This window comes from Euphorbia lathyris, chromosome 5 (genome assembly GCF_963576675.1).
Source record: "Euphorbia lathyris chromosome 5, ddEupLath1.1, whole genome shotgun sequence".
Lineage (NCBI taxonomy): Eukaryota > Viridiplantae > Streptophyta > Magnoliopsida > Malpighiales > Euphorbiaceae > Euphorbia > Euphorbia lathyris.
Genome location: NC_088914.1, coordinates 76,123,615 through 76,195,703, shown reverse-complemented (window position 1 = coordinate 76,195,703; position 72,089 = coordinate 76,123,615). Strand labels below are relative to the sequence as shown.

At 36.1% G+C, this 72,089-nt stretch overlaps 2 protein-coding genes and 2 long non-coding RNA genes across 11 annotated transcripts; 3 read left to right on the top strand and 1 right to left on the bottom strand.

Moving 5' to 3' along the window:
• Positions 1-15,516: 15,516 nt before the first annotated feature.
• Positions 15,517-17,543, top strand: LOC136230883 (caffeoyl-CoA O-methyltransferase-like). The gene is made up of 6 exons (XM_066020079.1): positions 15,517-15,697; positions 15,787-15,897; positions 15,995-16,074; positions 16,212-16,356; positions 16,804-16,935; positions 17,072-17,543. The coding sequence occupies exons 1-6, from the start codon at positions 15,605-15,607 to the stop codon at positions 17,363-17,365; spliced, it is 855 nt and encodes a 284-aa protein (XP_065876151.1). The 5' UTR covers positions 15,517-15,604; the 3' UTR covers positions 17,366-17,543.
• A 7,074-nt stretch (positions 17,544-24,617) lies between these two features.
• LOC136229133 (uncharacterized) lies at positions 24,618-35,849 on the bottom strand. Of its 3 annotated transcripts, XR_010688994.1 has the most exons (8): positions 35,715-35,849; positions 35,280-35,498; positions 34,440-34,670; positions 34,340-34,355; positions 27,533-27,727; positions 26,972-27,185; positions 26,236-26,399; positions 24,618-25,579 (listed from the first exon to the last, which is right to left on the bottom strand). It is a non-coding gene; the product is annotated as an uncharacterized lncRNA (long non-coding RNA). The 3 variants fall into 3 exon arrangements; XR_010688993.1 differs by lacking the exon at positions 34,340-34,355; XR_010688995.1 differs by lacking the exon at positions 34,340-34,355 and having other exon boundaries at positions 24,618-25,423.
• On the top strand, positions 27,725-33,293 carry LOC136229132 (uncharacterized). Of its 6 annotated transcripts, XR_010688992.1 has the most exons (5): positions 27,725-28,556; positions 29,062-29,183; positions 31,590-31,725; positions 31,816-31,864; positions 32,495-33,293. It is a non-coding gene; the product is annotated as an uncharacterized lncRNA (long non-coding RNA). The 6 variants fall into 6 exon arrangements; XR_010688988.1 differs by having other exon boundaries at positions 31,696-31,864; XR_010688990.1 differs by lacking the exon at positions 32,495-33,293 and having other exon boundaries at positions 31,696-31,725; positions 31,816-31,976.
• An 18,120-nt stretch (positions 35,850-53,969) lies between the features above and the next one.
• LOC136229883 (caffeoyl-CoA O-methyltransferase-like) lies at positions 53,970-55,442 on the top strand. The gene is made up of 6 exons (XM_066018755.1): positions 53,970-54,047; positions 54,110-54,193; positions 54,270-54,349; positions 54,437-54,581; positions 54,850-54,981; positions 55,146-55,442. The coding sequence occupies exons 1-6, from the start codon at positions 53,970-53,972 to the stop codon at positions 55,440-55,442; spliced, it is 816 nt and encodes a 271-aa protein (XP_065874827.1).
• Positions 55,443-72,089: the final 16,647 nt, after the last annotated feature.

Here is a 72,089-nt window from a genome sequence, read left to right as displayed (position 1 = left end):
AAAATCTAAAAAAAAATAGATAAGATGACCATAAGGTTAATATTGACAAAAGATAGGGATCTTAAAATGTGTTTTTCAAAATAGAGGGACTAAACAGTGTGTTAGGTAAAAATTAGGGACTAATATATTATTTACCCTTTATTTGAATAAATTATAATTAAAATAGTTTATTTATATTTTATTGATTTTTTTATAAATTGATTATAGTTTTCTCCAAAACTGAGAGGCTTTTGTTTCTATTAGTTGAGCAGTTGAAAAAATAATGATAATAAAATAAATAATCAAAGGGTTGTTGCATTTTAAATAAGGTAGATCATACCAAAAGTTGAAATACAAGTATCATAGTAAGAAATTGTGCCAAGTGTTGGGTCAAATTTTATTTGTTTATTTTTGTTGGAAAGTCAATTTTTGGTTTTCTTTATTCATCAAAGTTTTGGATTATCTCTTCACCAAATTTGGAAGTGGAGCAACAAGGAGATTTTTGGTGATAAAATTGTTTTTATTCCTAACTTAGCCGAGTTCTTCTTGAAAAAACTCTCTATTATTACTGAGAGTTTCAAAGGGGACTCCCTTGCCAGGTCTACCCAAAAAAGAGATGCCCGCCTCCTTGGATGGAGCAGGCCGAGAGATAGGGTGGTGAAGTTGAATACGGATGGCTCATGCCTCAACAATGGGAAGATTGCTGTCGGAGGTGTTCTTAGAGATGCGGGGGGCGCCTGGCTGTCTGGGTTCACCCAGAATCTGGGATTGGGCTCTTCCTTTTCAACGGAGCTTTGCGGTATTCTCTCTGGAATCAAGCTTGCCAAGAGTCTGGGTGTTAAGATGTTATCTGTTGAGTCTGATAACATGGAGGCTATCAAAATGATTTCTGATAATCATGTTATTTGCCTTAATAGCCGCAACCTTATCAAAGCTATCAAAAAGCTTTGCTCTTCCTTTGAGATCATAAAGTTCAGCCACATTTTCAGAGAGCAAAACCGGATTGCAGATCTCTTGGCGGCGGCTGGGCATGAGGGGATGTTAGGCGTTACTACCCTTTCTGATCCTCCTATCTTCCTTTCTTCTCTTCTTTTAGAGGATAGGATTGGGGTTAGCTTTCCTAGGCTGATCCCAGGTTAGGTTTTCTTTGTTTGTTTGTTTTTTCCTTTCCTGTTTCTACAAAAAAAAAAAAAAAAAAAAAAGTTGGAAACTTAACCCCAGGTAATAATATTAGGATAAGCTTAGCTCTACATCTATTGGAGAAGAATAGATTTAGTCCTTACGTATAAATTTTAATTTTTTACGTATAAAATAATATAATTTTATTAATAGAGAATGAGTTTTTTTCTTTTAATAAACGATGTCTAGTTTTAAATCTTATTGGATGATCAAAATACTTGACGTCAGTGGTGGAACCAGAACCCAAACAAAACTGGTGCTTAAATATTTAATAATAAATTTTTTATAACGTTAAAAATATTATATCACGTAAAAGTCAATAATTTTTTTAACACAATAATTTGGGGGCTAATTTTAACCTTGCGGTTGACGGTAAATTTTCAAAGTCCATACCGTTAGGGCTGGGCAAAAAAAATTTAGCCTCCAACGCGTTAAAACTGTAAAAATGTTATCATTTTTTAGAAACTAGCATTGAACTAATAGAAAATTAAACATGTTTACTTTTTTTTAATGGTAAAAACATAATAAAAATGAATATTAAATATGTTTACTTTTTTTTAATGGTAAAGACATATTAAAAATGAATTCAAAAGTGTTAGCAAAATAAAAATAAGTATCTTTAACCATCCCATCTACCTTTAAACATTGAAATAATACTATATAGAGTCAATATAATTCTTTCCAAAATATTATCAGACACCATTACTAAAAAAAAAAATTCTCAATTCTCTAGCGGCCTGTCGGGGCTCGAGCCCACCTCAACCCCCCTGGTTCCGCCCCTGCTTGACGTTAGAGGATGATCAGAACAAAAAATGTCTAATTTCAAATCTTATCAATTTTAAGATTGTATTGTTACGTACGTGGAGATAAATCACTCTTCCAATAATAATATGTTAGATGTGATTAAACCAAAAAACAAAAACGAACACATAAAATATATTAATAATAAAAATTGTAAATTAAATAATAGAGTTAGACAAATCTGATGCTGATTATTAGACAAAAATGAATAAAATTATATAATTAATTTAAATACCAACAAACATCTTCATTCATGAACATTCTTATTCATTCGTGAACAATTATATACATCGTAAACATTTGAGTTCTATTTATATTGTTCTTGTCGCATCTAACGTAATAAACCTAATAATAGTATATAATTCAAAATAAAAATGACACATTTTGCTTCCCTTTCCCTCAGTAACCAATCTTTCAATCAAAAAATTCCAAATAAAAACCAGGTGAGGTGAAGCATAATAAGGTCATCGTAATGATGTCGAAAAAACAAAATTCATAATAATTATTTGAACGTTCAATAAAGTATAAGAAGATATAAAGTAATACAATTATGTTGACATTAATTGTATTGTATACTAGAAAAATCAAAAGCTGATTGGTGAAACTCTAGAAATCTGTAAGAGGACAAGGACTAGGTTGTGATTTTGCATATAAAGTAAAACAATTGAATTATGCTTTTTGAATTTTAATGTTTTTCTCACTCACTGTCCCCTTAATTAAACAAGTCAAAAATTAATAAAATCTACATGCACTCCAGTTTTTAACAATCTCAAAATAATAATAAAAAAAAAAATTAGTTCAAATCCTGTGTACACAAAAGAACTTAAAATGAAATATGGTTCATTTAAAGGCTCTGACTAAACTCGAACCAAACGATCGGATAAATTATAAAACAAAACTATAAAAATGTGTATCACAATTGTATTTCCGATGACGGATCTAAGGAGGTCAAGGAGGTCAAGTGGTTTGAACATTCACTGATCATCTAAAAACTCTATGAAAATGCTTTTTTTTCCGCAAAAACATCTAAGAAATATCAATTGAACTCTTATAAATCGTTAAAGAGTACCCCAAATATACAAATACTGGATCCGTCACTAATTTTATCATCAAATTAAACTATATGTGTCAATTATTGGGTTTATGGTGTATTCGTGTTGTGTCAATTACCGGGTTAGTATCAAATGAGTCAACCATATCTCAACCCAAAAAGATATGTGTCATAATCGTGTCAATATAATCGATTTTGTGTTGTGTCATCGAGTTACCTCTAATTTTACTATGTACTTACATTAATAGTTACATATAGAAATATAGGAAGATTTAGGACCCGTTTGATGGACCAAACACATTTTATCTCATGTTTAGAGTTTTTTTTATTGAAATGGAGAGGGGAAGCGAGCAACCGAGACATCCCAACTATGTTGGCACCCCACGACTACTCAAACCCCGAACTCAAATAAATTAATAAAGAATAAAAAAATTACACAAAATCAAAGCTAAGAGAACCGATACATAGTTCGGTTATTAAGATTATCAGCTACTAAGCTATTACATGATGTCGGGTGAGAGTCCCACCAGGTCTCCGCACTGCTGCCTCACCCGATGTCCGCTATAGCATCCGCCACCATGTTGCCTTCCCGGAAGATGTGAGATATCACAATGCGCATGGAAGCCGAGAGTTCGATATATTTCCGCCACTGTCGATGCTGTTGCCAAGGGATCCGGTCAAGCTTCAATTTAAGAGTTGAAACAATGAATGTGGAGTCGCTCTCGAGCCAGATGGATGTCCAGCCACGAGAATGTGTCGTTTGAACCGCGTGAAGCGCAGCTTCCAGCTCTGCAAGGTGAGCGAACTTGGCAGCCGAAGGGAATGTGAATGCGCCGATAGTGCATCCAAGGGAGTTGCGATAGATTCCTCCACAGCCAGCTGAACCAGCAGCTATAGTGGTGTCTGTGTTCATTTGAATCCATCCCTATGGTGGGGCCTGCCACCGGACCGGAGTGATTTTGGGGGCGCAACGGGTTCTAGGCTGCAGGCGTAGAGTTTCTAGGATGCCCATTTCGATGACTGAGTTCCAAGTGAAGCCTTTACGAAGTAAGTTTGCTCTTCTAATCTGAGTCCAAAGCAGCCGAAGTGACCGATGAATGTGAGGTTGAACCTCCTCGAACAGACAACTGTTCCGAGCACTCCATATCACCTAGAATCCATGTACCAAGGCACTAATCCATAGATTTCTGATCTGCGAGCTAAATCTCTGGCGCATTGCATTTACAAAAAAAATCCATAGAGGGCGGTCTCAAGTCCAGGCGTCTCCCAAATAACAATTCAATGATGTTCCAAATCTGTTTTGCAAAGCAGCATTCGAAAAGAAGATGCTCCAATGTCTCACAGTGGCGGAGACATAGACAGCATCGTGAGACAATTGGGATGCTCCGCTTCCGGAGTAGGTCTTGGGTCGGCAAATACCCGTGTAGGATTCTCCAACACAGAATAGACTTGGATGGCGGGATGTATACCTGCCAAAGATGTTGAAAGGCTTCAGGTCGAGAGGGCTCGCCACTTAGCCATTGGTAGAACAATTGAACTGTGAAAATCCCATTCTCCGCCAGTTTCCATATACAAAGGTCATCCGGATCTCCACTCCGAAGTGTGGAAGAGATATCCTGTATAAGATCAGTTTCAAGCGGAGGTAAGTTTCTCCAATCCAAACCTTGTAGAAAATCATCAACTCGGTCAATCATGTCACGAGTAGGCTCCATATGGGCTTGTATGAACACCGGCGGGTTTATCCACTCAGAGGTCCAGAAGTTGAGACTAGAGCATGCTCCATTGTGCAATAGCAGTGTGCTCGTAGGAGGTGATAAGCCTCTTTAACCGAAATCCAAACTGAAGAGTTGGAGATAAACCTTGGGAGACCTGTTGGGCTCATAAAACGAGACCGGAGTAAACGATGACAGAGTGATGAACCACTGATCAGACCCCAAGCCAGCTTCCCTGTTAAGGCTAGATTAAATTTCCTTAAGTCCTTAATGCCAAGCCCGCCTTCCTTTACCGGTTTAACACACACATGCCAAGGAATAGTAACTATCTTCTTTTCCGAGGTTGAACCACTCCACAAGAAGTTCCGTATGAATCTGTTGATGCGCTTCACAAGGCTAATTGGCCATTTATATATGATGAAAGAGTGGATTAGCGTACCGGTGATGACCGATTTTACCATTGTCAGTCGCCCAGCCATAGAGAGGGATTTGCCTTTCCATTTCGAGAAAGTGTTGCAGGCCTTATCCGCGACGCTGAATAGGTAAGAAGCTTTTGGGGCACCCCGGAAGAGCGGCACACCCAGGTAATTAAAAGGGATGTCGCCATTGCGCATGCTAATGGCCGTGATCAGATTAAACCGACGCCTCGCGGTGATTGATTGACTGAAAGTGATTGCTGACTTCTCCCAGCTGACCATCTATCCCGAAAGTAAACCATACTCAGAGAATGTGGTAGTTAGTAAAGGAGCATTCCGGAGGGTGGCCTTACAAAACAAACGGATGTCGTCTGCATACAGCAAATGCATTGGGAAAACGCAGGCGTTTGTGTAATTCATGGGGGTGAGGTGTCCACGCTCCACTAATGACGAGAGTAGTCTGCTTAAGTAGTCCTCGGCTAACCCAAATAAGATTGGAGAGAGTGGGTCTCCCTGCCTGACACCTCTTGAACAAGGAAAGTAACCATGGGATGCCGATGATAAGATATTCAAGATCCATTCTCTAAATTGTAAAGAGAAACCGAAAGAATTCAGAACCTCAAGCAAGAAATCCCAGCTCAAGGTGTCAAAAGCCTTAGTGATATCCACTTTTATGCTCATGTTGCCCCCAAAACACCTTTTATTTAACATGTTGATGCCTTCAGATGCCACTGCAACACATTGATGGATGCTTCTGCCACGAACGAACCCGAACTGATTCTCTGAGACGATTTTGCTTGAAATCAGTGCCAATCTATCTGCTAAGATCTTTGAGATGATTTTAAAGCTGAAATTGCTCATTACAATCGGTCTGTACTACTCAATTCTTGTTGCCCCTTCCACTTTTGCCAGAAGGACCATTAGGCTGGAATTTATACCTGAGGTGATACAACCATTTTCAAAAAACCAATGCACCATACGACATATGTTAGGGCCTACAATATCCCAAAATTTCTGAAAGAAGATGTCGGTGAAGCCATCGGGTCCAGGTGCACTGCTCGGATCCATACTGAAGACTACCGATTCGATTTCAGCATGATCGGGCAAGCAGAGCAGCGACGCATTATCCTGTTCTGAAACGCAATTGGGGATAATTCCTGAAATCTGTGAAAGATCAGTCCGCACGGGGTCGGGATTGGCAAACAGCGTCGAATAGTAATCCACGATGTGGTCAGAGATGATACTCGGGTCAGTAGATAGAGAACCATTTATTTGGAGAGCTGAAATTCCTTTGGAGGTTTTCTTGCAAGTCGCCACCCTGTGAAAGAACGAACTGTTCTTGTCCCCGGCCTCAAGCCAGCGTACTTGACTCTTTTCTTTTAGATAAATTTCCTACTGTAGCAGACAATCATCGAGCCTAGAGTGAGCCTCTAGCTCCTGTTCATGCAAGTCTTCCGTCAGACCGCCCCCCCAATCTGTGCTTGTATTATTTCCAAATCTGACTTGCATTTTTCTATTCGTTGTCCCAGAAATCTGAAGACTTCTCTATTCCACCGCCTCAAAATGGGACGCAAGCAGCGCAATTTATGGCAGAGTAGTTGCATCGGTGCCAAATTAGGGTGCGGGCTGTCCCAGCAGTCCCGAATCACTTCACCAAGCTGGGGATGGCTAACCCACATAGCCTGGAATCTGAACCTTGGGATTTTCTGACTACCAGTGGTGCATTAGAAGAGGAGTGGGTGATGATCAGAGTGGTGTCGAGCTAATGCGATGCATTTGTAGTCCCAAAATGTCGAGAAGCTTTCAGAAACTAGTGCCCTGTCAAGGCGACTTTCAACCCTAGCTGATCCAGATCTTCCATTACACCATGTAAAGAATGGCCCATTGGTGTCCACATCGATGAGATCCCCATTTTCAATAAAATGCTGAAGCTCGGCAAGGTTTAGAATTAAAAGGCAAAAAATAGTTCCGAAAAATGGAAACAAACGGCCACTTAATAATATTTCTAAATAGTTTATGTCACTTTTGGATTAATATGTTAACGATGATCATCTAAATTATGAACGTTATCTAAAAATATGGAAAGTTTGAGTCGCATAAATGTGTTTATAAGCCGCATATATTTTTATTACCCATATTAATGATGACATGTAAAAATATGAGAAGTTTGAGTCGTGTTTGCAATAATAATTATAATTCTATTGCATTTATTAATTAAGATAACATATAAAAATATTAACAAGTATGCTAATAATTTTAAATATCCATGTCATTTCATGTCATTTTCGAGTTAATAAAATGACTTTAACCTAATCAAAAAAAAAAACCATCTCAATCTTGTTTCAACTAAAAAATTACATATTACCTATTAATTTTAAATATTTGTATCGACTTCATGTTCTATCATCGTGGAGTTCTTATATTAAGCACCGGATCTTCCATGTCACTCGGAGGACCCTCAATTCACATTTGGACACGTGTATTGTGACCCCACGTAATAATTAAAATAGTAGAGCCTCTTATAATATGCGTGGGTCTATGTTACACGTATCAAAATATGTATGGAAAGTCCTCCTTTTGACATGGAGAACCGGGTGCTTCTAATAATTTGCTATCATCGTGTGATTGTGTATATTATTACCATCTCTAGACGGGTGTTTGGTTACTCATTTTGCTCATTCTATTTGCATTTTCACTCTAAAAAGGAGACTTTTAGGTGTTTGATTAGATATCTGTTATTTGCCATTTATAGCCTAAAAGGTAGGTTTTTATAAAAAAAACAGAGAATCTATACTTTTTAGAAAAAAACATTTTTTTTAACAGAAAATAATAAACCATAAACCGTAACAACAAACAGTAAATAGCAGATAGACCAAACGGGTCTAGATGCATATCATCATTTATAATAAAAAAAAATAGATGTCCTCTGCTTTGTCTGGTAGAGTCCTAGTGAACTCACCTGCTTCTGCAGCCTATGTTGACCTGGCACAACAATTTGAAAATGAAGGATTTGAATATTGTTGAAGAAATACTAAATAAATAACAAGAAATCATTATAGAACAGAATTAGTGTTGAATCTTGTTGATTAAACGTACAAGTCTATGTTTTCCTTTTTAGTTGCTGAATTTCTTAAAGTAGAAAACATGCATTATGATGCACATACTTACATCCAAAACGACGACAAAATATGCACATCATATGTAGTTGTAGTTTTTCCATGATGACTTAGAAATGATAAAAAGCACTAATCTTTGTTTAATATTTAACAACTCTCCAACTAGGATATCCAACAACCATTAATTATAAAATTACTTTTATTTAATACATGAATAATTTATTTCTAGAATTTAGGAATCAAATCTAAACCATTAATTTTATAATTATGTGTAGTGTCCTTTCCAGGGATCTATTCATTGCAGTATCCGATGGAGAGTCAGATGAACAAGTCGTCAGATAAACTAATGCAGACGTCTTCCTCAAGAACCCTAGTCAAGATGGAGGCAGGTCTAACATGACGTACAATACCCATCACACGTCGTGTGAGTCAAATGATGAGTGAGGATGTGGGAAGAAAGAACCCACACAGCGTGTCACTGAGGGCACACGACGTATGGGCTAGTGTTGAAATCTCTAGAACTCTAGTGATAATTAACACGACGTGTGGCATTTACTCACACACTATGTGACCTATTGAAGGACGTCATTGAAGATTATCACCAACGATTGGAGGAGGGCTAGAGTTGTTAGCCACATGACATGTGGGATTGCTTCTTCACCAAGGAGACAGATCTTCCAGATTTTTGTTTTGTTCTTATTTATTGTTTTGCCAACTATTATTGTTTTGCCATTTAGGCTTTTTTACCGCTATGTCATTTACCCACCTTACCCCTATTACTACTTTATTATTTGTAACCCTAGTTAGGGTATTAAAGTCTTTTACCTTTAATTTAGGGGAGATATTTAAACCCCAATGTTTGTAAGGATGCTCAACTTTTTATCAATCAATATTAATTTTCTCTTTGAGAGATTGTGTTAGGGTCCATCCCTTCTACAATGGAGATTTTACAATTTCTACGGGTTTAGATCGTGAAATATTGGGATTCACTCATTCTAATTTTAGCTAGTAAAGAACTTCTTTGTTGATTTACGATCAAAATCAACTTGTTCGTCAAAGATTTGTATCATCAACTGGCAGTGGAATCACAGGAGTGTGCGCAAGGCATGAGTCGAAGTAGAAGGAAGATCAAACTGGTCTTGGGTCGATATCGGAATACATGAAGAGACAATCGCGGTACTGAAGTTATCAGCCACAACAGGGGAACAAACTACTGGGAGAACATCTCATCGTGGCAAGAATGAATCTGATGGAGCTGCGGCAGTCGATTTTTGTATACTGATTTGAACTGTCAATACTGGTGGGGTAATAAGAGTCGTGGGCAACAACGAAGGACAAGGATCATGGATACCAGTTTTACATCGATTAAGGACCTCAAACAGAAAATAATGTTCATAAAAAAGAAGAGTAAATTACATCAATGGTACCTGAACTTTATCCTAATTCACACTTTGGTACCTAAATTATATTTTGTCTCAAAAATATACCCGAAGTAAGGATGACTGGACAATTAAGTATATTTTACCGGTTAATGGCCGGTCAATGCGATTTTGACGAGTAAATTTCACTGATGGTACCTGAACTTTACCCGAATTCACATTTTGGTACCTAGATTTCATTTTGTCCAAAAAATACACTTCAAGTAAAGATGACTCAATATTTTAGTATATTTGACCAATCAGTGATTGATCAACCCGAGTTTGACCATTTTAAATTAAAAATTAAGACTAATCATACACTCAATTAACATAAAATTATAATATTGTCATTTAGCTCATAAATGACAATATTATAATTTTATGTTAATTGAGTGTATGGTGAGTCCCAATGTTTAGTTCATGTTACTCGGTTACTAACCGATCAAATGAACTAAACCTTTCAGTCACTTTTACTTTTGTTATGTTTTTAGGATAAAATAAAATCCAGGTACCGAAGTGTGAATTATGGTAAAGTTCGGGTACCATTAATGTAATTAACTCATGAAAACTCGCGTTGACCGGTCATAACCGGTAAAAATATACTAAATTGTCCGGTCATCGTTACTTCAGGTATATTTTTGGGACAAAATGTAATCTAGGTACCAAAGTGTAAACTATGTAAAGTTCAGGTACCATTGGTGTAGTTTACCCTAAAAAAAGAATATGATGTGAGATAAAAAGCTTACCCAAAACAATTTTAAAACAATGATAACCCTTATGAAACCGACTATAATCCAAGAAAATACATTTAGTTGATCGTGGAGCCAATTTGTGGGGACTATAAGGATGCAACCACAGATAACATAAACAACAAAAAAATATGAAGTTTGGTATAATCAGGCATACGACTAAATAAAACATGATACACAATGGAAAATTGAATATTAGCTGTATGCAGACGATCGATCACATAAACTGCAATATCAATACGGAGATGTTTATGTGATCGATCACAATACGGAGATAGTTTACCATTGTCAAACCACTTTTAACAATACGGAGATGTTTACTCTCATCACAACCATTTTGTTCAAGTGTATAAGGGCATGAAGAACGTTGAGAAATCTCATTGTCAAACAAATATTTTTAGTAAGAGAACAACCCACCCCCCCTCCCAATCAGATTGAAAGGTCTTAATAACCCCAAAATATTTTTCCAAAACCTTTCGAAATTTAACAAAGACATCATAAACTTCAGATTTGCGTTTAAGAAAATATATCCATGAATATTTGGTATAATAATCAAAGAAAATCAGATAGTAAAAAATCGGGGAAGAAGGTCATCCGACACTGATCCGTAAAGTAGAGCCAGGATTTGGGAATTATGTGCATCCCTGTCATCTATAACGATACCAATTGAAGGAGAGGAGACACTAATGTGCAAAAATAGACGCCCCCCTTTTAAGACGCTTGTTATTTCACTTTTCTAGAGAAGAAAATTAGTCGAGGTGATTTTAACACAGAAATAGAATGAGATAAATTCACTAACTGAGATTATCCAAACAAGGATCCACTATTGTTTAGGTTAGAAAGAGAGCTCGAGGAGGAAGATTAATTAGATGAGGAAGAAGATTGGGATGCGTTCGTTGATGCCATCTTTGTGTTTAAACCCTAGAAGCTTAGATACCATGAAAGAACTGAGGTAATGAATAAATCCCACTTGATTATTAAAAGACAATTACAATATGTATTTATACACATGCATATATGGCAAGCCATCTAACCTTAGTGTACAAGTCGGCAATCATATGAAATAGAGAATACTGATATTACTAGGAGTCTATTTACTAATATCCAAAGCTATCTTTATCACCTCTAATATAAAAAAAAAAGTTTCAACTACCATTGTGTCGCAACAACCTACTATCTTCTCACCATTTGACCCTCCGCTTGAACTACCAGATAGCGGTGGTTCTTAATAAACTCCGACAAGGGGTTCTATTCGCCCTTCTTAAGAACCGTAATGGAGAATGATTGAGCATCTAATCTTGATTAACCTTAAAGGTGAAGGTTGGCCACGGTGAATCTCATTGAACATGATATACTGAAACTTGATATAACTATTTTTTTCTCAGCTTATGAGTGAACTATATGAACTATGTAAAAAGACCCTTATTATTAGGCTCTTAGGTCAAAACACGAGTTATATTGCTTTCAAGAAACATGTTCTAGAATTCTAAAAACTAACAAGTGAGGTTAATATGATGGATTTCATCCGGTGAAGTTTAAGTCATCATCTTTCCCATATAATTCTACTCTAAACAGTATAATAAAAGTGTTTAGTTAGAATTGAGAAACAGTTATTAACAATTATATATATTAATAGAAAAATCAATTAACTTTTATCAATTATAAACAAGAGTAAATAACTAACAATAACATCAAACAATAAATATCAACAGTTCATGAATAATTCAATGCGTAAATATTGAAAAGGTTAAGGGTACATACAATATTTTTCCCCTTAATATCTTGTTGTTTGGAAACTTTGATTTGGATGGATTTTAAATATATTTTTTTCCTAAACGTTTTTGTTTGAATTTAAAGAAAAAGATTAAATAGTTTTCTTTATAAATTAATTGATAAATTGATAAATTATATAGGAATTCAATTGAATTACGTAATTTGATTCTAGTGGTGCCCAAGTAAATATAAAAAGAAGTCATATAAATAAAAAAAGATATGATTGTAGCAATGGGCAAAGTTGGATTATCCACTTAGTCTAAAAGTGGTCAATGGAAATTATATTGTTTTGGTTTTGTTTAGGTAGATTTGACATTTTCATAACAAAACCGTGTTTTCAGAATATTATATTATTTTACATGATATAATATTATATTATATAGGAATTTAGGGAATTATTGGGTTCAATTGTCAATAACTTACGTAGTTGGTAGAATCCATAGAGACCAACTAAATGATATTCTAATTCTTATGTTTTTTCAAGGCCTGTTCAACTTGTTAAAAAAAAAAAAAAATTGATTCGCTCTCTAAACTTTTAAAATATCTAAATAGCTTTTTTAATTTATATAAAATATTTAGTTAGCTTTTTAAATTTATGTAAAATAAAATCATGTGGTTTCACTAATTTTTAAATAAAACTCATGTGGTTTCACTAATTTTCAGATAAAGGACTGTGGTTTACTTTTTGTCAAAACGAGGAGTGAGGTTTTCAAATTTAGTAAAATAATGACTTTTTCGATTGATACTATTAAAATCACCATTGACGACTTCAAAAATGACATATTTTAAAAAATACTAATATTCTAAGCAACTTTAATTCTTCAACTTTTTTATTTCGAGATCATTTAGATTATATTTGGTAAAGAGAGAGAAAGTTAATGTTTAGAGAGAGAAAGTTCCAAAAAAGATGATTTTCTAAAATCGAAAATGTAGTTTCATAGAAAATATGACATTGAACAACTTTAATTCTTGAAAATTTTCATTTTCAGGTCGTTAAAGATAGTTTTAATAGCATTATTAAAAGTGTGAAACCTCAATCCTCATTTTGACAAAAAGTAAATCATAATCCTTTATCTGAAAATTAGTGAAACCACGTGGGTTTTATTTGAACTTTATCCAATAAAATACTCTATTTTTTTCAATGATACCAAACTTACCAATAATAAAAGTAGTTGATAGTAGCTATGCAAATAAAATTGCATCATTTGACTAATGGATAAAATTGGGAATAACTATCAAGTTTATAATCTCGACAAAAAAAAACTACCAACTTCATAATTTGAAAACTATCAAGTTTACCAATAATACTGTTGTTGTTGTCTGGATTTAAAATGTCTAATATTGACATGTTTTAAATTAATCAACAAAGAAAATATAAAAAGAATAAGTTGAAAATATTCTCTGCAATGATGATAAAATGATGCACGTGTGAAGTGTATATGACAACATTTATAACCAGAAAAACAATTTGATAAATTAATTTTCAAATTAACCTAACTGGTTAATGTTAGGGGTAAAATTATTTTTGGCTGCCAATGTTAGTGGTATAATTGTATTATTTTAGACGTTAATAGTAAAATTGCTCATACCTATAAACGTTAGATGTATTTTTGCACATTATCCTATTATAAAATAAAAAATGTGTTACACAAATTAACAAAAAATTCTTTCAAAAAAAATTAATAAAAACAATCTATATAAAAAATAAAAAATAAAAAAATTTATTGAACGCAATAAAATATTGTTCTTCTGGTAATTATGTTGTAGAAATATAAATAATGTTAAAGAAGAAATATATTTTGTGGAAATAAAAAGATAATTTTATCAATAATAAATAACTACAAATGTCTATGAAAAGTTTCAAATATGAGCTTTTCGTGAAAAGCTACAAAACGCCGCAGTTTCTAAAGAAAAATTTAAACACTGTGGTTATATAAACTTCACCAAACGCTATATTTGTTACTGTTTAGAGTGAAACGTTAAACACTCATCCGAAAAGTTGAAATAAACACTCTCTTAATGAGGTTGTCAGGATTTGAATCCTCGGCCGTTTGGTTTAAGAGGTTCTGATATCATATTATAGAACCGATTGAACTAAAAACTCAAGCTAATAATTACTGTTTAATGGTAAATTTTATATTAATCTTTGACAGTTTCCTCTTTTTCTTTCTCTGCACTGCAGCAGGCTGTCGTTGTCTTCCTCGTATCCATCCATTCAATTGTACGATTTGAGCTCCTCAATCGCACGCAATCCTCTCATATCTCCTCTCTCCTTCTATATTTCTTAAGTAATAAGAGATGTTCAATTTCAAATTGAGTAAATACCCAATCTCAAATATTATCTTGTAGTTTATCAAGGGGACAATGAAGTTGTTTTGCCCATATAGGGCAGTCCCCATCCCCATCTTCTACCATAGATTAAAGAGTCAGTATATCCTTTCTGAGCCATGGAAAAACCACCTCAAAATAAAAAATAAAAAAAAAGAAAAAAAAAAAGTGAAATCACATTTTTTTTAGCTTTCAAATCACTAATTTTTTTTGTTTTCTCCATTTAAGCACGCAATTCTTTCCCTTCATTAAACAATACCGAAATGATTTCAAAATTAAAATAATTCTAAAATGAAAGATTATGGCCAAAATTGAAAAATGTTCACAGACTTCTATGTTCAATTTTGCCATTGAAACAATAAGGCCAAATTTGAGGGATTGTGTATATAATTTTTCTTATATTCATTTGATACTCATTTATTTCTTCTTCTTTCTTTCTGGAACTCTTTTACTTTTCCACTACAAAAATAGAATATAAATAGCTTTTAAAAAACAATTTGTTACAGTTATTTTAGAAGGGAAATAATACTAAAATTCAACGGTTATGATGCAATTTTATCCTTATTGACCTTTGATACTAAATAGTATAATTGCAGCCAATTATGAGATTGTTTTGTATCTTAAGCAAGAGTTAGATAATTAATTAAGTTGAAATAATGTCCAACCAAAATCAAATATAAAGTTATATTTTATTCTCAATCTAATATATATAAAAATGCCATGTTTTGCTTGAGTTTTATTTTTGTATGATGACCACATTGACAATGGCACCCACCAGAATTTATGCCCCACCATAATCTTTCTTTTTATTTTTTATTTTTTTGGTAAATCATAGTGGTTGACAGTTCCTATCTTCTAATCTTCCTTTTCTTTCCTTTTTTTCCTTTTTTTAAAAAAAGATTCCCTTAGAAAATTGTAATTACAAAAATTGGATAAATAATTTATACCTGCTCTTCACCAACTACATTGCTTACTCTATAAATTTGAGTAAGAAATCAATCAATCAATGCAATTACAATTACAAGATAACAACATATATACAAAGTAATTAAGTTTGTTAATCAGCATAATTAGAATAATTAATGGCTCCAGGAAAGGTAGCAGAGCAGCAAAATGCCCAAAGCCAGGAAGGTGCAGGCCACACAAATCTTACTCAGAGTTTAGCTATTTACAAGGCAAGAAGAACTAATTAGAAAAAAAGGGTTTGGGGTTAATTAATAATTATTGTGTTAAACTTATTTTATTTATTTTTTAATTGTTGCAGGATATTCTGGAAACAAAAGAGGCTGAACCATCTCAAGAGCAGCAAAATGAAGTTGGTAGACACCCAGAAATTGGACACAAGAGTCTTTTACAGAGCGACGCTCTTTACCAGGTAGATATTGTGCGCTTTAATTTAATATAGCTTACTTACTCCTTCCCTATTTCCGAGATGGATTCAGTAATTTGTATGTCGTTTTTTTTCCATGCAGTACATACTTGAAACCAGTGTATATCCGAGGGAGCCTGAAGCAATGAAGGAGCTCCGGGAATTGACAGAAAATCATCCATGGTATACAGAGGAAACTTTAATTAGGAAAGAATTCACCTAAAAAATGTCTGTCTGATAAGCTTCGAGGCTGAGAAGTCGGATAAACTATATAAGAAAGCAATAAATTATTTTAATTTGAAATGATTAAAAATATGCAGGAACATTATGACAACACCAGCTGATGAAGGGCAATTGATTAGCATGTTGCTTAAGCTCATAAATGCCAAAAACACAATGGAAATAGGAGTATACACAGGCTACTCTCTTCTTTCCACTGCTCTTGCTCTTCCTGATGATGGCAAGGTATTATTTATTTATTTCATGTTTAAAAACTGCTACGTTAACCTTCTCAACTTGTTTATTTGGAATAAATAACCACTCAAATATCATGTGGAAGCACGTGATTGGAACTTTAAAACAGTACAACTAACCTCTACTATCACATGCTACCCCGTCACCCCGTGACATTTGAGAGATTATTTGTTCCAAATACACAAATTGTGAGAGTTAATTATAATGTTTTGAAGTTAAAGGATTAGTTGTAGTTTTTGGATAATCTGGAGTGTTAATACTGCTTAATTTATAAGTTATATAAAAAGGAAAGAATATTTTCACATTTTGATTTGAATACATAATAAGTTTTCAAATTTTATTTAAAGAGTTGTCTACCTAATTGGGGATGTTTTCAAAACAAATATGTATTTTGTTATTAAAGAGTTTATAGTAATAATATAAAGTTGAGTGTTACAGATATTGGCGATGGATATCAATCGTGAGAACTATGAATTGGGTCTACGTATCCTTCAAAAAGCTGGTGTTGCACACAAAATTGACTTCCGAGAAGGCCCTGCCCTCCCTGTTCTTGATCAATTAATTGAGGATGTGAGTATATATTTAATTAATTTAAATTGTACTTAAATGGATTCTATTAATTTAAAAAATAATCGTGTCGTGTTAGTCGAATAATGGTATTATTGTCTAACATTGTAAAAAAAATACAAAAAAAAAAAATTGGCAGGGGAAATACCATGGGACATTTGATTTCATATTTGTGGATGCTGATAAGGACAATTATCTGAACTACCACAAGAGAACTATAGAGCTTGTGAAGATTGGGGGAGTTATTGGGTACGACAACACCTTATGGAATGGGTCTGTGGCAGCAGCAGCTGATGCACCTATGAGGAAGTATGTCAAGTTTTATAGGGATCATGTGTTGGAATTCAACAAGGCAATGGCTGCTGATCCAAGGATTGAGATTTGTCAGTTACCTGTTGGTGATGGAATTACTCTGTGCCGCCGCATCAGCTGATCATTTTTCTAAAATACAACGTCTCTGTCGGCATTGCTGTCTATCTATGGTTTAATTTGTACTTGTGTTGAATTATGTATTATTAAGTAATAAAATGAAATCTATATACTTAAAAGAAAGAAAGGGATATTTTTGTTAAAATTATATAATCTCATAGTGAAACTTTATTTATTCCGTATCCAATTCTCCTTTCTTTTTTTTAATTTCATAACAATCATTCTATTTTATAGGCATAAACCATACACAGTTTCCTGAACTTGTCACTTTTAATCATTTTGTCCCCTGAACTTACGGGACGATCCATTTGCCCATTCAACTATTTAAAAGTGGTATTAACAACCCTCTATTTTCATTATAACGGAAACAATTATGACTTGTTCTCGTTGCAAGCACCAATGTCATAATAAAAATGGTTGTTCACTACTAAAACAAGTTGCAAATGAGGTTTGTATGGACAGTACACAAGTTCTCTTGTAAAAGTTGCATATAGGATTGTGCATTACTAAAACAAGCTGCAAATAAAGTTATATATATGCAGGATCGTTCCAATACTTCCATGAACACTTGTACTAATGTTGGAATTTCGTTTTATTTCCGTTATAATGAAAATATGGGGCTGCTAATACCACTTTTAAATATTTAAGGGGGCAATAAGTTCAAGGAGCAAAATGACCAAAATTGACAAATTCAAGAGGTTGTGTATGATTTAGACCTATTTTATAAAAATAACAATACAACTTGAATTCAAATTAAATCTAATAATCCTAATGAGCGCTAGACTTGTGCATGTACAAGTTTAAACCGGGCCTAACCTTTTTTGCTACAAAAATGTGTAGTTTAGGCTCATTCGAGTTTAATCCATTGTTAGTTTAAACGGGTTTAGAAAAAAATTAGGTTCGGATTTAAAAATTAAATCACAAACTCATTCTAATAAAATCAGATTAGAAGAACAGAGAAAAAAAATAATAATAATTATTGTGTTGTGGTTGGGGCCACTGTCTTGAAAGAAAAATTTCCATACATAGAAATGCAATCATAGCAGTCAGTTGCTTCTCAATCTCAAAGATTAATAACCAGTAGTTTTAGTTACCCACAAAAACAGAGTACAGAAAATGAAATGATAATTTATAGAATGAAAAGAGAATAGTGATTTTTTTTTTTTTTTTTTTTTTGTCTTTGGAAGAGCTACATTGTCTATGTTCATACATTTCAAAGAGACAAAATAGTCGGAAAAAATATCGACTGAAAACTCTAGGACGAGGTTGCTCTCATTAAAACGTTTGAGGCACAACCAAACAATCATTCGCTCTCCTCAAGAATAAAACAACCTAGTCAAACACAATTCGATTGTGATATGCACGATTCAGAATCATTTTGATAACTACACTCAAAGAAAAAAATGCTTGGGATTTTTGAAATTGAAATTTTTTCTAACTGTTTTCTCTGCGGAACTCGGTGTCTTTAAGGAAGAGAAGAACTAAGAGAAATGTGAAGAGAAAATTGATTCGTCGGAGATGTGCATGAGAAAAGTGTGGTTTGTTACGGTTTAGAAGACCAAAGACTGATTAAAAATTGAATGTTATTATATAATTCAAAAATAGATTAAGAAGGAAGTTATTATTTGTTCAACTATAAAACTTATCTTCTGTAATATTAGAACCGTATACCCCGATCTTTGTCGTTTTACTTTTTTTTTTAAGACGCGTGCAATACATTTCCGCATTTAACTTACTTTTTATAACCGAGTGATCAATTGATTACTTTTGTGCAAGTTTAGGGGACTAACTAAATATTTTATGCAAGTTGAGATGACTATCCGGACATTTTAAAGTTCAGGTAGACAATCAAACTTTAATTGGTACTAAAATGATACTATTTGATTACATGTTATAGGTGGTTACTAATTAATCATGGGCAAATGTTACATGTTCCAAAGTTGGAAAGCCCATGGGCTTAGCCCTCTTATTTCCCTCCACAAGGATTTGGATCCCCTCATGTTCACCAAAAACAGGGGGGTTCAGTTTATTTAATGTCAGCCCTTTGATTAAATTGAAGGCTGTGATTTAATTAACTAGTTTTTGAAGATAAAATTAACAAAATAACAGTCGAACAGTTTAAGTTAAAGACAGTTTAAGTTAAAAACAATTATCGCATCCTCCCCATTCATTTCTTTTCCAATTAATTAGTTTAGTTTTCTATTTTAAAACTAAAAAGCCTAAATTATACTTATAGCTATTGAATTATATCTATTCTAATATTAAGACCACTGAATTTACGGTCACTAAATTTTATACATTTTAATAGTAGTAGCCACTCAACACTTCAAAATGATCGTTGACGGTCTTAAAATAAAAAATTCGAAGAGTTTAAAAAAACTCTAATTCTTGAACTTTACATTTTTAATACTAGTGAGCATTTAACTTTAACTAATTCCTTAAAATGACCGTTAACGACCTCAAATTGAAAATATTTAAGAATTAAAGTTGTTCATAACAACATTTACCCTAAAACCAGATTTTTAATTTACAAAATCACATTTTTGGAGTTTTCTCTTTAAAAATTCACTATCTCTCTCCTAACCAAACAACATATAAATGACCTCAAAACGAAAATGTTGTTATGAAAAACTTTAAATTCTTAAATATTTTCATTTTGAGGTCGTTAACAGTCAGTTTGAGGAGTTAGTTAAAGTTGAATGGCCACTGATATAAAAAATGTAAAGGTCAAGAATTAAATTAACTTTTCGAATTTTTTTTATTTTGAGACCGTCAATGGTCATTTTAAAGCATTGAGTGGCTACCAATATTAAAATATATAAATTTTAGTGACTGTATCGTTAAAAATTGAAGTTCAGTAGCCTTAATATAGAAATAAATATAATTCAGTGGCCAATGGCCATGGATATAATTTAGGCTTTTTAGTTTTAAGATAAAAAAACTAAAATAAATAATTAATTTGAAGAGGATGAATGGAAAGGGTGCGGTAATATTTTTAACTTAAATTGTGGACTGTTGTTTTTTAATTTTATCTTCAAAACTTAATTAATTATAGTTAATTAAATCATAACCCTTCAATCTAATCAAAGGGTTGGCATTTAAAAAACAGAATCCCTCCTGTTTTTGGTGAACAGTAGGGAATCCGAATCCCTAAAACAAAGGGCCTGGTTCACTGTTAACAATAGATAGCAGCTGCTGTTAGCAGTTAATAATTAGTTGTTTGTTATTTACAATAGAAATTAAATTCTTGAGTGGTCATACGAATTTCTTTTTTTCTACAAACAGTGGAGCTAGGGGTGGTAATGGGAAGGAGATTATCCGAAAACAGCGGGGATCCGAACCGACGGGATGAGGAAAAACCGTAAAAATTATGGATGGGGACAGGGAAATTTTTTCCCGAAACATAAATGGGGATGGAGATTGCTATATCCGTCCCATGAGGATCACCGCCTGTTACCGTGTAAATTCCCGTGGGGATCGCCGAATAAAATTATTAGTTTTAATTTCTAACCATTATTTTTATATCAATGTATCATATAAATTGGAAACAGGATGACAGAATATGTACAAAGGCATATATATATATATTCCGGGAAAATGTTGAATTTACTTGATCATACATTGGATTCTTCTAATTCAGATTTGTGATTTAAATTCTTCTAACTCAGATTTGTGATTTAAATTCTGCTAGAGGTATTATTAATTTTAATTGGGTTTATTTTATTTTGAGAACTAGCTAATTTCAACGGAATACAATTAGTTTATTTAAGCTAGGTTTATTTTAATTGTCGATTACAAAGAGTATTATTAATTTATTAGGCATGAGGATTCCCCAAAACCGTATGGGGAGGGAATGAGGATGAAAAAATCCTGAATAACTTAATGGAGATTCTCCGAAACTGTCCCGTAAACATTTGGGGACGGAGTGGTAAATGCATAACCATCCCCGCCCCGTACCGTTGCCACCCCTAAGTGGAGCCCCCGAGGTTTGAACCCCGGCTCCGCCACTAAGCGGATCAACACTAAAGTTGGGGCTCTTGGTCATCTCGAGTCAGCCTAAAAATACATTTAGTATAATGAATGAAGTATTTTAGTTGGTGCTTATTAAAATTCTTAATTGAGTTTTCATGTTCAGCCGGCAACTGCTTTTAAAATTTGATCCTACTGTAACTTTATCATGCATCTATCTTGGATAAGTACAATTTAGTAGGGGTGAGCAAAAAGTCCAATAACCGATGCCCAAACTGAAATTCTTGTTTGGTTCGGTTCAGTTGTCAAATTTTCCTTATTCGGTATTCAGTTATCGGTTCGGTTATTCCGGAAAAAATATTGGTTTAACCGAAAACCGAACTAAATATATATTTAAATAAACATAATATAATTTTACTTATTTATTTGTTTTTCATAGTTTAATTTGTACAAGAAATCCTAAAATTTTAGTTTTAAACATTATTGAATTAATTTCTTTCAAAAAAAACATTATTGAATTAATTTGTAATATATGAGGTATTTGGTTAATTGAATTTGAAATTGCAAATTCTAAATTAATGAAGCTCAATTTTCATAATTTATAACATTTTAAATATTTAAATTAAAAATATAAAAATTTCGGTTATTTGGTTGATAACCGAACTGAACCAAAAAATTCGATTCGGTCAACTTTGATTATTTTAGTTATTTGGTACTGTTCGGTTTTTAAAATTATACAAAATTCTGTTCGGCACCCCTACAGTTTAGTAGAACCACGACGGGAAGTTCAGAGATTTTATGGTGTATAAAAATAATAATTATACTTATATTTAAAATATAACTAATTTAATAAATAATCTCTAATAATTAAACAATAAAAACAAATAATTTAAAAACCTCTAAATCAAATAACCCTAATTATATTCTACCAAAAAAAAATAACCCTAATTATACGTATAAAATAAATAAATAAATAAGTAAAGTCTAATAAGAAAAACTTAAGTGCTTTCACTTTTTGTTAAATTGTATCCAAACGAAGATCGAGGTTTTCATTTTTATTAAAAATAAGGATCATTTAGTTTGATACTATATATAAAGATGACTTTTAACGATCTCAAAGTGGATATTTCACAAAATTAAAGTTGTTTAGCACTATGATAAACAGATGAATGGAAGAAGAATCAAATCTATTATTCATGAATTCAAGATGATGATCACAGGGAAGCAATAGAGGCTTATATACAAGTTGCTGCTAACAAACTCTTAACAAATTAAGTTGGATATGACTATTATACCCCTGAACTAATAACTACTTAATACTGAAATACCTATGCTCATTTCAACACCCCCTCCTCAAGTTGATATACTCAGTATTTCAACTTGCAATGCCACTGGTAGCATAGGTGTACAGATGCATTTCATGTAAAGATGAAGTCATTTGAGATCCTGTGAGTGGTTTTGTCAACAAATCAGCCAACTGATGACTTGTACTGACATAAGGAGTGCAAATAAAACCAGTTTCTAGATGATGTCTCACTATGTGGCAATCTATTTCCACATGCTTCATTTGTTCATGGAAAACCGGATTAGCTGCAATATGTATTGCTGCTTGATTGTCACAGAATAGAGGAATTGGCAATTGCGTTTCATACTTGAATTCTGCCAATAAATATGATAACCACTTTATCTCACAAGATGTTGTAGACATTGCTCGATATTCTGCTTCTGCAGAACTTTTGCTGCAAGTCCCTTGCTTTTTAGACTTCCATGACACTAAACAATTTCCAACAAACACACAATAACCAGTCACTGACCTCCGAGTGATTTGGCATCTACCCCAATCGGAATCACAGTAAACCGTCATCTGTGATAAATCCCCTTCTTTTCCATAAAACAAACCTGTGTCTGCTGTCCCCTTGAGGTATTTAACAACATACATTGCTGAATTCATTTGAACAATAGTTGGATTGTTTATGTATTGACTTAATTGTTGTATTGCAAAAGCTATATATGGTCTCATGAATCCCAGATATAATAGTCTACCAACCAACCTTCTATATTTTTCAGGATCCCCATAGGCAGGTGACTCATCTTCAATTCTTACTCGATTCATAAATGGACTTGTAGCAGTGTGAGATTCAGTTAATCATGTATCTGTGATCAAGTCTCGAATGTACTTTGATTGTGATATCAATAACCCTCTGTCTGATCTGGCCAGCTCAATCCCTAGAAAGTATTTAGCTTCTCCCATGTCCTTTATAGTGAAGGACTCATCCAAAGCTTTCTTTGTATCATTTATCAACACCATTGATGTTCCAGTTATTAAAACATCATCCACATAGACAATTAAGGCAAGAAAATTACCATTAATGCACTTAGTAAATAAGCAATAGTCATGTATTGACTTGACAAACCCCAACTGCAGTAGTTTTTCTGTAAATGCCTTATTCCACTGACTGCCTGCTTGTTTTAGCCCATATATGAACTTTTCAAGCTTGCAAACCATGCCTTTACTGTCATAACCTTCAGGTGCCTCCATATATAGCTCTTCCTCTATTGTGGCATGCAAATAAGCATTATTAATGTCTATTTGCTGTATTGGCCAGTTGTTGAAGGTGGCCACAGCAAGAAAAACTCTGACTGTTGAGTGACAGGTGAATAACTGTCATGGTAGTCAATGCCTGACATTTGATTGTACCCTCGAGCAACTAACCTTGCTTTGTACCTAGATACAGTTCCATCAGGTGCATACACTAGTATAGAAATGGTCTTTGGCAACGGTTTATTTTGGCCATTGGCAACGGTTTGTGACCAATGTAAGCGATGCCAATACTTGGCAACGGTTTTCAAAACCATTGCCAAATATATTATCACTTTTGGCAATGGTTTTTTTTATGAAAACCGTTGCTAAAACCACTCCAACTAGCGTGTCTGAAGTGGTTTAGGCGTCGGTTTTTCTTGTAAAACCGATGCCAAAGGTAAACTCTTTGGCAACGGTTTTGTAAATCAATCGTTGCCAAAAACCAATGGCGTGGATTTTTCTTGTAAAACCGATGCCAATGGTAAGCTCTTTGGCAACGATTTTGTACTAACAACCGTTGCCAAAAATCAATGGCATCGGTAAAAACCGATGCAAACTGTAAGATCTTTGGCAACGGTTTACATTCAAAACCGATGCCAATGGCGATACGATTTTTTATTTAATATTAATTTTTTATTAAATTATAATTTGTAATATATATGTATATAGGCAAAATATATATAGAATAGTCAAATGAACCCAAGTGCATTGAAAACTACATGTTTTTTATAAACATAAGAAATTACATTTCACTCACAATCAAGTTTGTCCACAACAAGTACATTTGAACAAAAAGCTTTATACGAGTGTATCAATCTTTCCTTGGATAAGTTGAAATTACTTCACCTCTCACTCACTCACTAGTAATCTGCAGAAGAACATATTCCTCCTTTAAAATGATGGAACATATTCCCGTCTCTCACAATAAACTCTCGTTCATAAACCTTTGTATGGCAATCCTCACACACTCTCAAGTTCTTCATTATTCGAATACTTGAATGAGCTTTTGTCTTCATAATCCCATATGCTATAGCAAGTTTCTCGTTGTGTCTATGCAGGGCATTTTCTTTTTCCTCCTAGTCTATGTCAAATTAATAATGCATCAGCAGTACTTACTGTATATCCTGCCGGTTTTATCTTCCTAAGAATCTCTTCCCACATCCGTTCGATCTTCACAATTTCTAGGTGTGTTTTGTCTCCTATGGTAAAGCTATGAACTTTCCCATCTATCTCAATCAGAGTATATCCAAGATGTTCCTTTACTCCTCTCTGCTTCATCATATGTCTCATGCTCTCGACGTTTTCCCACTTGTTCGTGAGTGCATAAACATTTAAAAGCAGCACGTAGTAGCCACTGTGTTATGGCAGTAGCTCTATTAAAATCTTCCCCACTATTTCTGCTATTTATGCATTTTTTTTATGTTCGACAAGCTCCGAGTAAGGCTCCCCAGATTGGTGCATTAGGCTTCACTCGCATTTCAAGGACAAACTTCTTTGCTTCTGCTAACTTCCCTGCACGGTAAGCAGATCAGCATAGACGACGTAACAATCAGGCCTCACAACACACATCATAGCAGACAGAACAATCTGGCTTCACAGGCTACCATGAAATACTTGATTCTCTTCTATTAGATCTTTCCATCCTAACCTCAACAAAATGCTACAAACCTGTAGAAGATATTAAAGATGAAATACTTCTCATTCGGATAGAATAAAAAACTTATTCAGCAGTCCAACATAGTTACATGCCCATGAATCATGATGATATGTCTAATATATATTCTCACTTAAAAGGTGAGGCTTGTTGCAAATTGAGAGATGGAAAAATGAAATACTAAAGAATAAGAATGACAGGAATGTTCCCTTCAAGCATCAATGCACTCTCAAAACTAATGCCTAACAACTCACAGCAAACCATAGAATGCCACGAATGTTCCCTTCGAGCATCAATAAGGCCATACATAATTGATTGTAACTTGCAGGTGTCAAAATGAAATAGTAAATTCAAATCAGACACCAAGAAATTGACCGAGCATTGCAATCAACACAAGTATGTAAACTAAGATTCATTAAATTCATGGACATGAGTGAACAATGCAAGCAAATTCCCTAAGTTCACATGGCATATCTCGTGAATCCAAGTTACAGATTATTGCTCACAATTAAAACATTTATAAGAATGCCCAGAAATGCATATGCTACTACTGCCCACAATAAATATAACATGAGCAAATACATAGTACTATTTTCCTCCTAAGCTACTTTCTTACCTCAACAGTAAACTGAATTACCAACAAGATACTTTAACTTATATAATTACTCACCTGCATTAACATTAACACAGAGCTTGCTTGGATGATCTGCTGGCTGCTGCTGGTAGCATACCGCTTATCTTCTTCATAATAAGTATTGAAACCTAAGGTCTCATTTATTTCATCAAAGCTAGGCATGCTTCCAGGAGGAGGAATTCGACCTCATTTAGTGAATCCTGCAGGTCAGCAAAAAAGGTAGGATCTTGAATAACAAGATAGATTTTAGTTATTTTTTGGGCCTAATGAATGAACTATCCCCTAATAAAGTGATCCTATAGTACTCAACTACATCAACAACTTAAACTACTCAAGCAAGCAGCTCTCTGAAAGGTCGTCCGTATTTGTAGTCGTAATTAAGCTTGCAGCAAAGCAACCATAATAAGACTATGTTATCATGTCTATACGTAAACAAATGAATTATCATTATTCATATTCCCTTACTGTGTGCATGCAGATTTACACCTTCATGCATCTCTACTAGTTTTTGTAGTATGAGTTCTATTCATAAAGGAAAGTAACTGTCAATTTTTCAAAATGTTTCATTTTTCAGTAGGCTTTGCCAAAGTTAACCAACAAAAGAAAAAAAAAATTAATCTTATTGAATTTCCCAAAAAATATAGTTTCTTCTATCACATATGAAAATATACATGCATAGCTCTTATAGATACCCCAATCAAGGAAAGTGGGTAAGCCACAAGTTCATATCCAATTTCCTCAAGTTCAAAAGGGTAGAGAATTGGTGTTTTACCCCCTCCTTCAAGCATGTTGGCCTGCATTGGATGTATAAGATTCATAAGTAGTATTGATATGACAATGACACCTGCTGGAACTCCTTCCTTTCGCATGCTTTGACGTTTCAAATCAATCTTTCTTTTCTACTTTCTTAGTTTCGTTGAAGTACTAAATTTAGTATTGAACTGTTTTGCCACTATCATACAGTCAAAATCATGGATGAGGCTCCCCTGTGCCAATAGCAAGCAAGTTAGTCTGAGGCTGATGCAGAGCAGATCATCAAGCAAGCTCTGTGTTAATGTTTATTATTAAATTAGCCAAATTGAATCTGAGTCAGTAAAAGGAAAACTTTACTCTATTTTGTGATATTTTAGAATGGTACCCGTCTATATGACCCAGACCAATAAAAAAATAGATATATAATAATAGGCAAAAGACATAAAAATAAAATAAAAGGACAAGGCCCAAAGTGTATATTTGTCATTAATGTACTTAATGCTAGTATTTTATTCCTAACTATTAAGTAAGTTGAATTTAAGCATTTGAGCATGAGCAAATAGATGTATAAAATTGATACCTTTTGGTGATCCAAAGGCAAGTTGAAGCTTGGAGAAGAGGGCAACAAGAGGAGCAGAGCCGGAAAGTGTATGTTCAGTTTTTTCATAGTTGGAACGATCATCGGAGAAACTATCATTCTTATCAGGACCTCCGAGAAGGGCCCCATGTATAACATTAGGATTTGACTCAGGCCGATGATACCATGTCTCAAATCCTTGCACACATTCAATAGGAGAGTGAAGAACAAAGACAGACGCAATTGAAGATCCTTTATGGTGCATATGAACTGGATACACTACAACAAATCATCACTTATGCCATGAATCATGCCATGGGAATTCAAAATTCGTGGCATATTTTCATTTAGCCACGGGAAAAAGAGATTACAGCACAAACTTTAGATTACTTGATATATTTATGTCACGGGTAAATTTTTTTCGTAGCAAAAATACACTTATGCCATGAATTTTGCCACACAATTTTTTTATGTGTGGCTAAATCTAATTATGCCACGAAAAAAGTTGTATACGTGGCATAAAATTATTTATGCCATGAGTAATTTATTTCGTGGCAAGAATATATTAATTATTTTCAATCTATTAATTTTAGGATAATAAATTATTTACTACTAATGTGGTTACCTATTACATCAGTGAGTTTTTATTTTCTAAAAATAATTAAATAGTCCATAAAATACGTTTTCATCAACTATTTAGTATATTAGGTAAACTATAGGACTAAATAATTATTTATCATTAATTTTAAATATATCAATTTCTTATCTAGATAATGTGGCGGGGTAATGTAGGAGGGAGAATAAAATTTCATTTGCAGCCAAATTTCAGAAGCCAGCGACTCCTGGTTTGTTCCTTAACCCTAGTTTATCTCTATACTTGCTATCTCTGAAATTCTTTCTGCGCCAAAAGGCTTCCTTCACTGTCCGGTATCCATCGACTCTAAAAGTCGAATATTAAGGTTCTTTCAGATTGATTCTTACTCTTCGGCAATTTCTGGGCAACAACATCACGTCAACGCCATATACGGTATTATAACTCTCTATTTTCTGTTACTTCTTTTGCCTTTTTGCTTGCTGGGAAATTTAGAACTAATTCGAATTAGTTCGTTCTTAGATCTTTTGAAATAGAAAAGGGAGACATTTAATTATTCAATTTAAGATTAACAGGGAGCTCGATTTTAATTTCATATTGGTTTGCATCTTAGTTCCTATGGTTCTGCATCTTCTTTCCAATGGCTTACATTAGGGATTTGAGTGGATAATGCTTGAATGGAGTTTTAATGCTTCTTTATGGTCATAATATTTAATATGTTCAAACTTCAATTGCAATTAGGATTACTTTCATAAGAGGATTATTTTCAAATGCACATGAATACTGCTCACAGCCTCGGTTTCACAACATTATCCACTCAAAGCATTATCCAGCATTTTATTACTTTCATATTTAATTTCTTAAAACTTTTCATCTGAAATTATATTTATTATCACTACAAAACTGATGCTCACAACCTATTTTACTTCCTTTGTGTCAGCATAGCCAATAGGACTTCACCACAGAAGCAGTGCATCCAAAAGTTTGGCTATTGCTCAAAATCAGCAGCAGTTTATGAACTTGCAACTCTTTCAATCTTTATGCTACTACTTCTCTCATTAGGTAAAAAAGAATGGAGTTATGGCCTATTCTTATACATTTTCTTTATCGTTCTAGCATCCATTTTTCTTTCTCAAAAGGCTTGAATACTTTCATTCTTCACAAGTAAGGAAGGAGATTTTTACAGTTTATATATAGTCAGATTAGACCCATATTACTTTTTGAACTATAAAAGGTTGTAATTTCAGATGCATGTGAAATAGGCTACACATTATTTATCCGGTTTGATAATTGGAGCTAAAGGTCTGGTTAGGCAGACTTGATGTGTGTGATAATAATTGGTGGAGGCTGAGTATGACAAATTGAAAAATTAGGAGCTGAATGCTTGAAAAAAACAGAATGTTGATTTAATTGGACTAGAATTGTCACAACTAGTCGTAATTACTCATAAATTACACGGATTATAACAATAAATTGGATTAACAATTATTTAGCGCATATGGTTATACCTAATAGATCAGTCAGTTAGTCCTTATGCTTTTCTAAATAACTATATGGTCCCTCAGTTTGGTTCCGTTAAGCTATTTTTAGTCATGGCATTAGATTTATTTACGAACAAACTTTTACATGATTGGGTGGAAAATCTAATGTAATGACTGAGCCTTCCACTTATGTTTTTGAATGACTTTGTTGGTTTATTTAAGTTCTCGTGCAATGAAATGGTTCATTTGGTTCATAGTTTTTCTCTTGATAGAGGGAATAACTCTCAAATGTGAGGATAGAAGTGATCTATGTTCCTATTATTTGGTGTAAAATAGAGATGTAGCTTTTGAGTTTGCATGATATGTTGGAAAGCTATTTGCAATCGTGAGTTCATATAGGTTGTCTTCCATGCTCAATACATTCTCTCATTTCGCTAGCTTATTTTTCTCTTTTTTTATTTGTTTGGATGGCCCCAATGAGTTGAAAGTTGCTCTGTAATTTGGTCAAAATCTGGTATTCTAACTGAATGTGATATAAGTATGTGTGATGAATCATTTGGACATGGAACTTTTAACCAATTAGCAGTTAGTGTAAGGCCCTGATGTTCGCTGTTTTCATATGGTTCACTCCCTCATTTATGATCTTACACATCTGATCTTTTATTTTTAAATATTGAGGTTCCAATTTTATTTTGTTTAAACTTTTAATCAGTTAGAAAATTTAAATGCCTCTCTCATAAATCATAAAAAGAAAATAAGAAAAGCAGAAAAAGTCTTATGCAAAGATTGTGTGATTCAACAACTTATGGAAGTTGACATCTCACTTCAAAACAAAAGGCATCAATCTCGCAATTCTATATTGTAAATTTATTTGGGATGAAAATGAAAGCACTCAAAAGTTAGAACTATTATTTGAAAGCACTTGAAAATAAGAAGTAATATTTGAAAGCACTCAAAAGTCACAGATAATTATTTTATTATAATATTTGAACAAATTTTAAATGTAGTTATAACTCCACTATGAGTCTCTAATGATTTTAATGTGATATATCATATTCAAATTTTGACGTGAGACTTATTAAGTTGATTCTTTTAACCATTCCAATCAATATTTAGACATTGAAATTGCATTTGGAATAAAAAATATTGACTTGAAATTAAAAAATCCATATGGCATCTCAAGTGTATATAGGAAGAAATGGCAGCTCTTGATTAGTTTCAGAGTTACTGTAATCATAATTAATTATATGCTATTGAAGTTTTGGTGAGAATTTCGTAGAGGAAGGGCCAAAAATGGGGATCTATTGGATCTTATTATTGAGGTCAGGCCCTGAGAGTCTACACATGTAAGAAGAAGAAAGTTTTACAGAGGCAATGTGAATTCATCATCAGTCAGTTAAGGATAGGGTAAGTAGGAGAGAAGAGTTAGTTATAAACTACTAGTGAATTGGCAGGGGTAACCATCTTTTTCTATTAGAGTAATGTTTGGAAAGGGAAGAAGGTAGGCTGATTTTGTTATGTATTTTCTTCTTTGCAGAATTGTTCTGGTTTGAGCAGAGAGGGGAGAGAGAGTTCTTCCTGGGAGGGTAGTTTGTCCTTGTTCCTTTCATTTCCAAATTCGGATGAATTCAATAACAACTCCTATATTCATATCATCTTGTTTGTTTGTTGTTTGGGTTGAAAAGATCATCTTGTTTGTTTCTATTAGAATTCAACGACAATTTAAAAAATTTAAAGATTTACTGGTTTGAATATTAGTCTTCTTGTGTGCACAAAACTTCATTAAGCAAGGATTCTAACAATAAACTATAAAAAAGTACAAAGTCATGGTCTTGAAAACCGAAGACATTTTAGTAATTTAATAATTAAGGCAAGTTGGTATAGGTTGTCATTTTTGCTCAATTTGAATAATAAAAAATTGGGATAGAGCAAAGAATTACTCTGTTATGTTAAGTGTTTGATACTTTGATTTTTTTTTTTTTGCTAGCTTTGATACAAGTTGATTCACAAAGCATTTTCAAGTAAAGCTTTCAAGGTTGGATCAAGAGGTTGCTAAAGTTATTGATTATTGTTCATTTTTTTTTTTATATTAGGTAGGCAGTGCTTCTCTTGGCAGAAAAGTGGTATGCAATAGCTTGCCTCGTAACACATTTGTCAATGAAATTTAAGTTCAATTTTGATATACTAAAAATGAACTTTTTTACTCTTAATAGATGATTGTTTGGGAATTGTAGAAATCAACATGGAGCTGATGGATCAGGGGTACATTGTAACTTTGAAAAATTGATTATATTCAACTCCACGATTTTTCCATTGTTATTCGTATGCACTATACCATCCGAGAATAAATAAATCTTTGTGTTGGATACCTTTATTTTAGACTTCGGGTTTTCTTGATATTGTTTTTAGGGAAAAGTACAAAAATAAACCTTGTGGTTACACCGGTTTTCGATAGCACCCTTATAGTTTAAAAGTTTACAAAATGGTACCTTGAGGTTCATTCCGTTAGCAAACACATACCAAATTGACTAACGGTGTTAAAAGTCAAAGGAAAAGAATTAATTTGGTCATTATATTTATTTATTTTATAAATTAAACCCCCTTATTATATAATTATTATAGATAATTTTCAAAATAAAAAATAAATATCACTTATACCATCTTCCTCTCTTTAATTTTTAATTTTTTTTCTTCTTTACCTTTCATCTCTCTCTCATCTTTCATCTCTCTCTCATCTTTGTTAATATTTATCCTTTTATTTTTTATTTCTCTTCCCTCTCATCCATTCTCTCTCATCTTTGTTAATATTTCTCCCTCTAGAATCAATGGAAATCAATTCAATATAAAAATGAGAAATCAATCATTTTTCTCTTTAATCCTTGGCATTCTTAGGATCTTATGTTGGAATTGTGAAGTGGGGTTGTTTGTCGGCAACGGAACCATCACCAAATAGAAAATAGTCAGTTCGTGGTATCCCTGTTTCAATCAGAAGTTTTATGGAATGATTGTTCAATTGCAATCAGAACCTTCCCAGTAGAAGTATAGACGTGCTGGAATTTTTGGAAAAAAGGTCGACCTTATAGATCACTATGAGAAGAAGTTAGAAGATATATAGCAAAATGTGAGATTGGAGCAATCTGGTGTATCGTTGGTGGAAGAAACTCGAGCTAGTCTGGCCCAAGAATGGAAACAATAACAGATGAGACGTCACCCGAAACTGAATCAGTGGTGGCCTCTTGTATCTCTTCGTCCTTGAACCGAAAGAGGAAAAACCTATCTGTAATAGCCGTGAAATAATCATAAGGTTTTGAGATGAAACCAGGATAAAGAAAGATAATAGAGGAGAAAATAGAAAAGAAAGAGAGAAGATGGAATAAGGTTGCAGCCATGGAAGCTTGGAGTTCGATCTTGAAAAAAGAGATGGAGAGAAGAGTCTATAAGAAGAAGATGGAGGCTCTTGTCTGCACATTTAAATGGATTCATGGGATTTTAGAATGCTATTTCGTACTCCTCATTGATGGGCCAGCCTAGGTGAGTATCCTAAGCCTTTCTTTTATTCATTTTTGCACCTATGTATATATATTGTTAATTCATAATTAGTTTAACGAGAAATTTTACACTATAGAGACGAGTTCATGTAATAAATTTCTTTGGTTCACAATATGGAACATCCTTTTCGGGATTGTGTTTTCCGGATCAGTGTTGTATCAGATTAATTGATTTTAGAGAGAGAAACATTAACAAAGTTGAAAAGAGAAAAGAGAGAAAGAAGAAAAAAAAAAAATTAAAGAGAGATGATGAAGATGGTGTAAGTGATATTTATTTTTTATTTTGAGGTTTGTTTGTAATAATTAGATAATAAGGGGGTTTAATTTATAAAATAAATAAATAAATATAAGGACCAAATTAATTCTTTTCTCTTTGACTTTTAACACTGTTAGTCAATTTGGTATGTATTTGCTAACGGAATAAACCTCAAGGTACCATTTTGTAAACTTTTAAACCACAAGGGTGCGATCGAAAACCGGTGTAACCACAAGATTTATTTTTATACTTTTCCCTTTTTTCTACTTCAGAGAATTTTTTTTTATGTTGCTAGAAGTTCTTTTTGTTGAATGATGGAATGATTTGATATTCATTTAATAATTATTTATTTTTCATTAAGAATGATTAAGATTTGGACTTTGTTTATTTTCTATTGTTTCATTTGATTTTAGTGTTGCTCCTTTCAATCCATGATAATAATAATAATAATAACAGAAATTACCAAAATTTGATTAAGTTTGCCACGATTATGCTTGTGGCTAAGTAAGTTTGTAGGAATGAGTGTTTTATTTTTGTCACGGTTATCCTTGTGGCTAAGTAAGATTTCTAGTAAGTTGTGTCCTATATTCGCCACGATAATTCTCGTGGCTAAGTAGAATTGATTGCCACAGGTTGTTATATTTTGCCACAAGTTTTTTACTTTTGCCACGATTTTATTCGTGGCAAATATATACGATTAGCCATGGATTTTCACGTGGCATAAAAACCAATTTATGCCACTACCACTATTTTTCCGTGGCAACTACTTAGTCACGTTCACTTGTGCCTACCTTGAATTTTCGTGGCTAAATAGCATAGCCACGAAAATATTACACTTAGGCCACGATTTTAACCGTGGTACAAGTGATGATTTGTTGTAGTGATACTTTTCTCCATATCCAACCAAGTAGCTCATAGAGTTTGGGTTTTTACCAAGTATGTAATCATCCTGTCACATTAATTAATTAATTTCTAATATGATCAAAATAATCAACCATAAATTGCCAAACACTTATATGCTAAGTCTGTGTACCTGAGATTGTGCGAAACTAAGAAGCTCCTGGGGTAAGACTTGGCCTTAATGATCAATATACAAATTGCTTGATATTTGATGAACAATAATGATACATACTAGTTGATTTGTGTTTGAATTGACTCAATTGGTAGCTGTATGTGTCAATTTGGTTGATAATCATCAACTTTTTGCATCCTCACCATATGTTTGATAAAAATCCCCAATGAGGAAATTTTTTGTTCCTAGTTCCTACGATCAATAGATATTCAATATGAATCTGACTTTTAAAAAAATTCTCATTCTCATTCTCAAAAGAAATTCTCAGAGCTAGTTCTTTCTCTTTCCCAGCTCGTGCCAGCTCTTCATCATATGCTGCAATATGTATAAGGTGCTATCAAGTTGCAATGCTTGCCACTATGACCATTTGTTTCTTTCATATGTATACGTTTCTAACTAGCTATACTAATAAGCATGTGTATAACAAAGATTTAAGGAAAATTCTATTAACTTCTCCACATGTAGTTCTAAACATAAACTGCCCAAAGACTGACTAGTTTTGAGTAGTTTCTGTCCTCTCCATCATCCATATTATGAAAGTTAAGTAGAAACGGTAACCAAAAATAACACAAATATATCTACTCTGATAGTTGACCAGCAATAGGTAAAAAAATACTAGACGTGCCCCCAAAACCTGAATACAATTATTTTCACAAATGAAGTTTTAAATGCTCAACCCTAGACGTACCAAGAAAATGAGTACTGATTGCTCAATAGCCAAATGTGCCTCACAGGCTTATTTCCAATATACAATTTAAAAGAATTAGATATTACCTTTCTACTAAGGAGAATAGAACATACCACTGTACAGTAGGGACTCATTGGCGAGAGCTTTACTGGATCATCTAAAGCCATATCTACATTTTCGCAAGCAACCAAAACAAGGATATGGCGGTACTTATGAAGTAGCTTGATGAATTTCCACAGCTCAGATATCTTTAAAAAAATAGCTTATTCGAGCCATTGGTCAATAACTAATATCATCGAGACTGAAGGATCTCCGACCGTCGAGATTCTACACTGCAGATAGTCAATTTGCGATGAGGAGGCAGAAGAGAAGGAAGAAGTTACAGCGTTTGTGGAAACTAATCAGACCTATAACAATCGCTTTCCAAGACGCCATAGATATGAACTCGATATAGTAGAACAAGAAAGAGACAGCTTGAGATTAACTTTATATAAACCAAATTAAGTAGACCAAAAATCGAGTGAAACTTAAAAGATTGAGAGATATACCCGAATTTCTCTGCGAAGTCTGGCTTATACCGTGAGATCCGAAAGCCACTGCGTGAACATGGGAAGACGACTTAGGGGAAATCGAAAGCCACTGCGTGACCTGTTGGGGAAGATGACAGCGTGATAAAAAAATTAGTTTTATTAGGTTACTCATTTATAATTGGAGTCTGGTTTTTTTTTTATGAAAACCGATGCCACATGAAAGAATAATTGGGGTTTTTTTTTTTTTTTTGAAACAAGAATAATTGGGGTTGGTTTGTTTTAAAACCGACCCTAATAATTTCATTGGGTTGGTTTCTTGAAAAAATTGTCTCCAATAATAATTATATTTGCAACGGAAATTAAAAACCGACCCTAATGATTTGTTCTTAAAAAATTGTTGGAGTCAGTAATTTCATTAGGTTACTCATTTACAATTGGAGTCGGTAATTTAAAAACCGTTGCTAATGATAAAATATTGGGATCGGTTTTCTGAAAAACCATTGCCAATAATAATAGTATTGGCAATGGTTTTTTTTATCAAAACCGACCCTAAAGCTCTTTGGCATCGGGTTTTTTTAAAAACCGATACAAATAATACTTTTTTAGTGTCGGTTTATTGAAAAACCCGACCCTAAAGACCATTGGCTTCGGTTTTATTTACAAACCATTGCCAATGAGGCGTCACCAAAGGCCATTTCTGTACTAGTGATATTTGACCTTAAGAATCCATCTTATGTGATGGTTGTCTTTCCTTCTGGTAAGGGCACCAACTTCCATGTTTTATTTTTCTCTAATGCAGGCAACTCCTCAGCCATTGCTTTCTCCCATTTAGGATGTCCCTTAGCTTCTTTGTAGTTCTTTGGTTCTGGTTCCTTTCTTAATTCTGCTAAATATGTTGCATGTGTTTTGCTTAGCAAAATAGAACTCTGTCCCTCATGTGCAGCATGATTAACAACAAAATCTTTCATCCACAGAGGCTGTTGGTGTTGTCTAGTTGTCCTTCTACCTTGAATTGAGGCAACTGGAGATTCATGTGAGGGTGAATTATGTAGGTTGGCATTGTCAATGACTTGTGTTTCTGCTATTTGAGTAAAAGTGCTTGAATTTGTTGTTTGTGGTATTTCTGTACTTGGTATTGCGCCAGTAGTAATCATTGCATTATCTTCTGTATGTTCATCATCTATCCCTATTATCAACGAGGGATTATGAACCTCAGATCTCCTATCTTCTGATAGTTCCTGCATATTACAAATGTTAGTGCTATATGGGAAAAATGATTCATCAAATTTCACCTCTCTGGATGTGATTATTTGATGTGTTGTTTCATTATACATTTTCCATCCCTTTTGACCAACAGATTGTCCCACATACACACAAGCTAATGCCCTGTCATCAAATTTTCCCTTTCTAGGATTAGTATTTAGCATATAGCCTCTGCAACCAAATACCTTGAAGTCTTCATAAACTGATGCCTTTCCGTATAACACCTGATGTGGTGTTTTCCAATCCAACACTTTTGTGGGAGACACATTTAGCAACACTGTGGCATGCAATAATGCTTCTCCCCAAAATTTAATTGGCAAACAACTTTCCTTCAATAAAGCCCTGGTTACACTTGTCAAACTCATGTGCCTCCTCTCTACCACTCCATTCTGTTGAGGAGTATAAACACATGACTTCTGATGCATTATGCCACGTTTTTGAAATATGGTTTGAGTTGTCTGACCCACAAACTCGGTACCATTATCAGTCCTGATTCCTTTTACTTGTGCTTGAAATTGTGTTTTAACCAACAGCAGAAAATTCTCTATTAATATAGACACTTGATCTTTGCTCTTGAACAAAATTGTCCATATAGATCTGCTATAGTCATCTTCAATCGTTAACATATATCTGTCTCCACTTAAAGAAACCTGCTTATAAGGTCCCCAACAATCCATATGTAACAAATCAAAGGGTTTTATTGATTTTATGGAACTAGTACAAAAGGACAATCTCACTTGTTTGGCTCTTGCACATACATCACAATTATAAAAAAAAGCTTCAAATCAACAACTGAAACTATGTGAGATAATTTCTCAGCAGACATATGTCCTAACCTCTTATGCCACAAGTGAGTATCTTGACAATTTTTGCTAATTCTTTCTCTGACAGACATTGTTCCTGCAAATTCATTATTCTGACTACAGACTTCCTTTATTACAATAGCACTAAAAGACTCTTCACACAAGTAGTATAATCCATTCCTCAACTTCCCAACAGCTATGATCTCTTCACATTTCTGGCCCTGCAAAATGCAATACTTAGCCCACAATTTCACTGTGATATTTTGGTCCTCCATCAATCTACTTATGGATAGTAAATTTTGTTTGAAAGTGGGAACATATAATACATGTTTCAGGATAAAATTCCTCTGAAATTTAACCTCTCCCTTATGATTTACTGTATGTACTTCTCCTGTTGGCAAATAAATTCTTTTTGGATGATTTAGCTTAGCCATATTTGTCATAATTTGCAGATTAGAGGTCATATGTGTAGTGGCTCCTGAATCAATAATCCATTCAAAATCTACTACATTATTAGAAGATGAATTATTACCTGCACATGCTCCAGCAAATCCAGCATAAGCAGAGTATTCTTGTTATGTACCTTTCAAAGCCTTTTGAACCTCCCTTTGTATCATCTCCTGCATTGTTTCTTTCTTGTATGAATCCCCTTCATTTTGATCATAAGACAATGGTGACTCGGAATCATTAGCCTCCTCTTGTGTCATATGTGATTGATGCTTTGCTGGTCCAGGTACCCTTTTTCCTTTGAACCAGTCTGGATAGCCCTTAATTCTAAAGCAATCTGCACGATCATGTCCCTCTTTTCTGCAATATGAACAGAACTTATCTGACTTAGATTTATTCTTAACATTGCTAGTATAACCATTTCCATTTCTGCCAGATTGATTGGATCCATTTCCATAACCGCTTCCTCCACCAGAATTGTTGGTTCTTTCTGCAATATCTTGAGACTTGTTTCCAGAAGAGTAATTAACAAATTCTGTAGAATTTTGACCACTAGACACATTTCTCTGCTTTTCAATTCTAGTTAGCATAGAGAATGCCTTGTTAACTTTGTTGGTCCCTTATAACGTAACAAGTTAGTTCCAAGGGGGGGATAGGAACTATTTAAAATTTTAATACGTTAAGGCTGACTTCTTTTTCTTTGAAAAAGGATTACACAGCTCGCTGAGTAAATAAGACACTAGCTTAGTCAACTGGTGACTAAGTCAGCTTCTTTCATTGAGTCAGGAGATAGCACTTTGAGTCTATTCCTGAGCTCAGACACTCAATACACACAACTCAGCTTGACCTCTTTACTTGGTCAGTTTTGATTAAGCAAGAAATATATATATATTAAGGAGTTTAAGGTTAGAAGGATATTACTCAGCAGATTTATCCAGGTTCGGCCTCCAAGCCTACGTCCTGTCCCCGGAACACGTTCCGAGATTTCGAATTCTCTACTGAGCTCTTTAACGGTAGAGCATCAAACCTTTTACAATCTTAGAAACTGAGTATAACAAGAGTACCTTCCTCTATACCTCTACTCAATCCTAATCTCTCGCTGAGTACTATAACCGAGTACTCAGCCTCTCCTTTCTAATCTCTAGAAATGATAAGTGTTTGTCCTAAACAATAATTGCTAAGACACCTTAGATGATTGAATAATCACTCTAGACTTTTACACGAAAGATATGAAATTTGGTGTAAGATTGCTTTGCTTTTTCTTGCAGAACTTTGAGTAGAATTTTGGTCAGCGAAATGGCTTGTTCAAGTTCTGTCTAGAATGAAGCAAGTGAAGGGCACTATATAGAGACGTCTGAGGCATCGATCATTTCGAATTTCGAAATAACCGTTGGAGGGAAATGGCTTCCTGTCGTTGTCACCCAGTCTTGCTCAGAGCTCTCGGCCAATCAGATTTGAGTATCTTCTGTCCTCGGTCAGCTTTTGGTCAACTCGGCAGAATGTCTCTCTATTTATGGTAAGGTCAACTAGACAGCATTCTGTGTCTTCTGAACTTTACCCAAAGTGGAAACAATTTGTCTGGAAGTTGTTCTTGCTCAGCTGTTGTCTTGTACTCTTTGTCGAATCAACTCAGCAGCTTCGTCCCGAAGTTGTTCCACGAAGGTCTTCTAGATTCTTCTTCCGCTGAGCTGCGTTTTGTACATAACGACAGCGTTTTGACATATGTGGGCCAAGTTGCCTTAAACTGTTTGACTTGGGCTTTTGACTTCCGTATTGGGCTTTGGACCTTTTACTCTTTGTGTCTTATAAACAATTTAACTCAACATTGAACAAACACATTAGTAGAATAAATCAAAGCATTTAAACTTAGTGTGTTTAGAATATTTTTTAATTACATTTAAACAATTTTGTCAAATCAAAATTATGTGGAAAGGTGTTTCAACAAACTTCCCCATTTTGATGTTGGCAAAACTATTCAGCGAAGAACTCAGTATTGAGCTCCCCCATGATAGTTGACCTAATATAACTTAGCAAACTCCCCCGTCAGGGTTGAGCTACTGACTTAGTTTTACTCTAAACATTTAAAGGTTTAATCGAGTAAGTCTAAGGTCAGTTTTCAGATATAGGTCAGCTCATGGAACATATTCTATTTTACTCTGTTTAAGTGGAAGTTTTAACATTCAGAGGGCGCTGAGTAATTTGTTGTTCAATGAGTCTTATAAGACAATGTTTTATAAACATACAAGTCAATGTCAAACATATTATCAGCATTGGATACACTCAATAAGTTTTATAGGCATTAAACATAGTTGATGTAATTGAAGATACATAATAACTTAATACTCAGCATCGTATATAATAACTCATAACTCAGGTTTTGGATAAAAAGATGCAAGTATTGATATTAATAGAGGTAGTCAGCATATACAATAAAAGACAAAAGAAAAACATAGAGACTACACACATAGCATATACTGAGCTAGCCTACATCTATTTCTTTTTCTTTTGCTTAGACTGACTAAGCTCATGCTGTGTTCTAGCTTGTTCTTTCTCCCCCGTTTTGTCAGCATCGGGAGGAGGAATCCTAAAGGCGTCGGTTAAGACGGCTCTGGTCAGTTCCGTGGACAGCTCCTTAAGTCTATCGGCGCTTTCATTGACGCCGTCAAAGATAGCAACTCCATTATCTGAGACCTCTGTGGGTATATTGAGTTCAGCAGCGCTGATCATGCTTACTATGAAAGCTTGAGTTTTACCTATCCAGGTAATTGCATCTGACAGACCAGCAACGACTTGATGAAATGTCTTCAGTAAGGCTGAGTCGTAGTATTGACGCTGAATGTTGTTGTGACGTACATGGTTGAAGGTTTGTTTGGTGACAGACAATATCTCATTTTGCTTCATGGCGTCGGTGTCCATTTCTTGTTTGTTCAAGTTCAACAATCGAATAGCCTCTCCAATTTGCTCTACTGAGCATTGAGAATAGGAGACCATTTGCTCGTTGGTCTTGATTTGCTCAGTGTGAAGCTGAGCAAATAGCATTTTGACTTCATCAGAAGTTGCATATCGCGTGTTCGCATCTGACAAGGTCTGAACTTGACCTTGAAGAGTGTTGAGATGTTGAACTATTTTCAACTGGAGCTCAGCCAGCTTTGTGATGGAATCCTACTTAGGTTGCTATGCTTGAATGGAGACTATGACACTCAGCAAATCCTTGAATCCCTTAACTTCATTGAGAAGCTGAGTTACGTGGGAGAGCTGAGTTGTCTCAACAGTAGAAGACCCAGCAGCAGGTGGAGTGGTTTGATGAAGGTCTTTAATTAATGTTTGCACCGAGTCGATGATTCTTTTACCAGACTCGGTGGCATGCAAGTAGTTGAGAGAGCCTTCATTAACTTGCCTAGTTTCCTCAGTATGACCGGTTGGAAGAGGAGTCAGAGGAATAACATGGTCAGTGACTGGAAGTGTGTTTTCAATCTGCATTTGAGTCTCGGGTAGAGCTGATTGATCGGCAGAAGTGTTGATTGGAGAAGAAGTAATCCGAATGCTGTCTGTGCTGACTGGAGCAGGAATGTCCTCAGTCAGCACAATGCTTGTAGTAACAGCATTGACGGGAATTTGCTCCATTTGGCTTGTAGAGTTAGCGGAAGCATTCAAGTCGGCGTGTTCCTTTGGTGAAGAAACAGAGGCTTGCTTTTCAAGAGAAGCCGATGGAGTAGAAGATGTTTGTTTTCTGAAAAATTTCAGCTTGAGTGTAGAAGGGTCTTTGGTCGGCTTCTAGATAACGAGGTCAGGGACAGTTGGTTTTTGAACAGGAAGGTCAATGATAGACTTCTGACTTGCCTTAACTAATCTTCTTCTGCGAGGAGGAGTGTCAGCTTGGATAGACTCTCCTGAGTGAGAGGGAGAAGTTTTTTCTTGATCAGCAGTAAGCTGGACAGCTTGTTCTTGTTCTTTATCTGTACCCAGCTCAGTATTAGTTGGGTCAGTAGCTTCTTCTTCACTAGCTGTCTCCTCAGCGTCCTCAGCGTCATCCTGACCGCTTGCTTCTTCTTCTGCGTTCTGATCATCCTGATCATCGTTATCTAGTTCTTCTTCCACCTGAGTGATGAAGTGATCATCCAGTTCCACATCATCTTCTTGATGCTCAGCTTCAGTTCCTTGATACTGAGTGTAGTGAGAATCACCAGGAATGATGATGTCAGTGGGGATAGCATCAATAGGGGTCAGCATAGAAGACTTCTGCTTCTTTTGAGGTTGCTCATCAGCATCTATTCTTTCCTCTATTTCAGGCTCATCTTGCCTGCTCCTCTTCTCAGCTGACTTAGGTCTCTCCTGACCTTTTTCAGCAGCTGACTTAGGCTTCTTGGCCTGAGGCTCAGCCTTCTTTGAAGGAGTCCCAACAGCTTTCCTCTTTCGGGCAGCTGGAGCCTTTGTCCTTTTGCCCTTCTTTGGGACAGTTGACTCCTCATCAACCTCATCAGTAATTTTCCCTTTCTTAATTGGCTGATTGTACTTTAAAGCCCTCAACGAAGCAGCGGTTATCTCAGATCCTCTAGCCTTAGTTTCCTCAGATAGATCAATTTGATGATCTAAGAGGATTCTGGTGATGAGGGAGCCCAGCCTGAGAGTTCCAGTGCTCCTTTGGAAACCATCAATCAAGAATACTGGCATGTTGGTCGGCTTGTATGTCAGCATATGCCATATGAAGCATTGCTCAAAATTTGTTGCTGAGGTGGTGCAGTTGATCTTGGGATAAATGTAGTAGGTCAGCAGATAGTGGGCCATCTTTTGGTGCTGACCCATTGAGGTGCTGGAGATTTCGCCAGAGTGGCCAGCGGGCTTGCAGAAGGTGGTATTGTACCCAGTTCCTTTGTGATCCCCAGACCGCCTCAGTTTTGTTCCCTCATTCTTTAACTTCAGCAAGTTAGCAAGATAGGTAGGGTTTATAAAAATGGTCTTTTCCTTTACCACAGTTACCAGATAGTCCTGGTTATCATTGGCAACTCGGAGGTTGTGGTAGAACTCCCTTACTAGGTCAGGGTAGGTGTGATCTCTAATGGAGAATAGCTCGGTCCAACCATTCTTCGATATCCATTCGCAGAAGGGTTGCTCAGTTTTTACGAAGGCTTCTGAGACCCATCTAGAGAAGTCTATCTTCCATTCTCTAACGTCTGCAAAAACTTTGGTGTAGGTTCTGACCTTGGTCGGCTTTCCCTTAGATGAGGTGGCTTGGCCAGCTTTGCCTTTGCTCGGCGTAGTGACCTTTGTAGTTTCAGGCGAAGTAGCTTGCCTAGAAGGTTCATCGGAACTGGTCTTGGGGTGACCGGCACCGGAGATGTTAACGGAAACCTTAGTCATAGTTTCAGAAAAAGATTGGGAAGCTTTGAGAGTTTTTAGAGAGAGAGAGTGCTTTTCCAGAGAATTCGGTAAGTGTAAAGAAAATAAAAAATGGGGATTTACCCATTATTTATAGCGGTGAAGAGTGGATCTTATCGAATCCATGTGTCAGTTTTGCCTTGGGATTGTCAACCGATAAAGATCTTGGCTTTTATGACACATTCGGCGCATACGTCATCCTAGGTGGCTATTCGCATGCTTTTGCATTTAATGCAACGGATCTAACACTCAGCGTTTAGAATACTAAGCGTTTTATATTCTGAGTGGTCAGTAGTATATAAAAGGATGATTTCTCAGTTTGAGATTACTACTCGGTGTGCACATTTACTCAGTATTGATATATATTTTGCGTTAAGTACTCAGCATAACAATCACTCAGCATGCATTTGCATAAATCATTCAGCGTAGTAATTCACTCAGCATAAATTTACATTTTAGAACAGGAATTTACTAAAGAGGATTAAACATACCAATAGCTTCTCTCAGTATGCTGAACTGCTCACGAGCCAGTGGCTTCGTGAAGATATCTGCAAGCTGCTCATCCGTTGGGACATAGGTCAGCTTTATCTCACCTTTGAGTACATGGTCTCTAATGAAGTGATGTCTTATGCTGACATGCTTCATCCTGCTGTGTTGAATTGGGTTCTTTGATAGATCAATTGCACTTTTGTTGTCACATTTGACCTCAATTGTCTTTGTTTGAACACCATAGTCTTCAAGCTGTTGCTTAATCCATAGGACTTGAGCAACACAGTGTCCAGCAGCAATGTACTCAGCTTCAGTGGTAGACAAGGCTACTGACGCCTGCTTCTTATTGAACCAGGATACAAGACAGCTTTCTAAGAAGTGACATCCTCTAGAGGTGCTTTTTCATTCAAGCTTATCTCGTCCATAGTTAGCGTCAGTGTATCCAACGAGTGTAAAGCCATGAGTGTTGGGATACCATAAACATGCGTTCACTGAGCTTTGCAAATATCTAAGGATTCTTTTTACAGCTATGTAATGAGATTCCTTAGGGTTAGATTGATATCTAGCACAGTAGCATACTGAGAACTGAATGTCCGGTCTACTTGCTGTTAAGTAAAGTAGAGAGCCTATCATACCTCGATACAATTTGCTGTCTACCGACTTACCATTCTCGTCGGCGCAGAGGACAGTATCAGTGCCCATAGGAGTGGATATTGGCTTGCAATTTTCAAGATCATATTTCTTCAATATCTCCTTGGCATATTTAGCTTGACTGATGAAGATGCCATTTTTCCCTTGTTTGATTTGAAGTCCAAGGAAGAAGTTGAGTTCTCCCATCATCGACATTTCAAACTCAGTCTGCATTTGCTTGCTAAATTCCTTGCACATTGACTCATTAGTAGCACCGAAAATAATATCATCAACGTATATTTGAGCCAGCAGGGTATCTTTACCCTTTCTCTTAATGAATAAGGTTGTATCAGCTTTGCCCCTGACATAGTTTCTAGTCAGCAGGAAACTGGTCAGCCTCTCATACCAAGCACGTGGTGCTTGCTTGAGACCGTACAGAGCCTTTTTGAGTTTATAAACGTGGTTTGGGAATTTAGGATCCTCAAACCCTGGAGGTTGATTAACATAAACTTCCTCGTTTATAACTCCATTAAGGAATGCACTCTTAACATCCATTTGAAACAGTTTGAAGTTCATATAGCTTGCATAAGCGTATAAAATCCTAATAGCCTCTAGCCTTGCCACTAGGGCAAAGGTCTCACCGTAGTCAATAACTTCTTGCTGACTGTAGCCCTGAGCTACAAGCCTTGCTTTGTTCCTGACTATGTTTCCTTGCTCATCCAGCTTGTTGCGGAAGACCCATCTTGTTCCAATAGTCTTCTGACTCCTTGGATGTGGCACTAGCTCCCATACATCATTTCTTCTGAATTGGTCAAGTTCCTCTTGCATTGCGCTCATCCAGAATTCATCTTCCTCAGCATCAGCGAAGTTCTTAGGTTCCTGAACTGAGACAAAGGCTACATTGCTGAGGTATCTCCTGAGTTGGTTTCTTGTCATCAGGGTATTCTCAGCGGCATCAAGAATAGCACTCTCTGAGTGTCCTCTTGGTATCCTTATCTCCTTTGGTAGATTTATGTCTTGTGCTGTCTGTGTTTCAATAATCTCTGCAGGTGAAGACTGGTCAGTGAAAACAATATTTGGTTCACTTTTACCTTTGGTCAGCCCATGAGGGAATGACTCAGCGGCTGTATCTTGATCAGCGGGTACTGAGTGTGGATCATCCTCGGTCAGCGGCGGATATCTTCCTGCAGGGTTAGTTTCATCGAACTCAACATGTACTGACTCTTCTAAAACTTGAGTTCGTTTATTGAAAACTCTGTATGCTTTGCTGTTTGTTGAGTACCCTAAAAAGATAGCTTCATCAGCTTTTGAGTCAAATTTAGCTAGGCTATCTTTGGTGTTTAAAATAAAACATTTACAGCCAAAGGCACGAAAGTATCCAATCTTGGGCTTTCGTCCTTTCTAAAGTTCGTAGGGGGTTTTCTTTAGTATAGGTCTAACAAGAGCCCTATTAAGAATATAGCACGCTGTGTTAACAGCTTCTCCCCAAAAGTACTTTGGAAGCCTATGCTCACTCAGCATTGTCCTGGCTATTTCAACCAAGGTTCTGTTCTTCCTTTCAACAACCCCATTTTGTTGAGGCGTCCTAGGAGCAGAAAAATTATGGTCAATGCCGCTGGCTTCACAGAATTCAACAAACTGTTGGTTTTTGAATTCTCCACCATTATCACTTCGGATGTGAGCCAATTTTAGGTCTTTGTCATTTTCAAGTTTTCTAACCAAATTTGAAAATGTCTCAAAGGTCTCATCCTTGCTACTCAGCAAGATGACCCAAGTGTACCGAGAGAAGTCATCTACAATGACCAAGGAAAATCTTCTTCCACCCAGACTCAGCGGCTGGACTGGACCGAAGAGATCCAAGTGTAGTAACTCTAACGGACGCTTAGTTGAGACAATGTTTTTGCTATGCAAAGATTGTTTGGTTTGTTTTCCAGCTTGGCAAGCGTGGCATAATTGATCTTTTTCAAATCTAAGTTCAGGCAGTCCCTCAACCAATTGCTTTCTTGCTAATTTGGCCAGGAGGTCCATGCTTACATGACCAAGTCTCCTGTGCCATAGCCAGGAATTTTCTTCCTTTGAAACTAAGCATACAGTTTTTGAAAACTTTTTCTCTAAGTCTAGCATAAAGACATTATCAATCCGAGGGGCAGTTAAAATTAACTCATTTGTTTTTCCCTCGTATATTTTACATCCAGTAGCATCAAATATAACTTTTCTCCCATTGTCACATAGCTGAGCTACGCTGAGTAAGTTATATTTGAGTCCGCTGACTAGGGAGACTGACTCAATAGTAGGATTACCTCCGATGGTTCCTGACCCTACTATCTTACCCTTTTTGTTGTCTCCAAAACTTACGCTTCCTCCTCATTTACGCTCAAACGTGATGAACTGAGTTTCATCACCAGTCATGTGCCTCGAGCATGCACTGTCAATATACCACATCTTTGACTTCTCAGCACACCTCAGGCTTACCTGCATTGTAACTAGTTACTTTTAGGTTCAACAGGTAAAGCATCATATTTTATTTTATAGCGGCATACTTGGATGGTATGGCCATTCTTTCCACAGAAGTCGCAGCTGACTTTTCGTTTAGGATTTTTCACTGACTGGTCAGCACCCCAGTGCTGAGCGTGCCAGCACACCTTTGTGGTGTGTCCTTTCTTCCCACAGAAGTCACACTGGACATTCCGCTGGGGATTCCATCTCTGCTGACCAGTACTTCGGTACTGAGCATTCAGAGGAATATTTCTTTTGTTTTGAACCTTTAGTTGGTTCTGGATATTTGTGACGTCCTTTCTCAGTTTCTTTGAATCTGATTGGACTTCAGAGATAGACTTATGTATGATCTCCATGTTATCATGCAAAGTTGAGTTGTCCTGAAGAAGGAATCTGAGGTCACTTAGCTTGACCTCTTCAACCTCATCACAGCGTCTGCTGAGTGCTCTAATTTTCTTATTACACTTTTTGACAAGTGTATAGAGGTCACTCAGGGAATTACCCATTTCGTTTCTGAGCTGGGGAAGTGATATTACCTCATTTGATTGCTCCTCATCGTCAGATGCAATGGAGGGATCAATATGCTCAGAAATGCACGGCTCAGCAAGTTCGTCAGCCATAAAACAGATCTTTGCTGACTCAGTGGCATCAGCTTCTGATGATGAAGATTCATCACTGTCACTCCATATTGCCACCATTGCCTTTTTGCCGTTCTTCTTTTCTTTCCTCAGCGTGGGGCAGCTTGACTTAATATGGCCAGTTTGATGACATTCAAAGCATGTAATGGGCTTTGAGTTGTCCTTCTTGTATTTGATGTCGCTGGACTCAGCTTTATACTTATCAAACTTTCTGTAAGGCTTCTTAGAATATTTGTCATTCTTTTTGAACAGCCTTTTCATCTTCCTGGTGAACATAGCCATCTCCTCATCATCTGTTGAGCTCCCATCAGTGGAGTCAGCTTTCATGACAAGAGATTTTTGCTTCTTGTCTTCAGACTTTTCCTTCACCTCGAAATTCTTCATCGAGATCTCATGGGTCAGCAGTGAGCCGATGAGTTCATCATATTTATAGGTGGTTAAGTCTTGAGCTTCCTCAACAACTGTCTTCTTTGCTTGCCATTTTTTAGGAAGACTCCTAAGAATCTTCTTGACTTGTTCTTCCTCGGTGAAGATCTTACCAAGTCTTTTGAGCTCGTTGATGATGTTTGTAAACCTTGCATTCATGTCAGATATACCTTCATCATCGTTCATTTCGAACAGCTCGTATAATCTCATCTGCTGGTTCACCTTGGACTCCTTCACTTTGTTGGTTCCTTCGTAGGTGACTTCCAGCTTCTTCCAGATCTCTTGCGCCGACTCACAACCTGATATCTTATTATATTCTGCAGCATCAAGCGCACAGTGAAGCATATTTATAGCCGAAGTGTGATTTTGTAGCTTCTTGAGATCATCCTCTGTCCATTTTGCCTCAGCTTTGACAACTGTTTGGCCAGCCACAACTTCAACAGGAACAAACGGGCCTTGGACTATTGAAAGCCATGCGCTCGTGTTTGTTGCCTGAATAAAGTTTTTCATCCTATTCTTCCAGAAGGTATAGTTAGACCCGAGTAATGGACAGCCCCTCAGGTAAGATCTGAGTTGTCTGGTTTCTTGGGAGAAACCGAGTGCTGTTTTCAGCCATAGTGGGGATCAGCTCAAGGTAGTTAAACCTTTAACAGTGAGCTTTTAGGCTCTGATACCACTTGTTGGTCCCTTATAACGTAACAAGTTAGTTCCAAGGGGGGGATAGGAACTATTTAAAATTTTAATACGTTAAGGCTGACTTCTTTTTCTTTGAAAAAGGATTACACAGCTCGCTGAGTAAATAAGACACTAGCTTAGTCAACTGGTGACTAAGTCAGCTTCTTTCGTTGAGTCAGGAGATAGCACTTTGAGTCTATTCCTGAGCTCAGACACTCAATACACACAACTCAGCTTGACCTCTTTACTTGGTCAGTTTTGATTAAGCAAGCAATATATATATATATATTAAGGAGTTTAAGGTTAGAAGGATATTACTCAGCAGATTTATCCAGGTTCGGCCTCCAAGCCTACGTCCTGTCCCCGGAACACGTTCCGAGATTTCGAATTCTCTACTGAGCTCTTTAACGGTAGAGCATCAAACCTTTTACAATCTTAGAAACTGAGTATAACAAGAGTACCTTCCTCTATACCTCTACTCAATCCTAATCTCTCGCTGAGTACTATAACCGAGTACTCAGCCTCTCCTTTCTAATCTCTAGAAATGATAAGTGTTTGTCCTAAACAACAATTGCTAAGACACCTTAGATGATTGAATAATCACTCTAGACTTTTACACAAAAGATATGAAATTTGGTGTAAGATTGCTTTGCTTTTTCTTGCAGAACTTTGAGTAGAATTTTGGTTAGCGTAATGGCTTGTTCAAGTTCTGTCTAGAATGAAGCAACTGAAGGGCACTATTTATAGAGACGTCTGAGGCATCGATCATTTCGAATTTCGAAATAACCATTGGAGGGAAACGACTTCCTGTCGTTGTCACCCAGTCTTGCTTAGAGCTCTCGGCCAATCAGATTTGAGTATCTTCTGTCCTCGGATAGCTTTTGGTCAGCTCGGCAGAATGTCTCTCTATTTATGGTAAGGTCAACTAGACAGCATTCTGTGTCTTCTGAACTTTACCCAAAGTGGAAACAATTTGTCTGGAAGTTGTTCTTGCTCAGTTGCTGTCTTGTACTCTTTGTCGAATCAACTCAGCAGCTTCGTCCCCAAGTTGTTCCACGAAGGTCTTCTAGATTCTTCTTCCGCTGAGCTGCGTTTTGTACATAACGACAGCGTTTTGACATACGCGGACCGAGTTGCCTTAAACTGTTTGACTTGGGCTTTTGACTTCCGTATTGGGCTTTGGGCCTTTTAATCTTTGTGTCTTATAAACAATTTAACTCAACATTGAACAAACACATTAGTAGAATAAATCAAAGCATTTAAACTTAGTGTGTTTAGAATATTTTTTAATTACACTTAAACAATTTTGTCAAATCAAAATTATGTGGAAAGGTGTTTCAACAAACTTGAGGTAAAGGCTCCATAATCAAAATTTGGTCCCTAATATGATCAAATTCAACATTAAGACCGGATAAAAATTGCATCAATTGTTCTTCCTCTAACTGTGTTTGAGCAAGTAATCTGGATTCACCACAGGTACAATTATCCATTGGTTTAAGAATTGCATACTCATCCCACATTCTTTTCCATTTTATTAAAATAATCAACCAGCAACATACCTCCTTGTGTGAGACTACAGATCTGCTTTCTCAAATGAAATATGAGTTGACCATTACTTTCTCCATACCTTTGCTCGATCTCCTTCCATAATGCCTTGGCGGTTTTAGCATTTACAAAGATTGCAGCAAGCTCCTTTGAAAGAGAATTCAGTATCCATGAGAAAACTAGGTCATCGTTCTCCTTCCATTTTAGGTGCGCTTCAGATGCACTCTCAGCCGGTTCATCATCTCTGGTGATGTAGCTTGTCTTTCTCTTTGCACTTATCGCCAAAAGCATCACTCTCTTCCATAACATGTAGTTTTTCCCATCCATGATCACACTGACAATTACCAGTCCTGGATTTTCACTGCTTTGATTATTTCCAGAATTAGAAGAATTCATTGTTGTTTCAGAGATTAACAATTTTTCAGAGTTAATCATCTCTTCGCGATCTTGATTTCCTTCCGAATCTTCACGATCTGGAATTGAACCGCTGTCTTCGCGATCTTGATTTCCTTCTGAATCTTCACGATCTGGAATTAAACTACTGTCTTCTCGATCTTGATTTCCTTCTGAATCTTCTAATTCAACATTATCTTCTTCGTAATTGGAGTTAACAACATCGACAAATGATCTATAGATTTGTTTCTTCCTTTTCATTCTTCACTGCGATCATTTTCCGGTCGCCGGAATTCAATCGGAATTCAACTGGATCCACCGTAAAGCTCTGATACCATGATAAACAGATGAATGGAAGAAGAATCAAATCTATTATTCATGAATTCAAGATGATGATTACATGAAAGCAATAGAGGCTTATATACAAGTTGCTGCTAACAAACTCTTAACAAATTAAGTTGGATATGACTATTATACCCCTGAACTAATAACTACTTAATACTGAAATACCTATGCTCATTTCAACACACTACAAGTAAATTTTTTATTTTCTAAAATCATCGTTTTTGGAGCTTTCTCATTTTAAAACATCAACTTTCTCTCTTTCCACTAAATAATACTTAAATGATCTCAAAATTAAAAAGTTGAAAAATTAAAGTTGCTTATAATATCGTCTTAGAATTTTTCATTTTGCGGTTATCAATGCTTATTTTAATTTTAAGATCATTGTTTTTAGTAAAGTGAAAAACCCCGTCATGTTCAGTCACGAACGAAAATCTCAGTCTCTATTTGGACAATTTTTTTTCCAGGTATCAGTTTGATAAAAAGTGAAATTAGACTTTACCTTAAAAAAAACGGAATTAAATAGTTTAGTATAGTATCACTCAAGCGATATCTTCAACATAATTAAACAACAAAATAAATAAATAAACCTTAAACCTAAAAAAATTAAAAAATTAAAAAATTAAAACCAATAATCTGCCACTCCTAATCTCCTCCTCTTCCCCCTCTGCAATGCAGTAGGTTGTTGTTGTCTTCCTCCTCGTTCACCATCATCATCCATTTGCGCGATTTGAACTCCTCTATCTTTCTATGTTTCTTAAATAATAAGAGACATTCAAATTCAGCCCCTCTGCAATGCAGTAGGTTGTTGTTGTCTTCCTCCTCGTTCACCATCATCATCCATTTGCGCGATTTGAACTCCTCTATCTTTCTATGTTTCTTAAATAATAAGAGACATTCAAATTCAGATTGAGTAAATACCCAATCTGAAGTATATTATTTTGGATAACGAAGTCGTTTCGTCCGTATAAAACCTATAAAAAAATAGATAGGAGACGAGGAGGAGCCCCCATCTTCTACCATAACAGCCTAGGCCGCTTAGCCGGCCGGACGACCCCTTCCTTTCAAGGGTATTTTGACAGGCTAAAAGGTCAGTATACCCTTCCCGACCCTATATTTATTAACATAAATGTTTTTACAAAAGTAAAAGTAAAAATAAAAATGGAAAAGTTTGTGGTGAAGCTCTTAGCCTAGTGGTTGAGAGCTTATTTATGCCTTGGGAGATCATGGGTTCGAATCACATCCAGGTCTGGTGGGGTTTTTTCTTTCTTCTTAATGCAAGCGCATTGCGCAAATTTTTGAAAAAAAAAATGGAAAAGTTCAGACATTAAAACTGTTTAAAATTATATTTTTCATAGAACTATATTTTTTACCTTTCAAATCACTTTTATTTTGAGTTTTCTCTTCTAAGCAATATTTTTTACCTTTTAGTCAAACAAACATCTAGTAAAAACTATGCTTATTTTATTTTTTTTTGCAAAATAAATATACATCGAGATAAACAATTTGTTGTAGTTATTTTAGAAGGAAAATAATACTAAAATTCAACTGTGATGATGCAATTTTATCCTTATTAAACTTTGATAGTAAAATAGTATAATTGCAGCCAATTATGAGATTGCTTGGTATAGTAAGCAAGAGTTAGATAATTAATTAAGTTGAAATAATGTCCAACAAAATCAAATATAAAATTAGATTTTGTCTCTCAATCTAATTCGGCACTAGATATCAAAATTCCATGTTTTGCATATGAGTTTTATTTTGTATGATGACGAAATTGACAACAGAAATTATGCCCCACCATTATCTTGTTGTGGGCACTGTTTTTTTTTTTTTTTGCTTAATACATCATTTGCTCTTTAAAGTTGTCCAAAAAGTTTGATTGGTCCCCTAAACTTTCAAAGTGTCACGACAGTTTCCTGAATTTATATAAAATGTTCAGTTAGCCCACTGAACTTGCATAAAATGTAATCAATTGATCACTCGATCGCAAAAAAATTAAGTTAAATGCGGAAGAATGTTATTACATAATTAAAAAATAAATTATTACTTGCTCAACTATACAACTTGTCTTCTCTAATATTAGAACTACATACCCCGATTTTGGTCGTTTTACTTTTTTTAAGACTCGTACAATATATCTTCCGCATTTAACTTACTTTTTTGTGACCGAGTGATCAATTGATTACATTTTATGCAAGTTTAAGAGGCTAACTAAATATTTTATACAAGTTCAGGTGGCTAACTAAACATTTTATGCAAGTTCAGAGGTTATTGGGATACTTTAAAAGTTTAAGGGGCCAATCAAACTTTTTAGATAAGTTCAAGAGACAAATGAAACATTAAGCCTTTTTTTTCGTTTTTTATATGGTAAATCATAGTCGTTGAGATATTTCCAATCTTCCTTTTTTTTAAATAATATTCCTTTAGAATTTGTAATTATAAAAATTGGATAAATAATTGATACATGCTCTTCTCTCTACCAGAGAAATTCTACTATGGTCCCGGTCCATTAGACTTTACCAATAGAAACATGATAATGGTACACTTTCATTCATTATACCAATCATTTTCCAATGAGGTAGCATGATTCTTTTTTTTTCATTGGTTGGATCATTGTACCTAGTCCATCGTAGAAGTTCTACTTCACACTATAAATTTAAGCAAGCAAGGAATGCAGTTACAAGATAACAACATTCATATACAAAGTAATTAAGGTTGTTAATCCGCATAATTAGTATAATTAAGTAATGGCTTCAGGAAAGGTAGTAAAGCAGCAAAATGCCCAAAACCACACAAATCTTACTCAAGATCTAGCTATTTACAGGGCAAGAATTAAGTAATAATGATTGTGTTAAAGTTGTTTTATTTTTGTAATTAATTATTGCAGGATGATCTTCTGGAAACAAAAGAGGCTGAACCATCTAAAGATCAGGACCACAAGAATCTCTTACAGAGTGATGCTCTTTACCAGGTGAGGATATTGTCCGCTTTCATCTAACTCATATTCTCTTGCTTTAAAACACGTTTACATGTATTGATTGATGCAGTACATACTTGAAACGAGTGTATATCCGAGGGAACCGGAAGCAATGAAGGAGCTCCGGAAATTGACAGAAAACCATCCATGGTATAATTTTCAAAAATTAAAGAAAATATTATATATGGAATATCAAATATTGATTTTTAGTAATTTGAAATGATTAAAAACATGCAGGAAGTTTATGACAACATCAGCTGATGGAGGGCAATTGCTGAGCATGTTGCTTAAACTTATAAATGCCAAAAACACAATGGAAATAGGTGTATACACAGGCTACTCTCTTCTTTCAACTGCTCTTGCTCTTCCTCATGATGCCAAGGTATTCTATTCTTTCTTTCTTTTTTTCTACCCAATTTCTTTTTAAAATAATATATTTAGGATATATTTATAAATTTCAAATTAGGTTTAAAAAAGATTATTCATAATCCTGGATTTCAAAACGTTAGAAACTAAACTCGCAACTTGTTTATTTGGATCAAATAACCTTTAAATGATAACTGACAGTGCCTGATATATATGTTTTGTTACATAATTAAAAAGTGTATAATATTTAATTATAGTAATAATATAAAGTTAGAGTGTTACAGATATTGGCAATTGATATCAATCGTGAGAACTATGAATTTGGTCTACCTATATTTCAAAAAGCTGGTGTTGCCCACAAGATTGACTTCAGAGAAGGTCCTGCCCTCCCTATTCTTGACCAATTACTTGAGGATGTGAGTATATATTTAATTAACTTAATTAATTTAAACGGAAAGTACAAAAATAAACTTTGTGTTACATCTGTTTTCGATCGGTACTTCTGTGGTTTAAAATTTACAAATGGATAAATTGAGGTTCATTCCGACTTTGTAAAAAAAATACAAAAAAAAAATTGCAGGGGAAATACCACGGGACATTCGATTTCATATTTGTAGATGCTGACAAGGACAATTACCTGAACTACCACAAGAGAACTATAGAGCTTATGAAGATTGGAGGAGTTATTGGGTACGACAACACCCTATGGTATGGGACTGTGGTGGCAGAAGCTGATGCACCACCTATGGGGAAGCGTGTCAAGTTTTATAGAGATTATGTGATGGAATTCAACAAGGCAGTGGCTACTGATCCAAGGATTGAGATTTGTCAGCTATCTGTCGGTGATGGAATTACTCTGTGCCGCCGCATCAGCTGATTAGGCTTCTAAATAAACTAGCTTTGTACCCGTGCTATGTGTCACGGGGGTAATCCTAGGCCCGGCCTAAGCCCCGTGTGGCGCCTCGACTTCCCCAAGTCTCGGCCAGCCAACTCCTACCGAAGGGTCCCGTCAATGCCTCTGTCGGTATTCCGTCCCGGAAGGGTCTCTCTGTGGGGCGAGCCTCGCCCTAGAATGAGCTCGCACTATGGGGCACTCACCGGCCCCCATAATGTCCGTAGGGTTCCACCCTACGGAGACATCCGCCTTCCTTCCCGAAGGACGTATGCCCGACTCTCCTAGTCTCTAGTAGACTAGGGCGGATCACTTAGGCCAGTACCGATTACTGACCCCGGGGGCGGCGGAGATCCATACGCCAGGGTAGTCCCTGTCCCCCTATAGTGTTTCTTATACCAACTCGGGTCCTCCCATCCGCGTACGTTGGTAAGCTCCATACGCCACACAGCTTGCCACTAGGGTTGAGTTTGCCTATGGCCAAACTCCCCCCCTTACACTCTCCCCCACTTAGAGGATCAACGTCCCTGTTGATCGGGTTTGCCTCTTCTGACGAAAGCTTCCCCTTTTGGCTTGAGTGTCACTAATGTTTCGCTAAGCTGTCGGCCTTCTTCCACTGATCTCCGCTTGCCTTTGAACTTTACTTGAGTCTCTACACTGCTCGCTTTTCTCTAAGGACGGCTTGAACTTCAACCATCCTTTACTTGAGTTTTCACATTGTTCACTTGTCACTAGAGATGGTTTCCACTCCGACCATTACTTTGCTATTTCTGTAGCCTGCGACTTGAACATCTTTGACTGAAGATCTTTTCTTGCGCTGCAATTATAAGCTTTCTTCGTTGGCGCTAGCAGAAGTACTTTTCAAAGGGTTGTGAAGTTTTTGACAAATTCTTTTCACATCCGCTAGTGTTTCCATTTGAGTACTCTTCCTCCACGGAACATCCTCTGATACTGTTGCTCCCCGGATCACCCTTTAAGTCTTTTTACTGTTCCAAGTGTCTCCTCCCGAGTTCCCATACTCTTTCACCACATCTTATTATATACATCTCATCATATACTAGAGGGTCTTCCTCTAAGTATTCTAACTCTTCCGTAATATACCATAGTATACCTTAATCTCCTATGATACACCATAGGGAGGATTTGCATAGGGCCTACTTGAACTCTCCCCCACTTAGAGGGTCAATATACCATAAGGAGGGTTTGCATCACTTGAACTCTCTCCCACTTAGAGGATCGACGTCTCTGTTGATCGAGGAGATTTTGGAACGTCTTCGAAAACCATCGATGTCGATGAGCCAAGAAAGAAGTCGCTAATCCTTGCTTCGATTTCAACATGTTCATCTTGCAATTGTTGACCTATTTCCTGTCTTTGGAAAGAATTTACCTTGCAAAACGGACTATAAGGAAACCACAGTTTTGTAATATGAAAATGTGAATGTTGGTAGCCGAACACTTTTTTGTTAAGCCTACCCACATTCGCAACGGAAGCAAAATATGAAGACAATAATATTACCATCATTATTCATAATAGAGGGATAAGAACTCTTACACGATTTTGCAAGTATTCAAATACTTGATTTACCAAAGGGGTGATATTGATGGTAAGCCGGCCAATGGAACTAGATCACTCTAGCTGCAAAGATCACATGCAAGGGTTAGATAGGAACCACATATAGTGAATATAATAGCGTACATACGATACCAACATAAGGGCAAATATCTCAATCATACACACATATGGGTAACATACAGAACACTCAAGAAAGAACAATACACGGATGATGTTATTCATAGATAAGTAACAATGTTACACCAAGGGTCCCATCTCGTAGTAGTAGGGGGGGCAATTACTAAAGATGGTAGACTACCAACAACCGAGTGACTGTTCAGGATGACAGGTCACTCCCCCCCTCTTTATACCCTTCTTGAATTGTATCGCTGAGATATACTCCTTCGCTCGAATTGAGCTCATCGTTACAAGTATGATGCACTGATCCTGGTTCGAAAACAAAAGGCAACTTGCTGATGCCATGGATACTGCAAAAACTCTGTTTCCGAAAATCCAGCCCCAACACGACATCAAAGTCATCCATACGTGCTATTGGGAACCCTATCATGCCCGTCCAGGGTCCCAATTTGCAAGGTACATGTTGGGCCGTTCCAGTAATCGACTGAGCAGCTGAGTTCACCGCCTTCATCATTTATATCCCCCTTACCACATGGAGTCCTAAGCGGGAGGCTTCAGTGTCGGTCAAGGCTCTCGTGTTCTCTCCATTTATTACCATCTCTACATACAAGAGTCCCTTCTCTGAACTATCTCCTGTCTCTTTTATTTGTTTTGCCAGGGCTCCCATGAATTGAAGCGATCCCATTACTGAGGGTTCTGAAGGTTCGCGTTCCTTTCCCCTTTTCGACACTCTATTCTTCTCGTGTCGCAAGTCGTGAAGCCAGAGATGATCTCTGTGTGTAGGGACTTGTTGTTCTTGGAGGAAGGTTTCTTCTTTCTGAGTAGTTCCCTAGGTAGGGTCGACGCTCAGAGTTGTTGGCGTTCCACGGTCGCCTTTCACTTCCGGATGAGGAATAGTTTCGGTCATCTCCCCCATTCCATGGTTTGCTCCATTTGTTAGTCCTGGGGTTTGAGTCTACTCTAGAAGGGGATTTCCTCTTCATGTTACTATTAAAATCCTCTATGCATTCAGCTGCCGTGATTGCTGAGGAATGATCTATGGCTCCCCTTATGATGTACCAACTATGTAGCCGACATCCTCTCATTATCATTTATAGCCGAGGAGGAGACATGCGGCAAGTTTGGACTTGTTTGCTGACGGTTCAGACCCTGCTTCGTTTCCTGCCTCCTTTTCAATTGGACTTCTGCCTCTATTGTCACCATTGTTGGGTTGTTTCGCCTTCTCCCTCGAGATGAGTTCAAAGTCGATGGTGAAACTCAGAATTATAATTCTGGAGTTTTTCCATCGATGGTCTTACAACTGGCCTCCGTCAATTCTCTGGTTGAACTCGAACTTTTACCGATCATTGCTTTCATAGGATCTGATAGGATCTCCTGGATGTCTTACGTTTCAGCTCACTAGTGGAATGCCTCTTATTTTGTTGGACATGTCCACAGTCTGCTAAAACCCTTTATTTGTTACTTGTCAGTCGTTAGACTCGTTTGCTTAATGCGCTCGCCTGACTCGAGCTTCATATAGCTCAAATACCTGCATAAAACATATATGGTACAAAAATATGCCATGTATGGGATATATTCCACACCAAAACCATGTTCTGCAAGATACTGCGTCCTATAGGAAACATGTCTTGTCTAGAACATATTATGTCTGTTGTTGAGACTGCTCGCCTTCGTCACGCTTGTTAGGGTTTTCAACACACCAAACCACCCTCATTTTCCTCTTGAGGCTCCGCACTTTCTCAAGCTTGTTGGGGTGCCGGTACCTGCACAAAACACATTTCAAGTACAAAGTATGACCTGCATGAGGTACATTTTGCACCAAAACTAGATTTTGCATAAGAACTATATTCTGCACGAAACTACGTTCTGCATGGAACACGTCCTGTTCGACACTTATCCTGTTTGGTGTTGAGATTTCACATGTCCTCCAAGTTTGTTGGGGCTCTGCAAAAACGTGCCCCTTTTTGCACATCAATCTTTGCCTTCATGAGTCCCACTAGGACTTCCTTGTTGGTGCATGTTCTAGCTCGCTAGTGGGATGTCCCTTCTTGGAACGGACATGTCTACCATTTGCTAGAACCATTGCTTGCTGATTTGCCAGCTGCCATTTCCCTTTTGCTTATGCTACCATTTAATTCGTTTTGTGTTTGCTTGGGTAGGCTTTAAGCCGCTTCGAGTTTGCCATCGCTTTTTGGGTGTTTTTGAATGCTCCATTTCTTTTAATGGAATCCCCCTCACTCCTTTGACAGTCGAAACTCCTCACTTTTCTCAAGCTTTTTGGAGTACCTGCATAGAAAACATGTCCTTCTTGTACATGAGTTTGTTTTGGGTGTCACAGAGCTCATTACAAGCAAGGATAAAACCTATGAATTATCTCAGGCATCCCCTCGATACATTCATAGTGTTAAAGCTATTCATCTTCAATATCAGCCTTTGTGGCCTCGGCCCCTGCCGTAGTTGTATTTAGCCTTCATGGCATCGGTCCCTGCCGGACTTGTATTTAGCCTTCATGGCCTCGGCCCCTGCCGGATTTATATTTAGCCTTCAAGGCTTCGGCCTCTGCCGTATGTATATTAGCCCTCAAGGCCTCGGCCCCTGCCGGATGTAGATTAGCCCTCAAGGCTTCGGCCTCTGCCGTATGTATATTAGCCCTCAAGGCCTCGGCCCCTGCCGGATTTTTTTTTTTTTTTTTTTTTTTTTTTTTGTATGGTCTCGGCCTCTGCCGGATTTGTATACTCGAGTGATCTCTTTTCCATGTCTCTTTCTTTTCTTTTCCCTTTTTTTTTTGTTTTTTTTTTGTTTTTTTTTATGGACTTGCAACCCTGATCTTTACTCAATTTCATCTCGTGACCATCTATGGGTCAGATGATAATTTCGCAAAAGATATATATGTATATTTTTTTTCCCACGACCTTCTATGGTCAAATGAATCTTCCGTCATTTCATCTTCGCAAGGCCTTCTATGGCCAGTGAACCATTTCACTGGGTTGTTCTCACCCGATAATCCCAATTACATCCGATGTCTATCCTTTGCCACGATAGACTTGGGCCAATATATCTATTGTTGCCCACAGTTTCCGCATAAGGGTCTATTTCCGTATGATGGACAGTGTCCATGTAGTCCGAAGAAAACTCTATAATGAGTTTTCCTTTATTCTTGAGAAGGCACACACAACGGAATTCAGCAATCCATTCATGTCCTTCCCCCGATCCTTCAAATCCCACCTGAGTTTTCTCGACTCATGGAAGAGGAAAAGTAATGTCTAACCGAATCAGAATGATTCACGCACAAATTACGCCTCAATAATTTGGCCATGATAACCATCTATTCGCTAGATCATCCCCATGCTACTTCACATGAGTTCCGAATTCCGAATATCCATTACACATTCTCCCCCCATTAAAGGGATTGAATCACCCGCAATCCCATCGCCTACTACCGTATGGGAGTATGCATTCACTTTCTAGCATTCACATGCGTTAGTGAACTTAGTTCCCTTTTGTTATTTCCGCATTCCCACACACTGGGTAATATCTCACCACGCTAGCCTGGTAAACCATAGGCTTTCATCAATCCGAAAAGCATCATAGATTTCCACCCGTCAATTCTTTGGGGAAATTTAGGATCCTTAGTATCGCAAGCCCGCATCTCCAAGGTCTCGCTTAGTTAAAGATATGTTCGCTCACACCACGATGAACTCGATTAGTTAAAGCAACGTTGGCTCACACCACGAAGAACTCGTTTAGTTGAAGCACTGTTGGTTTATACTACGAAGAACTCGCTTAGTTAAAGCTGGCACACTCTCTTCAGGGAGAACTCTTTTAGTTAGAGCTTACTTGCCCACCTCGCAAAGGTCTTGCTCAGTTTGAGAAACTACCACATACTTCGCAAGGCCTTTGCTTAGTTCTGGCTCTGATACCAAATGTCACGGGGGTAATCCTAGGCCCGGCCTAAGCCCCGTATGGCGCCTCGACTTCCCCAAGTCTCGGCCAGCCAACTCCTACCGAAGGGTCCCGTCAATGCCTCTGTCGGTATTCCGTCCCGGAAGGGTCTCTCTGTGGGGCGAGCCTCGCCCTAGAATGAGCTCGCACTATGGGGCACTCACCGGCCCCCATAATGTCCGTAGGGTTCCACCCTACGGAGACATCCGCCTTCCTTCCCGAAGGACGTATGCCCGACTCTCCTAGTCTCTAGTAGACTAGGGCGGATCACTTAGGCCAGTACCGATTACTGACCCCGGGGGCGGCGGAGATCCATACGCCAGGGTAGTCCCTGTCCCCCTATAGTGTTTCTTATACCAACTCGGGTCCTCCCATCCGCGTACGTTGGTAAGCTCCATACGCCACACAGCTTGCCACTAGGGTTGAGTTTGCCTATGGCCAAACTCCCCCCCTTACACTATGCACCGAATGCATAATTCTTTTCTTATAAAATTACCAATATTTAAAAGTAATTAAATATTAAATATATTATTTAACCTAAATTTAAAAAAGGATGACTGAATTTAATAAATAATTACTCAATATTTTTTTTTAAAGATAATTACTCAATATTATTGAAAAATATAATAAGATATTAAAATATTCTCAAGATTTTTAGAGAAGGCCCAATTTATTCCCTACCCATAAACCAACGCAATTTCAATTCTAACATTTTTCAAATATTGCAATTAAGCACACTAAAAAAAATTGACACAACAAATGATTGTCGCTAACCACTGTACATCTAGGGATCACATATTTTAGTTCCAATAACATTTCTAATGGTTAACGGTAGTCATAATATATCCATTTCGATTAATATGAACTTTAATTGTTCCATTCAACAAATGTTAAGAGTTAAATTATATTGTAAATAAAACTAAATTATCTATTCCCTAAAAACTTTAATGCAATTTTAATACTATATCTCTTATTAAAAGTTATAAATAACTAAGATAAGATAATTCTTACTTTTTTTTAGGTTAATTACTTTAATATGGTCATATAGAGAAGGCATTTTTCAATATCAAAGCTCTGGAGAATATAAGTGAATTTTGAAAATTTAACCAAAACAAACCTAATTTTTTTTTACATATTTATATATTAGCACATATTTTATATTAAAGAGTGGCATTAAAAGTTTTTTATAGTCTAAATGGTACAAAATCCAATTCGGTATGAAATTCTGAATTATTTGATATTTAAATTTAACCTATGTTTTAATATTAGAATGATACATATGTGATTCAAATTCTAAATTAACGGATATTTAAATTTAAAATACATAAATATCATTTTAAGATGGGTAAATTCCAAAAAAAACCCCTGTGGTTTGATGTTGTTCCAAAAAAAACCCTTGTGGTTTGTTATTACAAAAAAAAAGGACTGTGGTTTGCGCCGTTACCCGAAAAACGGAAATTGGCTTAACACCGTTAAAGTGCTGACGTGGCACAGGGGTAAAACGGGAAAATCAATTTTTTATTTTATTTTTTCCCTCTTCTCTCTCCTCCTCCTTCTTCTCTCTCCTCTTTCATCTTCTTTCTTCTCCCTTCTTCTTCTTCTTCTTCCTTCTCTCCTCCTCCTTCTTCCTTTTTCCTTCTTCCTTCTCTCCTCCTTCTTCTTCTTCCTTCTCCCTTCTTCTTCTTCCTTTTTCTTCTTCCTCCTTCTTCTTCTTATTTTTTTCTTTTTTTTTTTGAAAAAAATTCCCTTACTCGAAGAAATCTGGAAATTTTCCAGATTTCTGGAAATTTCCAGATTTCTTCGGAAATCTGGAAAATTTCCAGATTTCTGGAAATGACGAAGACGATGAATGATTCCAATTCTGACTCCGACTCCGATTCCAATCTTCAACTGCAATTCGTCAGGCCCAGCCACTTTCCGAAACTTCCATCCGACAAACCGCTGATATTCGGAGCGATTAGGAAAGCCAATCCGTCGCCGGCATCCCAATCGGAATCTCTGTAAAGATTAATCACGAAGCTAGTATTGAAGGAAGCTAGTAAAGAAGATGAAGATGAAGACCAGAGCGTGAAAGGTTCAGGATACATGATTCTTCCTGATTTGTTGAGGTGAGTATGCCTGAAAGCTTGATTAATAGATTCAGGAGTGAGTTGAAGAGCTCCATTATAGACGGAGGAAGAAGGACCTTGGAATCTGAAGAAATTTTCATCGTCTTCAGAGAAATTCTGGTATCTGAAACTCTTGTAATCAATGGATTCAACAAAATTCCAGTGGAAGAATAGGTTGATAAACATCAAGAATTGGGTGGAATTCATCATTTCCGTTAATTCAAAGAGGACAAAGAAAGAGGAAGAGAGTTGCAGTGACAATTATCAAAACTAAAAACTATACTCTATACAAAAATATATTTCTAAAAGAAAGAAAGAAAAAGGAAGAAGAAGAAGAAAAAGGAAGAAGAAAAAGAAGAAGAAGAAGGGAGAAGGAAGAAGAAGAAGGAGGAGAGAAGGAAGAAGAAGAAGAAGGGATAATGAAGAAGATGAAGGAGGAGAGAGAAGAAGAAGGAGGAGAGAGAATAGGGAAAAAAATAAAAAAAAAATTCGATTTTCCCGTTTTACCCCTGTGCCACGTCAGCACTTTAACGGTGTTAAGCCAATTTCCGTTTTTCGGGTAACGGCGCAAACCACAGTCCTTTTTTTTTGTAATAACAAACCACAAGGGTTTTTTTGAAACAACATCAAACCACAGGGGTTTTTTTTTGGAATTTACCCTTTTAAGATTAATGGGTTAATTCAACATTTTATCTTAAATTCTCAAATTTCAATATAGAAGAAAGTGTAGTACAAAAAATACAGAATCCAACCTGTTATGCCATAATCTAGCATTTAGGCATAAAGCTCACTAAAGCCCCTAAACTATAGAGCTAAAATCAGTTAAGTCCTCATTCTCTTCAAATCATCAAAAAGGTCCCTATATTATTTTTAAGTGGCTACTAACTCCTTCCTCTTAACTGCCCACTGCTCTCCCTTCTTCTCTCTGGCTTCTTTGCCGACAACCGTAGACTTCAATTTGAATTTGAAGTTCTTTGTGGCGTTTTGTTAAACATTTTTTATACCTTACATGTGGAGGATAATTGCAATATAGTAAAAAGGATGATAACTAATTAGCAGTTCATAATTCTACATTCCGATTTTAATAGAAACCATTTCGATGCCAAAATCTAAAAGACGTGAAAGAAAAACATCGGCAGGAATCATGAGCTGCAATCAGATTTTCCAAACAACCTCCCTTGCTTTTTCAAGAGCTGCAATCAGTCTTGATAAGCAGGCAATAAGTAGACAATATGATTCTCAGGACTGCAATCATCATATACATACCTCAACTAAAAGGGAAACAATTTTATTAACTTTTATGGGAAAAGAACTACGAATCAATAAGATAAACTGTTAATCGCATCTTTATTGGCCCAATAAAAGGACAAAACAGTTGAGATAATAAATAAATAAATAATCTATTACAAAAATACATAATTGGAACATACTGAGCCACCAAGACCTGTGTATCTAGCAAGCTGCAGCTCTTCCAATATGCCTTCCCCATATCACAACAAACAATTAATAGATTTGCAGATGAGCTATGTTTTGTTAGACTTAAAGAGAAACCAAGTTGTATATGAGCAGAAAAGTTTCCCCAAATGATATACAACTTAAAGAAAGTTCCCTATCAATGAAAAAAATATAATATAAAGTGTGTTTTGTGGAACATAAAGGAGAAATCCTTGATTCTAGGTTTCCTGGAATATGAACATCAAAACAATTTTAAAAGAATTTCTAAAAAATAAAAAAAATCACGTATTAGGGGTTAACAGAAAAGAATAGAGTAAAAGTTGAGAAAAATTTACGTGGAGGTAATCACTCTGACATGTGAGACCCCTAACTACACTAAGACCCTATAAAATAAAGTATAGGGAAAATACAACAAATTGAATCTGATTGGTATATTCTCACCAGCTGAACATGTTGTTCAATTGAATCTGATTATTAAATTTCATGGCTTTCTTTCTAGTGAGAACTATTTAGAAACTTGATGGACAATGATAAAAATGACATATGCTAGAGTTGTGTAGGTCCTGCAAAGAAAAAAGAAAAGAAAAAAGGAACTCCATATGTTAGAGCTGTTCAGGTCCAACTTTATTTGTGGAAGACTTCTTTGATTCTCCAAAGTTGTTTGTTTAGGAAACGTAGATTACCATGACTACCTAATATATTAGCATTATGCTTTCTGGGGGGAGCTCCTCACAAATTATAGCCACAACCTGCCAGCATGTTATGTGCATTAACTTAGATGATTCATGATTGTAATCCAATAAAAAAAAGCATCAAGAGTAAAATTAAGACCATCTGACTATCATTATTAGTGATAACCTGCTAGTCCTCTATTTTTTTTAGAATGCTATTCCCCTAATTATTAATATTTATCATCTCCAGCTTCAATGAACTTGTACATTTCTCATATAAAAAACATGTAATTTAAACTAATCTATAGCTAATTGAACTGCCTATTATTGGCAAATAGAGAAACAATCAGGAACAGGCTACCATTTACTATTCATGGAACTGCTCCTTGCATGAAGGATAGCCAAATCATAACCAAAAGAGGGAAAGAAAAATCAAGAAAGGGAACAAACCTTAGAGCTTCACCATTGCAAAAAATGATCCAAAGGCACGGAACATAAACTCCTATAAAAGTAAGAACAAAATAGAAGGAAATAAACAAAGGATCAGTTTCATTTTATTGAGTAAACTGCGAACGGTATATATCCAAGGGGGAAAACTTGATTTATAAGAATTGCAGTCAAATACAACAATTATAGCAGTACTGCAGTGCAGGACCCTAATACTCTTCTGAAAAATAAACTAGCTGCCTTTAGGATTCGATAAACTAATTAAACACAGAAATTGGAAAAGGAAAAGACAATGATAAAGATTTAATTGAAGAGAAGCTAACTTACATGAATTTCTTGCCGGATTTGATTACTGATTCGCAAAAAAAAAAAGAGATTGGATGGTGAGACCTCAATTAAGAAAGAGAAAGCAAAAACCCGAGAGGATGACAATGAGATCTTAAGAAAAAGAATCAGAAACTGCAAAGTGTGAACTGTATCAAGAGAGAGAGAACAATTTGCTATCCATAGAGTTTTAACTGATTAGTATCTGTTGGGCTTGGTCCAATTATAATTTATGAAATAAGCCCATGTGTCTTTAAGTTTTTTCAAAGTGAAAAGTATCCCACATTGCTTTCAAAGCACTTGGTGGAGATATTTATAAAGAAGGTCCTCACATGCTTGGGGTGTGCCCCAAGGGGTACACTTTTGTGAAAGGGTGAGGACCTACCTCCTTGGTTGACCACCACACACGCGCCTCTGATTTAGTCTTTGTGAACGTTATTCATAACGTCTCTTTTATTTTGAACATGTCTTCTCCAAACCCAGTCTTTCCCCACCTTCCTGATTTTCCTCCCACCTTCTTATCCTGTAAATCAGAGCTCAACAGTGATATTTTTTTCTGTATAAATAGGTGGTGTGAGACTGCCATTAAACACACAATTTTAATTTCATTCTTTCTGTATTTCGAAACTGAGCAAAAGAAATTGAGAGTGTAGACATAAACGATTTTTGTATGGTGCAATACAAAATCGTATTTACAGAGGGCTGTTTTATCCTGAAGGCGACCGGAGTTCATACTGTTTGCTAATTTCCGGCAGTTCCGTGAACGTCTTAAAGAAAGCGACATTGTTCGCGACTCTGCCCATTTATTTTTGTTCGGTCTGTTCCTGTTTTCTGAGTTCGAGTATCAACAATTTTAAGACGATTCAATTACTGCTGATGGCTACCGAACAATCAAATGGGATTGCTGAGATCAACAAACCATTCCGGTTTGAAGGAGCTCACTTCCGAAGATGGAGACAGAAGATGTTGTTCTACCTCACAACAAAGAAGGTAGCTTCTGTTCTGACTTCTGAAAGGCCAATTGTTCCTGGAGATGGTGATGAGGCAGATGTTCATGCTGGTGTTCGTGCTGCTGAAAAATGGACAGAAAATGATTTTCTGTGCAAAAACTATATTCTCAATGGGTTGACAGATGACCTATATGATTATTACACTGCTGAAGAAAAAACTGCCAAAGAAATTTGGGAAGCTCTGCAGAGGAAGTATGACACTGAGGAGGCTGGATCGAAAAAATATGCTGTCAGTCGCTACCTCAAATTTCAAATGACGAATGACAAATCAGTGGAAATTCAATCTCATGAATTGCAAAAGATGGCACATGAAATCATTTCAGAAGGTATGCCTCTAAATGATCAATTTCAAGTTGCTGTCATTATTGACAAATTGCCTCCTTCGTGGAAAGATTTTAAAAATGTTTTGAGGCACAAAACAAAAGAATTTTCGATGGAAAGTCTGATTACACGCCTCCGAATTGAGAAGGAAGCTCGAAAACAAGATTTAAAAGAAGAAGTGCTTATTGTTTCTAATAACACTAAAAGGTGCACTGCGGTTCTGAAACCCACTCAAAAGAATTTTAAGAATCAGAACCACAAACCAATCCAAAACCGCAACACCCGAGTTCATTTGAATTGGAACCTTCAAAGGAACCAAAATAGGCCACAACAACAACCACCTAGAAATGATGCTGCTTTCCTATGCTTTAATTGTGGGAAACCAGGTCATATGGCACGTAAGTGTAGGAACAGGCCAAACACTACTCCTAGTGTTAACCTGACTGAAGAGCAACATAATTTTGTTGCTATGATTTCTGAGATCAACCTCATAGGTGGATCAGATGGGTGGTGGGTAGACACTGGTGCTTCCCGCCATGTTTGCTATGATAGAAGTATGTTCAAAACATACACTGCTGTGACCGAAGATAAGAAAGTGTTATTGGGTGATTCCCATACCACTATTGTTGCTGGGATTGGTAATGTGGAATTGAACTTCACATCTGGAAAAACTTTAACTTTGAAGGATGTGATGCATACTCCAGAAATGAGGAAAAATTTGGTTTCGGGCTATCTTCTCAACAAGGCTGGTTTCACTCAGACTATAGGAGCAGATTTATTTACTTTGACTAAGAACAATGTGTTTGTAGGAAAAGGCTATGCTACTGAAGGCATGTTTAAGTTGAATGTTGAGATTAATAAAGTGAATGCTTCTGTTTACTCCTTGTGTACTTTTAATGTTTGGCATGCTCGTTTTTGTCATGTTAATAAGCGTATCATTAAGAACATGAGTAACTTAGGTTTAATTCCAAAATTGAATTTAAATGAGTTTCTTAAATGTGATTATTGTAGTCAGGCAAAAATCACAAAAACACCTCATAAATCTGTTGTTAGGAATTCTGAACCTCTAGATTTAATTCATTCAGATATATGTGAATTAGATGGAAAGTTGACTAGAAATGACAAACGGTATTTTATAACCTTTATTGATGATTGTTCTGACTTTACCTTTGTTTATTTGATGAAAAATAAAAGTGAAGCGTTTGACATGTTTAAGTTGTTCATAGTTGAAATAGAAAATCAATACAATAGGAAAGTCAAGAGACTTCGTAGCGATAGAGGCACAGAATATGGTTCTAGCCTGTTTATTGATTTCTATAAAACACATGACATTATACATGAAACCACAGCACCTTATTCACCAGAAATGAACGGAAAGGCTGAAAGGAAAAATAGGACACTTACTGAATCTGTAGTAGCTATTATGCTTAGTTCAGGTGCCGCCTTACATTGGTGGGGAGAAATCCTTTTGACTGTTTGCTATGTGCTAAATAGGGTCCCTAAATCAAGAAGCAAAATCTCTCCTTATGAGATCTTGAAAAATAAAACACATAGTCTATCATATTTTAGAACTTGGGGTTGTTTGGCTTATGTTAGGATTCCTGACCCAAAGAGAGTCAAACTTGCTAGTAGGGCTTATAAATGTGTGTTTATTGGATATGCTGTGAATAGCAAAGCATATAAGTTCTATGATTTGAATGCAAAAGTCATTTTGGAGTCAAATGATGCCGACTTTTATGAAGATAGATTTCCCTTTATATTGAGAAATAGTGGGGGTGTATCATCTAGTAACATGCCTGCTATTAGCCTATAGTGCAAAAAGAGATTGAGGAATTTGAACCTAGGAGAAGTAAGAGACCTAGAGTATCTAAAGACTTTGGTTCTGACTTTTATGCTTTCACAGTAGAAGAGGATCCACTTACTATACAAGAAGCCTTAACCTCATTAGATGCTGATTTATGGCAAGAAGCCATTAATGATGAAATGGACTCACTTGAGTCAAACAAACTTGGCACTTAGTAGACTTACCACCAGGTTGTAAATGGATCCTTAAGAAGAAACTGAAACCTGATGGTTCAGTAGATAAGTTTAAGGCTCGCCTTGTAGCTAAAGCCTTTAGACAAAGAGAAAATGTTGATTTCTTTGATACTTATTCACCTGTCACTAGGATAACGTCTATACGTGTGTCGCTACCGGATTTTTCGGGCACGAACGCCGGAAGCTAAATCGGTTAATAGTTTTTCCTAATTAAAACTATTTTTTAGAGTCGCCACCAATCAGAATTAAGGCGTGATTGGACACCGGAAATGATTGAATTTTAATGGATAAGGGGGTCTGCGAAATAGAGATTTTTGGTTCGTTTGTCGGTTACGTGTAGGGAAGAAAAACTTGATTAATCACTCTACCCCGTCCAAATATTGGTACTAAAAAAATGTGATTTATGTGTTAATTGTTTGTTATGCTTTGAATTGTTGATATAAACGAGACGCTCGTGTATTTTAAGGTTATTGGGTTTAGGTTGGGCTTAATTTAAAATCACGTATATAACATACACGTAATCGTATTCGTCGAATTAAAATTCCATTTTTTTTACCATACGTATATCACATATACCATAGGTAAAGTATGAATTTCAATAAGGAATGTTTTAGATAAATTCGAATGACATTTTCACATCGATTCGAATTAATTTGGTTAATTTTATTGATTCAAGATAACTTCTCGAATTGATTTATTTTTTATTTTTGAGTTACGCATATAACATACACGTAATCGTATTTTATTAAAATTCAATTTTTATTTTTACGTATATCACCTTTACGGTAAATAAAATTTGAATTCTAATAAAGAATGTTTCGATTTTTCTTTTATAAATTCAGACGACATTTTTCACATCAATTTGAACCGAGTTCGATTTGTTATATGTATGTAAAAAAAACGAATTTTAATACGATGATGATTTTATATACACGAAAAAAAATAATCTAAAAAAAGGATAACGAGCTATGAAATTGTACACCTACGCTAAATTAATAATTACAAATACCAATACAAAGTCAATTAATAAAATTATCAATATCTAAGCTTATTGAGAATTAAAATTACGGTTAGCCTAAGTTGAAAATAATAAAATGAATAATTTATTTTAATACCTATACCAACATGCTCGTAATAAGCTAACTAATATAAACTACTAGTAACTAGTATATCACATGCATACATCACAATTATATTTAATAGCATGCCAATAATAAATTAATATTTTGTACTAAAACCTAAATCTAAACCTAAACCTGCACATGTATAAGTGAACACATGGATAGGAGATAAATGGGGCTTGAATTCACAAATTAATAAAAAATGGGGAGTGATAGGTAATTAATAGGGACTTGATTGAACTTACTCTAAACAAGTAGAGACCTAATTAAAACGTGGAGGGACTTTATCGAAGCAACTAAAATAATAGGGGGCCGAATTCATAAAGCAATAAAATGAGAGGGGGTAAGTGTGATTCGGAGGAACTCGATTGAACTTATTTAAAAACGTTAGGGGCCTGATCAGAACACGGAGGGACTTAATTGACGAAATTAAACAAAACGGGGTTAGTTTTTAACACAATGATAAATTAAGGGGTCAGAATGAAAATAAAGAGTATAAATTTGGATTTAGGGTTTTACTTTCTCATTTGTTCCAGCAGCCACCATTTCTGCTTCATCTTCTTCCTTCTTTCCAATTCCTAACCCTAGACAGCACTTGACCTTCAACTCCCATGGCCGACTTCTCTCTCCGTGAGTAGAGACTCTCAACTCCGGGCAGCTCTCTCCTTTCTTCATTTCGAAGCCGGAGCGCCGGGCTTCTCGCCTCTCTCGCGTTTGCGCAGATCTGTTCCGATCTGTCCGTCTGCGGCGAATCTACGGTAAGTTCTCGCCTTTTCCTCCTATCCCCCTTCTTTTCTTCTCGGTTTCTAGCGTGACGTTCTGATGGCCGTTTTTCTTTGGTGTTTACAGGTGAAACGGAGCCGAACCGCTTCCGATCTGTCCCGTTTAAGGGGTTTATATGCGGTTTTACCCCCCTAGAGAGCAGATGGCCATCGCTCGGCTTCTCCGCGGTACCTAGTGTTGAAACACCTTTCCACAAGATTTTGATTTGACAAAATCATCCATGATTAAGAGGCAATTAAATTTAAATGCTTTGATTTAATTGTACTAATGTGTTTGTTCAATATTGAGTGCAAAAATATATATAAAGTTAAACAGGACAAAAGTCAGCATAAGCCAAGCTGAGTGGAATGGAACTCAACATGAAAGAATAGAAGCTGAGTGGAGTAGAACTCAGTCTCAGAAGTCTTCTTCAAAGTTGCCAGAACGAAGCTGACTAAATTAGAAGACTCGTTCAGAATTGTATAAACAGAACGGAGCTGACTAAGAAGGAACTCAGCATGGAAGTTGAGCATTCGAAGATAACGAATGAAGCTGAGTGACAGTCAGGACAGCATGAAGGATCCGTTCACTAAAGGACAAAGTCTGCCAATCTTCTGCACCAATAATTGAAGCCTCGAAAATACACAGAAGACTAATTCCAAGAAACATGGGTCAATGGATTATTGGTAAAAGACAACTGGCACAAAAAGACAAGTCTGATGCAAGAAGACAAAACCTGACGCC

Bases quoted from the DNA above. Each gene is read 5' to 3' on its own strand.
- LOC136230883 (XM_066020079.1), top strand. From the start codon at position 15,605: ATGGCTCCAGGAAAGGTAGCAGAGCAGCAAAATGCCCAAAGCCAGGAA. The intron at 16,075-16,211 runs GTATACAGAGGA...AAAAATATGCAG, and splicing joins TTGACAGAAAATCATCCATG to GAACATTATGACAACACCAG. The intron at 16,357-16,803 runs GTATTATTTATT...TGAGTGTTACAG, and splicing joins CTCTTCCTGATGATGGCAAG to ATATTGGCGATGGATATCAA.
- LOC136229883 (XM_066018755.1), top strand. From the start codon at position 53,970: ATGGCTTCAGGAAAGGTAGTAAAGCAGCAAAATGCCCAAAACCACACA. The intron at 54,048-54,109 runs GCAAGAATTAAG...TAATTATTGCAG, and splicing joins AAGATCTAGCTATTTACAGG to GATGATCTTCTGGAAACAAA. The intron at 54,582-54,849 runs GTATTCTATTCT...AGAGTGTTACAG, and splicing joins CTCTTCCTCATGATGCCAAG to ATATTGGCAATTGATATCAA.